The 72,089-nt window shown below is 42.9% G+C and overlaps 1 long non-coding RNA gene and 1 pseudogene across 1 annotated transcript; one reads left to right on the forward strand and one right to left on the reverse strand.

The window, feature by feature from the left end:
* The first annotated feature begins 13,703 nt into the window (after positions 1 to 13,703).
* On the forward strand, positions 13,704 to 57,880 carry LOC148164809 (uncharacterized). Its single transcript, XR_015767807.1, has 3 exons — positions 13,704 to 13,784; positions 53,548 to 53,665; positions 57,454 to 57,880. It is a non-coding gene; the product is annotated as an uncharacterized LOC148164809 (long non-coding RNA).
* Positions 45,117 to 47,193, reverse strand: LOC114196800 (protein SDA1 homolog pseudogene; annotated as a pseudogene).
* Positions 57,881 to 72,089: the final 14,209 nt, after the last annotated feature.

The following is a 72,089-nucleotide window of genomic DNA, read 5'->3' on the forward strand; positions in this document are numbered from 1 at the left end:
CTAAAGAAACACAACATCAACAAACGCAACCAAATTCCTGACAGAGAGGATTCACAGTTCTACAATGAGCAAGATGGTTTGCCTTTGGCCTTCACACTGAACTCTTCCCATTTGCCACAGTCTTTAACACCACTTACATCTCCTCCACTTCTTGCTCAAAACCTATTTTTTCATTGTAGTTCTTCTAAAGAACAGCTCAGCAGAGTGAAAGGATAAGTAATTTAGAATGTGTAAAGGATGACTTTTTTTTTGACGAGGTGGGGGAGATGGATCATGCAGGCTGACCCCTGCAGCTGAAAAATCTCAAAGTAAGATTTATCTCTTCCTAAGCTGGATGAAGCTGGCTCTATTTAACTTGTGTGTCTGTAATTGTTCATGCCCCTACACTACTTGTGAACAACGAACTCTAGTTATTATAAGCAGAAAGGGAACTTACTGATAGAATATGGGGTAGCTAACAGAGTTAATAGGGAGGATGAAGAATCTGACAGGTGCCAAGGGAAGTGGATGGTTGGCACAGGCTAGACCACCACACATGGGTACAGGTTGGAGAGGGTGCTGTGGTCACCACTGCTGCTTATGAGTGTCACTGGACCCTGAATGTTGCCAGTGATGCCACCAGGATGAGTTCTAAATTATCCTGCTCCTAAGAGTCACTGCTCCAGCCTAAAAATCTTAGGCAAGAGTGAGCTATGACCGTATCCTAGCTGCTTTCCATGAAAGCTTACATAAAGGAAGAACTTGAGATAAGGGTTTGGATGCAGGGCAGACAAAATATGGCAAGTGTTTATTCCTCTCCTAGTAACTTGCTTGAGAATATCCATAATTAATTCGTTTTCATGAAGGGGGACAGTGAGAGAAGACTTACTTTTCCAGGGCAGGGAGCCAAGCTGCAATCTTGATCCCTGAGAGTCAAATGAGACAGATTCCTTCACTCCTGCTTGGAGGGGAACTGGGAAATAGAAAATTCTATGAGCAAGAGGTAGGGGCCTTGTAGGTTCTGATCCCAACTCTGCCATTTCATTGCTTAGAAAAGTTTGTCAACTTCTCTGGGCCTCAGTATTCTCACCTGTAAAATGGGGAGAATTAAGTGAGACAATACATTCAAAATCCCTAGTATGGAGTTTTGCGCATACTAGGCACTCAATCAATGGCCGCCATCATTACTGTTGTTACGTTAATGTTTATTACTTCAGTCCATTTCTCTGAATCTCATAGTCACATCAGCCTCTTCCCTCCCCCGACAGGTAGCATGTCATGCTCAGGTCCAGCTGCCTGCAGTGGCTTAAGATGTTGGTTCCTCTGTGGAGAAGAGGGATAAGGCAAAGGGCCAGAATGTTACGGAGTGAATACGTTGAAATGTAATTTCTCTACTAGAACTTGGGGTAATTTGGGGATTGTGATCAGAAAATTGCCACTTACTGCATAGAGGAGTAAACACATTTTTCTCTTTCCCCTTCCTCTGAATCCCACCCAAAACATGGAAAAATAGATACAAAAACTCCATCTTCAATTAAAAAAAAAATAGAAAAAGAAACTGACACAATCCCAAACCCACCTAGACCAAGGTGAAATCATATGTGGTGCTCTTAGTAATATTACTAATTATGAATTAATATTATTAATATTATAAAATATCAATATGAGTAAAAAGACAGATCAATTAAATCATTTGACTTAATATAGGTAGCAAGTGGCAAAAAAAGAATTCAAACCTAGGTCATCCAGTTCCACTGCCCGAGCTCTCAACCCATACTGTGATGCCTCTTTGATATGCCTCTCGTTGAACTTGAGCATTCCCAAAATGTCTGAGGCAGAATGTTGAAAGGTATATCCAATGACCACTTAATTAGATGAACAGGGCATGGAAAAGACAGGGCTTGTCTGTAGAGAACAATTGTTGATATCCTTGAACAGGAAGGAGGGGGAGGTGAAGGAACAACCATGCAGATGATCCATTTCCTTTGTCCTAGGCCTAGCCTCATGGCCAAGGGAAATCGCCAGTGTCCAGGCCAAAGAGGCGGGGCCACCTTACCTGGTTCACCAGGCAGGGGGCCTTTGGCCAGAGGCGCTCTCTGGTGAACCAGACTGTTTTTGTGACCCTAGAACCCTGAAGAGAAATATGCCCCTCGAGAAAAGGAGGCAACAGACAGGCTGAGGGCATTTGAGATGTCCAACCAGAGCTGTAGCTGTGGACTGGACTTCCTAGCTCATTTCACCTTCAATTTTTTTTTTTTAAAGAAAGTGGCCAGATGTAAGACAAACTCATAGTATTTAACATGTTTAAAGGCATTTAACCGTTGTCTAACTCCAGATTCTACATAAATCAACTGGTCCCAGGAGCATTTCATTGCATTGGAGAAAAATTATCATTTGGTGCAGGAAAGACGCAAAGTGGGAGAATGTTCATGAAATGCATTGGGATCACCCTTTGCCAGGTGCATCTTCTCAATTTCAGGTTCTCAAGAACTTTTTCTTAAGTTCTACAGGTGGCTCAATCCATGCAAGGAAGCTGCTTTTCTCTTTACAAGGATGAGAAAGGCAAGGAGATAGAGTTGGACGGAGTAATTTAAGGGAGCCTCATGTGTATATGTGCTTGGCATGGAATGAGCTTGAGAGAGAGAATTGATGCCTCACCTTAAGAAAGATTTCCTAAAAGTTGTGAAGATGCCATCCCCAGTCCTCAGGCCACCTTGACCACTGCCAGGGTGGTAGCTGGGGGCCACTGGGGCACCAGAGTTTGCTGGCTTTCTTCTGCTCTTGGAAATACTACATCAGCTGTCCAATGAACTTGAAACAACAAATACATTAACTTCATCATTCTGAGAATGTTCCTATAGGATGCATTCTTTGGCCAAAGCCACATCACAAAGGGAAAGCTGTTGACTTTTTTCTTAGGGGAGAGGATGAGGTGGGTGTGCACAGCACCAAAGGCTGCCTGGTATCAGTAAAGGCTTTTAAGAGTGTTGCTAATGTTTGTTTAATTAGAAACTAACCCCCAAATGGCTGAGAGACAGGAAGTTGAAATAGAACTGGAATCTGCCTCATATTCACGCTGACAGACTCAGCATCTGCCCTCTCCCAAATGGTTGACCTCATGAGGTCAGGGACCATGACTGTGTCAGTAGCATTATACCCCAACGCCTCTCAGAGAGTATTACAGTTTTAATTGTGTTTCCTTCAAATTTATATATTGAAGTCCTAACCCCTGTGAATGTGAACTTATTTGGAAATTGGGTCATTGCAGATGTGATTAGTTACAATGAGGTCATACTGGGATAGGGTGGGCCCCTAATCCAGTGTGACTGACATACTTATGTGTTTTTTTTTAAAGATTTTATTTATTTATTTGACAGAGAGAGACACAGCAAGAGAGGGAACACAAGCAGGGGGAGTGGGAGAGGGAGAAGCAGACTCCCTGCGGAGCAGGGAGCCTGATGCGGGGCTCAATCCCAGGACCCTGGGATCATGACTTCAGCCAAAGGGAGATGCTTAACGTCTGAGCCACCCAGGTGCCCCTTGACTGGCATACTTATAAAAAGGGGAAATTTGGACATAGATCCACATACAGGGAAAATGCCATGTGAAGATTGGAGTTACATCGCCACAAGCCAAGGAATTACCAGTAGCTAGGAGAGAGGCCTGGAACAGATCCTTCCCCAGTGCCTTCAGAGGGAGCATGGCTCTGCTTTGATCTTGGACTTGCAGACTTCAGAAATAAGAGACAATAAATTTCTTTTGTTTAAGCCGCATAGTTTGTGGTACTTTGTCATGGCAGCCCCAGCAAACCAATACAAAGGGCCTGGCACAGAGGATGATGAACATTTGTTTAAATGAAAGTTTAAGGTATTGTTTTATCCCTTACCAGCTGTGAGATCTTGATGTATAAATTTTATTCCACAATATGAGATGGAAGAAATGTCTTACTTACTGTATTTCTTTAGATCCAGTGTATTCTGCTCCCCATCCCACTAGGTGGTAGTAATTTTGATGGTATGATGGTTTCCCTCTGCACTATATCTCAGGGTGTTGTGTAGGTCCTTGGGGTCTTATACCATCCAAAACCTTAGGAAAAGGATTTTGTTCTTTGAGCACATGGGTAACTGAGACTGAACCAAGCTGGACTTCTCCCTGAGGCTCGTATCCTTGGCCTCCCCAAGAACACCTCAGAAGCATGCTCTTACGAGATTTTGCCACCCCCACCGCCCACAAAGGAGCAAAGTTCAAGTGATTCTCACAACCATTGAGACCAGGTATTCACCTCTTCTGCTTCAACACCACAAACACACCCCCTCATCCCCCTGCTGGCAAATCCTCTTCTTTTTCAAGCTTGAAGAATAAAATTTCTCTCCTTTGCTTATAGCTGCTCCCCTTCTTTTTTCTCCAAGGCACTCGCCTCTCTCCTTACCTCCTCCCCACCCAACCCTGAGACATCTCAAGCAGCTTAGGCTTTCTAAAATCAAAACCAGCAAGCTAGGCTTTACCTTGGCAACACAAACCCTTCTGAGGCAAGCAAGTGCAACAGTTGGGCTACCATCTTCACTGGGAATGGCAAAATTCGGTATGAATGAAACACATATTAATATCTGTAGTAGATTGTATTATTGTTCCCAGTTATTCATTCTCTCTTTCTACAAAAGGGTTAGACATCCCCACCCATTGCTATGACTTGCCATGCTCCCTTGTGAAAAATATATTTTTCTGTCCCACTGATGTCGTGCTTAGCTGAGACTTGCTTTGATCAATAGAATATGAGCAGACATGACATGATAACCCTTCTGAGCACTGTATTTCCATTGGCTCCCCTTACTTTTTCCCCTGTGCCGTGAGATTCATATGTTCCAAATAGAGCCTGCTCCTTCAGCCTTGATTCTTATGAAACAGACCCACAGCCAACTTGCTGCTTATGCAGAGCCATATTCTAGAGCCAACCCACAGCCAGTGTGCAACGTGAGGTCAAAATAAATCTTTATTGTAACCTACGAAGATTTGGGGGCTAGAGTTGTTTGTAATCATAGTATAATCTAGCAAAATCTTATTAGTGAAATATCTAAATAATTACCCTCCACATTGGGAAAGGTTAGGTCTTTTCTCTGGCTCTCTATTTCATTACATGTAACGTTGACTGGTTGGGCCACATGGTATCTTAGGTCCTTTCCAGTTCTAAATGTCTAGGATTCTCAGGCAATGTGACCAGCTTCCTTCCTCATCCTGGGTCCATAGGGCTCATCCATAAAGGCATCTGCTATCTTCCCGCCCCTCTCCTCTCCATCACAACCTTCATTCTCACCTAAATGTCTATGACAAAAGGGGAAGCCAATAAAATAGAGTGGAAGGAACTAGGGCTTAGGACACATACAGACTCAGGTCAAATCGCAGTAACCAATTATTTTGTTTGACCATTGGTAAGAGATGGGTTTACCTAACTTCTGTGAGCTTTCATTTTTCCATCTGTAAAATGGGAATGATGATAGGATTGTGATGACGGAGTAATATAATGCACGTAAAGTTTCCACTCTAGGGCTCGTCATGTATTAGGTATTCAATACATGTTAACTTCCTCATCCTTTCAAATATCTCTAAGGGTTTCATCACCCAAGAGGATTTGTAACCTAATGAAAATCAATGTCCTAAGATAAAAGGAGGACTCTCCAAAATTCGTTTCAGATATCTGCGGTCGATTAAGAAGGCGATTTAGGAATTCCTGAATCCCATATATTAAACATAGGGAGATGTGCGGCATCTGTCTCTTTCACTTATTTCCATGGTCAAGCTTGTTGTGACTGGAGGGAAAGATGTAATTCTCTCACAGGGATAGGCAGTGAGTAGTTGGCACAAGAATACATCTACCACAAGGGTTCCACACCCCTTTCTTAAGGAAGCCTAGAAAACAAGTTAACTCAAGAAGCAGGGAGTGGTGAAGTAGATCAAATGCTATTGAGAAGTTGAGAAAGGTGAAGCCAAGAAGTGACCATTGGGTTTGAAAATTTAGAGGTCTTCTGTTTCATCAGTATGTCATTCTTCTAAGCTGACATATTAAGTACATATTAACATATACTTTCAGTGCTAGCAGCACATAGCAGCAATACTCTTGTTGGCTTGTCCCCTGAAGAACAATTTCACTACTTCTGTATTTTGAAGACAAAGCAGATTACAGTTCAGTGAGGCCCTGGAGCAGCTTAGGAGTCCAATAATCAAAGGTATTTGGTTATAAAAGTAGAAAGTGTTAAATTGATTAAACAAGGGGACCCTTAGACTGAGGTGGTTCTAATACCTTAGCAGCCTACTGAGCAAACCAACACATAAACCCGTAAATGCCTCAAGGTTAAAAAACCGAAACCTAAGGATACCCAATCACAAATAGCCAATTAGGTTTTTCCAAATAAAGCAAACACTTAAACGATAGCCAATCAAACAATTTCCTTGTTTTTAACAAAGGTGACCTGAATTTTGGTTTGTCCAGTCATAATTACGTGCATTCCTGGAGAGGAGTCATTGGCTAACCAAACAACTAGTACGCCTTCTGACCTGATTAGTTTGAGCTTTCCCAAAGACAAAAGAAAGCACTGGCCAATAAGTTTGCCTTTCATGGAAGATTCTCTACACTTCTTCCAATTAGTCAGATTTTCCTGTGCCATCCCTCATACTTGCTCCAGCCCTAACTCTGCTTGTTTAAGAGGAATCTGTGCAGGAGTTTACAAAGTTGGGGGTGGGGATTGAGCTGGTGAAGCAACACCACTGGTGTGGAGCTGAAATGCTGACTCCATGGATTTCCTGCTTGGGGTTGAGGACAAGCACAGGTGTCATTTTGATATTTGGCAAGGTACCTGAAAAACCTGAAATTTCTTCATGTGATTTAGATCTACTTTGACATTTTAAAAGATTTCTTTTAAAATGTAAATCCTAACCCCCCCTTTTTTTTTTTAAATAGTTCAGACTGTTAGGGCTGGTGAGGAGATCTTAAAGGTATTTGGGCTCAACTATTAAAAATAAAAGCAAGAATCTCTACAACCCTGACAAATGTAGCCTACCTCTGTATATACCTGGAAATGAAGGAGCTCATTGTCTCAGTACCCAAGGGACAAAACCAACTTTTGATTAACGGAATTCTAATTTTAAGGTCCTTTCTGATATTTAATTAAAACTTGTCTCCTTATAATTTCCATCGAGTTATCTATGCTGGGGATAATATATATGCATATTAGTCAGTGTTCTCTAGAAACAGAAACAATGCATGTATAAGAGATTTATTGTAGGAATTGTCTCATGCAGTTCTGGAGGCTGAGAAGTCCCACAGTCTATGGCTGTCTGCAAACTGGAGAATCAGGAAAGCCTGTGCCATGATACAGTCTGAGTCCAAATGCCTGAGAACTAGGAGCTGTCATGTCCAAGGGCAGGAGACGACAAACATCCAACTCAAGAAGAGAGAGCAAGAATTTACCCTTCCTCTGCCTTTTTGTTCTGTTGGGGTCCTCAGTGGATTGGATAATGGCAGCCCACATTGGTGAGGGTGAATCTTTTTTATTTGGTCTACTGATTCAAATGCTAATCTCCTCCTGAAATACCCTCACAGACACGCCCAGGAATCATGTTTGACCAGCTACCTGGGCATTCCTTAGCCCAGTCAAGTTGGTGCATTAAAGTAACCATCACAGTGTGGTATAGTAAGAAATATGTTTCACCTTTGTCCCTGGTTCCTCTCACAGAGCTCCTAAAATCCTTGGAATTTCCTGAGTGGTAGGACTGTTTTTGTTATTCATAATGAGCCCCTTTCTATCACACCTGAGTTTATGCTAGTGAGGTGACTTAAAGTGGGACCTCTAGATAACTGCAGGATGGAGTCCAAAGGCCAAGCCATCATTAGAGGGCTAGAGCTTTCAGCTCCACCACACTGACCTCAGGGGAGGGGTGGGGGAGGTGCAGATTGAGTTCAATAACCACTGGCCAGTGATTAATTAATCATGCCCCAGTAATGAAATCTCTATAAACACTCATAAATGAAGGGGTTGGGGAGATTCCAAGTTGACAAACACATCCATGTGCCAGGAGGGTAGCACACCCCAACTCCAGGAAGACAGAGGTTTCTGTATGCAGGACCATTTCAGACCTAGCCCTATAGATCTCTTAATCTGGCTGTTCATTTGTATCCTTTAAAATGAGTTGTAATAGTAAGTATAGCATTTTCCTGAGTTCTGTGAATTATTCTAGCAAATTATCAACCCTGAGGGGAATAGTTGTGGGAACCTCTGAATTTTTAGCTAAGTCAGGGGGAAACGTGGGCAACCTGGGGACCCTGTACTGGCAGCTGAATTGAGGACGGTCTTGTGGGAACTGAGATCCCTTAGCTTGGAATTTGTTGCTAATGCTTGGTAGCTAGGGTTAGAATCGAATTGAATTGTTAGACTCCCAGCTGGTATCCAGGGAATCAGAATATAGGATGAATCTACTCCATCTTTCCCATGAGAATCCTTTGAACAGGTCAAACATCTTTAGTTCTTCAAATGCTCATGGGAAAATTGAGCAACTGCTCATCATCCATATCATCTTTCCCTATCACTCATCAGAAACTAGTTTGTCCGGGTTCATCCTGAAATGCTATATTTATAATTTAGCACACTTCTCTGGATGTGGCCTAAAGAGGACATTATAGGTACGCTAGGCCGGTTAACAATTTTATGCTTCTTCAAATGGATGTGCCCTAAATATTTGTCTGTTACCCGGACTAAGGTTGGAAAGGTTAGCTAGCAGCAGCTCTGGTCCTCTTTATTGCCCTGATCAGTTCAGTTCTTACCTAAGCATGAACACCTTACCCAGGGAACACAAGTCCTATAGATAACAACACCACCTCCTTGAAAACTAGTTAGTGACCCTCACTTATAACTCAAACATGTCTTCAGAAAGCTCAGCTCTCATGCCAATGAGCTTATCAGAGAGCATTAAAGTCAACTAAGAATTCTAGTAAATGCCATTTTCTCCATCTTCTTATATTCTATGATATTGAGCATCTTATAGTTTGGAGCCCTGGACCCTGACATGGCTGATGCACTTTTTAATTGAGCTTTAGGTTTGACCAATTATTTCCTGTGTTCTAGGTAACTATATTGATTGTAGCAATTAAAAAAAAAAATCCTGTTACAATAGAGCTCTGAGGAAACTGTGATTAACTTAAAAACAGATTTTTTTTTACGTGAATTGTCAAGCTGATCTCCCTCATTTTATATTTGTGTTTGACTTTTTTGAGCCTGAATATAAAAATTTTGCAGTTAGCCTAATTGACTTTTATTTTGTAAGAGCCAATTAACCATTTTCATTTGTCAAAAGCATTTTGAATTTTTATTCAAATGTGTCAGTATAGGATATTTTAAGCAATTGCATTGTTTGTCTCAGTGATGAAGATTTGGAGGTTGAAATCTGATCACTATATTAGGGAAATTTCTTCCTTCAAATTCTAGAGCTATGCTATTAAACTATAGTCACTAGCCTCATATGGCTTTGAAACACTTGAAATGTGGCTGGTTCACATTAAGATTATGCTTTAAGTATAAAATACTCAAAGCCTGAGTACAAAGAAAAGAAAAGAAAAGAATATAAAATATCTCATTAACAACCTTAAAAGTCTTGATTGCATGTGGAAATGATAATATTTGGGGCATACTGAGTTAAATAAAATCTGTTAAAATTGTTTTTGTCTGTTTCTTTCTACTTGTTAAAATGTGGCTAGTAGAAAATTTAAAATTACATCTGTGGCTCACATTTGTGGCTCACATAATATTTGTCTTAGACAGTGTTACTCTAGAGACTGAAGTGCCCTCTAACTTCCCTCTATTGTAATTGGATAGTTAGAGCAAAGTGGGTTGGGGAGGAACCAGGGGACATTTTGAAACAAGGCCTGGTGTGTTGGTGTGTGAAAAGAGGGGGAAACAAGAGGCAGTATTGGACAGCCAGAGAGCAGCGTGTGTATACCTAGTGAGGACATAGGAGCCTGAGAAGGGACAAGAGATGAAAGACGGTGTCTAGAAACGCAGGGAGAGGGCGCCTGGGTGGCTCAGTTGGTTAAGCGACTGCCTTCGGCTCAGGTCATGATCTTGGAGGCCCGGGATCGAGTCCCGCATCGGGCTCCCTGCTCAGCAGGGAGTCTGCTTCTCCCTCTGACCCTCTTGGATCTCGTGCGCTCTCTCTCTCTCAAATAAATAAATAAAATCTTAAAAAAAAAAAAAAGAAAGGCAGGCAGATGAACCCAAATTGAAGAGCAATTTGCTATAATTTCCGTGCCATATATTACCCCAGCTGATGTTTGGGTTGAATGAGAGTTTATGCATATGGCTCACTCCGTAGTTTCCCCCCAGATCCACCCAATCGGAAAAGTCTAGGCTGCTTCAGCCTAGCCTGATACCTCCTTAACTAAGCCCACCTATGCTTTGTCAGCTGAGGGAGAAGAGAGAAGTGGAGATTCGTGCCCTGTTGTATCCCCTTCTCCCCACCCAGGCAAAGTAGGCATTCACCATTTTGTGTCCAGTACGTGGTTAGCGTGCTGTCTGTCACACAAACACAGAGTATAGAATTGAGCTATAGTTAATCTTGCTAACCACCAGCACTCATACCTCTCTGTTGCATTTTTAAAGTTTGAAAGGCAACCAGGCAGACCTTAGAGTAAATGTTCCACATGTTTCCATTAACTATCAATTCGTATGCAAACAGGAGGTATTAATCCCCCTCAAGATGGGGGCCATGAACGTGGCAGAAGTTTCACATTGGTAGCCTGAGGTTAAACATGACCCTTAGACATTTTTTTTTAAAGATTTTATTTATTTATTTATTTATTTATTTATTATTGAGAGAGAGTGAGACAGAGAGCATGAGTGGGAAGCAGAGGGAGAAACAGGCTCCCGGCTGAGTAGGACCTTGGGATCATGACTTGAGCCAAAGGGAGAAGCTTAACAGACTGAGCCACCCAGGTGCCCTGACCCTCAGACATATTTTGTTTGGCTTTCACAATGCTTTAAAAACTTAAGCCAACCTTGGAAAATTAGAACATCTTACATAAAACTCCTGAGTTTGAGCTTCCCTTGAAAACTTCTAAAATAACATTGGGTCAGTATTCTCATAGGGTAACAGTGAGCTGGAGTAGGCTAACAGTAATCCCATTACACCAGGCCTGTGCCAAGATCTCTGGGCAGATACAAAAATGCCACCAAATCCACACAGTGGAGTGGTCTGGCTGGTTCATGGAGTTATCTGTGTTCACTCCCATTAGGTCTTCCTGATTGGAAAGCCAGAAGGAATTTGCCATCAAGAAAGTGGCATGACACAGGCTTTTTCATGATGGCTTTATTGCCAGAGAGGTGTAAGAGTTAGGTGAAGGTGGAGGTTCTAGAAGGGAGAGAACAGGTCTTAGACACTGCTCCTAACTGGATGTGTTTCTAAGAGGTAGAGCAGAAAGGGGAGGAGGAAAAAGTATAGAAATGGGCAGGGGGCGGTGTGGAATTCTTACTCATCTTCCGAGTTCATCTATAATTCACCTCTGTTGCCTACCCAGAAGAGCAAGGAACAAGGAAACCTAGTTAGTCACTAGCCAAAAACCATGCAAGTGTTTCAGCTTTCTTACAAGAGTGGACTTACCATTTAGAAGGATGTATTTTCCCTATGAATCAAAGGAAAAAACAGCGTGGCAATAGTGTGGGGTAAATAGTGTGGGTAAAATAGGTTGCACAATGGTTTGCTGGCCCAGCCACTGAATGGAGAAATGCCCTGCTCTCTGAGTGATAAAGGACAGGCACCTCATGCCCCCGTTGCTCACGCATTCCAAGGTCCGAAGAGCAGGTCAGTACAGTGCCCCAATGTAGAAGCCTGGGACAGAGAAGCGAGGAAAAGTCTTCCTTGTTTAAAACAATCATCTCCTATGGTATTCCACATACTTGGCTTTTATTTTCAAGTAACAGAATTAAAAAAAAATAGCAGCAAAGGAATGGTAATCCAAACTCAACAGCAGCTTAAAAAAAATTTTTTTTTAAAAGCAAATTGGACAAAAAGATACTGCTTAAGAAAGACCTGAATTTCCTTCACATTCCTGAGGTAGAATCTAGATAGCTTTTATAAACTTGAGTCTACTCTGGTTGCTGATTTTGGCCTAGTTTCCTTTTAGAGAAAGAAAAGACTTTTGAAAATCTCTCAGCTCATGGTGTGTTTTCTCTCCCTAGCAACGTCTAATTCAGGAGGCCAATTTTAGCCAGGCTGGGCAGGTTCCTGAAGAAGGGTCAGGTCTCACATGTTCTGTAATGACCAGTTTATATCGAGGACCAAATTGGATTCTTTTAAATAACTGTGTCCCTAGCCAGGATCTAGTTTCCCATTGACAGTGATCATAGTGTGAGCTGGCCATTAAGTCATGTGTGTGTTTGCCTGTTTGTTTGGAGTGGGGACGGGGTTGAAAGACCTGACAGAACCTGAGAAATTGACTGAAATTTGGCTTGCATTTTATTATAAATGTGTTCAGTGCTTTTCTACTGAAACCCAAATCTCATGAATGCATTCTAAAATGAACCAGTGAGGAAACCAACAACAACGGCTAGTCCATTTTGTCCTGGCCCTTCCATTCTCAAAGTTTCTCTCCCAATTTTCCTGGCCCTGAGAGCAGCCTATGAGGGCGGCTCTGAATTCACATCTCTTACTGCAGCCTCCAATTCTGAAAGAACTGAAATTTTCTTTTAGGGCCCTACATGGGCAATTATATACCATCACCTTCGGATAGCCTTTGCATGGATCTATAAGTGTCATGGGGTTTGTCTTTGAACTTGTGTTTATCTTGTCTGCTCAGCTAAACTCGAAGCTCATTGAGATTTGGATGTATACTGGGGCGCCTGGGTGGCTCAGTCAGTCAAGCGTCTGCCTTTGGCTCAGGTCATGACCATGGGGTCCTGGCATTGAGCCCTGCATCGGGCTCCCTGCTGAGCGGGGAGTCTGCTTCTCCCTCTGCCCCTCCCCCTCCCCATGTTCTCTCTCTCTCTCTCTTTCAAATACATTAATAAAATCTTTAAAAAAGAGATTAGTGGGCATATCTTGCACCTTTGTGTGTTGCCACAGCTCTCTGGACAGTGCTAGGCACACATTCGATTCTCAGAAACAATTTTTTGAAGGAATGGTACAGTGATTGATTTGGAGCACAGAATCTGCCGCCAATGGTGATCACCTCTGCTCTTGTGGCAGGTGAAGTAAAGGGACTGGGAGATTGATTCAAATAGTAGCTCAGAATCAGAATATCACCTGCCTAGTACAGGTCTTCTAAGTCCACAACCCCGGTAGATGGCATCCTCCGCAACAGTGCCGTGGCCTACGTCTGACTTTCCCTGGTTCTGTGTTCCCTTATCTGTGCACCTCCTGCCTCCCCCACCCCACATGCTGACGCCACACATACACACACTTACACCACACACACCTCTCTGTTTCACTTCCCTATTCTTCTTCATCTTCCCTTCTCTAGAAATGATGAGTTTTATAAAAGTTAAACTCAGAGCTTAAGGTCAAACCCATTGAGGTGGTATTTCCCAGAAATTGAGGGAGTGGATTTAAAAAAATTATTTTTTAGGATTTCAACTAAGCAGTTATCTGTAATTCAAGAGTACCAAGGATGTATGCATTGTATACTAATATAAATTTTATGAGCAGCTTGAAGAGCCAAGAAAGGAGAGACCTCTTGGGAAGGAAAAGTCTATTACATCATGCATGTAGAGCACCATAGGCTGTCTGGGGCACTCTGAACAATGGAGGCAATTGAAGAATTCAAATGAGTAAGTGATCTTTCACATCTTTACAAGGCATCTCCTGGAATACCCAAGCACCGGGGTTTCAGTGGGGCCTGAGACTTCCTTCCTTTGGCATGATCTTCCCATCATGATGGGCTATGGTTCAAGATCTTTATATTACACATGCCCAGGCAACTTTTGAGTTTATTCTCAAAACTTTTTTTAAAAAATAAACTTGTTTTAAAAAGAATGTTCACCCCATGCGCCGCCCCCCCCAGATCCACTATTATTTAAAAGTTCCTATTATGGGCTAAATTATGTCCCCTCTTTCCCCAGTTCATATGTTGGAGTCCTAGCCTCCAGTGACCTCAGGAGCTCACTGTTATTTGGAAATAGGGTTTTTAAAGTGAGTAATTAAAATAAGATTAGGTTATGTTGGGTGGACCTTACTCCCTGTGACTGGAGTCCTTAAAACAAGAGGGTATAGGACACAGAGCTATACAGCAGGGTGACCATGTGAAGATATACACAGAAGATGGTCATCAAGAAGCTAAGGAGAGAGGCCTCAGAAGAAATAATCCTGTTGACCCTGATCTTGGACTTCTAGCCTCCAGAACTTAGAAGAAAATAAACTTCTGTGCTTTAAGGCATCCAGTCTGCGGTACTTTGCTATGGTAGCCTGAGCAAACTAATATAGTGCTCCTACTCATTTTCTCAACATCCCTGAGAAAAATATTCATTTTGCAGGTAAAAAGTACTCCATGAGAGAGTATATCCAAAGCCTTGAGGTTAAGCAAGGATTGTAATAATCAGATTTTTTCAAAGACCTAAAGAACAATTCTTTTTCTCATTCTATGTTTATAAAGTTGTTTTAAATAACAAACTTGATTCCTGTGGGACAGTAGTTCTCAAAACCAGCTTCATATTACAATCAACTAGAGAGATTTGGAGGAACATGACTGATGTCAGCTCCATCTCCAGAGGTTCTGAATGCTTGATCTGAGTTGGGTGCCGGTACCCCACCTCCCCACCTAACGGGTAGCTAGGGGCGAGAAAAATTGCTTCAAAAATCAGTTGATTAGAAAAACTCTGAGAATCGGAAGTTCACAGAGAGAATCATTGTATTTCTATCTTTTGAAAGACCCAGATTTCATAAATCATTTTATATTGCTCCACCACTATAAATTACATTTCTTTGTCTGAAGATGACTCCATCCTTTTAACCCCCAAAGCATTGGAGAGTTGCTATTGCACCATTTAGTGAGAACAGAGACCAGTTTGTAATTTCCTCACCACTGATCAATGCAAGTTACAAAATGGCAGTTAGAGTTTCAGGGAACATTTACAAACTTTCCAGTTTCGGGGAGCCTCTCTGCCCAGAAGAAACTCCATTTGGACAGGCATTCTCTGCATCACCCTAATTAGCAACATAGCAACACAAGCCCTATGGAGAACTGGCCTAATTTGGTACAGCAGTGTTGAGAGCCAGTTCTCTTGGACTTGGCAGCAAGTGAAAGTGCTTTGGATGCCAATTAGCTGGAGTTGCCTTCAACCCGTAGCTGCCTAGTGGCAGCTTTTTATGTTTGTTGGTTTTTCATTAAAGATTGATCTGACTCTGTGGATTTCTAATGTCCTTTTATTTGGTAAGTCAATCCCAGCTTGGCAGTGTCACAGATACAAGATGTTAAAAAAAAAAAAAGAAAGAAAGAAAGAAAGAAAGAAGTCTTGGCAGAAACTAACTTTCAAAGATTCAGCTCTGGAGTTCCAGAAGAGAAGGGAGGGGCAAAGAGAACGGTGGAGTGAGAAGCAAGACCCTCTGCCAAGGCTGAAGTAGCTGAGCCGCTGAGAATTGCGGCTGTTCATGGGCCCTGGGTGGGGAGGTCATAGAGATGAGTGAGGAATGATCTCATGCAGTGGTTCCCAAAGGATGGAAATCTTGATGCTCTTATTACTTCAGGTCTTTAAGAAAAGGGAAGTAAGCAAGAGGGTCATTGGGCCCACTGGAGAAGGAGAGGGAAGTTACAATAGTACATTCGCACTTTGTTTAGACCTTCCTTGCTAGAAGGCGCTGCATTGCCAGGTTGGACAAAATTGCTTCAGCTGGTCTTTTGAATCCGGTAGTCCCCTCTTATCTGTGGTTGTGGTTTCACTTTCTGAGGTTTCAGTTACCTGCGGTCAACCAAGGTCCAGAGGCAGGTGCTCTTCCCCCTGACATACTATCAGGAGGTCAAGTGTAACCCAACACGAAGGCGCAACGCCTACATCACGAAGGCCACTTCCTTTCATTAAGCAGACATTTTATCAGGTCGCATCATCACAAGAACAAGGGTGCGTGTCGAACAATAAGATATTTTGAGAGCGAGAGCGAGAGACCACATTCACATAACTTTTATTAGAGTATATTGTTATAATTGTCCTATGATTAGTCTCTTAGTGCACCTAATTTTTAAGTTAAGCTTTATCATCAGTGTACATGTATGGGAAAAATACACTAGATATATAGGGTTTGGTGCTAGCTGGTTTCAGGCATCCACTGGGTGTACTGGAAGGTATCTCCTGTGGATAAAGGGGACTACTGGATTCTTATTGGCTAGGCAATGTAACCTGCATAACCAATCAGATTGAGCCTCTCTGGGGCAACTCCAGACTAGCTGAAAGTCAAATCTCATGATTGGCAAAATTCCCACTGTCAATTTATCTTGTATCTAAGGAGGTATCCTGACTATAATTTCTGGCAGGAGCTAATAATGAAAGTACTTGCCTCATTGATAACTTGCCCCAAGTGGGACTATTCTTGCATCTGTTAAGGCCAAAGTTGCTTCTGCTTTGGCAAACAAAAGTGCCCAGGGGCTGATAATCTAAGAAATGATATCACCCGTCAATATGGCCAAGGGCAAAAAAAAGTTTAAGACTCTCAGTTTAGCCCTCTAAGTTCTGGGTAGTGCTTTGTTTAATATGGCTCATGTTCTTACAGCTTAAAAAATTCTACTCTCAGGGATTCAACAGTAGTGTCTGTTAACACCAGTCTTATTAAATCACTGTGTGTGTGTATAATATATATCACCATATACATATATATATCTCGATATATATATATACTTGAAAAGCTAACAATAGTGTGTTAATACTATCCTTATTATATATTATAATATATAGTCTATATTATATATAACAGGCAAGACTTTTTAAGTTGATATAAATGTACATTTATTTATTTAATAAATAAATATATATCTCAACTCGAAAAGTCCTGCTCTCTGGGGTTCAACTATAGTGCCTGTTGATGCCCTTCTTTTTTTTTTTAATTTTTTTATTGTTATGTTAATCACCATATATTACATAATTTGTTTTGGTGTACTGTTCCATGATTCATTGTTTGTTCATAACACCCAGTGCTCCATGCAGAATCTGCCCTCCTCAATACCCATCACCAGGCTAACCCATCCCCCCACCCTCCTCCCCTCCAGAAACCTCAGTTTGTTTTTCGGAGTCCATCATCTCTCCTGGTTCGTCTCCCCCTCTGACTTACTCCCCTTCATTCTTCCTCTCCTGCTATCTTCTTCTTTTTCTTTTTTCTTAAAATATGTTGCGTTATTTGTTTCAGAAGTACAGATCTGTGATTCAACAGTCTTACACAATTCACAGCGCTCACCGTAGCACATATCTTCCCCAATGTCTATCACCCAGCCACCCCATCCCTCCCACCCCCGACCACTCCAGCAACCTTCAGTTTGTTCCTGAGATTAAGAATTCCTCATATCAGTGAGGTCATATGATACATATCTTTCTCTGATTTACTTATTTCACTCAGCATAACAGCCTCCAGTTCCATCCATGTCGTTGCAAATGGCAAGATCTCATTCCTTTTGATGGCTGCATAATATGCCATTGTGTATATATACCACTTCTTCTTTATCCATTCATCTGTCGATGGACATCTTGGCTCTTTCCACAGTTTGGCTATTGTGGACATTGCTGCTATAAACATTGGGGTGCACGTACCCCTTCGGGTCCCTACATTTGTATCTTTGGGGTAAATACCCAGTAGTGCAATTGCTGGATCGAACGGTAGCTCTAATTTCAACTGTTTGAGGAACCTCCATACTGTTTTCCAGAGGGGTTGCACGAGCTTGCATTCCCACCAACAGTGTAGGAGGGTTCCCCTTTTTCCACATCCCCGCCAACATCTGTCGTTCCCTGACTTGTTAATTTTAGCCATTCTGACGGGTGTGAGGTGGTATCTCATTGAGGTTTTGATTTGGATTTCCCTGATGCCGAACGATGTTGAGCACTTTTTCATGTGCCTGTTGGCCATTTGGATGTCTTCTTTGGAAAAATGTCTGTTCATGTCTTCTGCCCATTTCTTGATTGGATTATTTGTTCTTTGGGTGTTGAGTTTGATAAGTTCTTTATAGATTTTGGATACTAGCCCTTTATCTGATATGTCATTTGCAAATATCTTCTCCCATTCTGTCGGTTGTCTTTTGGTTTTGTGGACTGTTTCTTTTGCTGTGCAAAAGCTTTTTAGCTTGATGAAATCCCAATAGTTCATTTTTGCCCTGGCTTCCTGTGCCTTTGGTGATGTTTCTAGGAAGAAGTTGCTGCGGCTGAGGTCGAAGAGGTTGCTACCTGTGTTCTCCTTTAGGATTTGGATGGACTCCTGTCTCACATTTAGGTCTTTCAACCATTTGGAGTCTATTTTTGTGTGTGGTGTAAGGAAATGGTCCAGTTTCATTCTTCTGCATGTGGCTGTCCACTTTTCCCAACACCATTTGTTGAAGAGACTGTCTTTTTTCCACTGGACATTCTTTCCTGCTTTGTCAAAGATAAGTTGACCATAGAGTTGAGGGTCCATTTCTGGGCTCTCAATTCTGTTCCATTGATCTATGTGTCTGTTTTTGTGCCAGTACCATACTGTCTTGATGATGACAGCTTTGTAATAGAGCTGGAAGTCCGGAATTGTGATGCCGCCAGCTTTGCTTTTCTTTTTCAATATTCCTCTGGCTATTCGGGGTCTCTTCTGGTTCCATACAAATTTTAGGATTATTTGTTCCATTTCTTTGAAAAAAGTGGATGGTATTTTGATGGGGATTGCACTGAATGTGTAGATTGCTCTAGGTAGCATTGACATCTTCACAATGTTGGTTCTTCCAATCCATGAGCATGGAATGTTGATGCCCTTCTTAACAGAGTTTTTGTTTGCTGTTCCCTCTGCCTAAAATATGTTTCCCCTAGATATCTGCATGGCTCACTGTCTGACTTCTTCAGGTCTTTACTCAAAAATCACCTTCTCCCCGATCCCACAATCTGAAGTTTTGAGAGCCTCCTCCATGGCCCACGTTTCGTATGTTGCAATTTTTTCTTCTTAGCACTTAACACTAAAGTACTCTACCTCTTATTTGTCTTTTATTGTCTGTCTTTCCCCACTAGACTACAAACTCCCTGAGGACAGGGATTTTGTGTAGCTGACACATAGCAGGCAGTCAATAAATATCTGCTCAGTGAATGAAAGAGTCATAGATTTATTGAAGGCATGCTATGTTCAATGCCCCATGCTCTTTGCTATGGGAGATACAAAGGCCTCTAAGAACGCCTACGCCTTCCAGGACTTCACTCACCAGTTAGCAAGGAAACGAGAGCTGATGATATGAAACAGTTATGGCAAGTACTAAAACAAATGTTGCAGAGAGTAAGATGAGCAGACTTCAGAGGCAGGAGAGACTAGGAAGGGCTCCTGTGGTCAAGGAGGGTACTGTGGGTCAGGTGGGCCTTGACCTTGACCATAAAAAGAGGACGGTATTAGATAAGTGTAGAAGCGGGAAGGTGTTTTTTTGGGGGGGCTGCCTCCTTCAGCAACTTTGCAGTTAAGACGTTCAGCTTTGTGAGTGCAAAAGCCACAGGAGGTGAATCATTTTCCAGCCATATCTTGGGCTTATTGCCACCTGGCCAGCCTCAAGAAAAATGTGCATGTGCTTCCTGAGTGTCCTGGTCACCTCCTCGCTGGGCAAGCTGGCTGACTGCTTTTTTTGTCACCAAGGGGAACACTCAATCTTCCCTGGTGCTGGCCTCCTGGAGTGAGTGTATTTTAGGAGATGGGCCATCTAATTTAGACAAATAGTATATTCAACACAGGCCAATTAATCCTGAGACTTTATCTCTATGAAGGAGTTGAGAATATCTCATTTAAAGGCATTTCTGGGTCGTGTTCAGTATCATTAAAGTTTACAGATAACTGAAGTCTGCTATTTGTAAAACCAAAGATTAAAAACCTATTGGGTGCATCTCTTGTGGAACTGAGTTATAAAAATGCAGAGGTGTCCTCAAGGAGCTTCGGGCTAGCCAGATAGTGAGTTACTTACTAAATACCCCCTGAGCTCTGTGGGTTTCTTATGTACCCATTTTAATAGCTCTTTTGGGGGGTCTCTATCATCATTTTTGGCTTCTGACTTATCTTTTCTTATTCTTAGCTTTTGTTGCTGATTATTTGTGGACTGGGAAACCAAATGAAGTCAGTTATCTTAACTATTATTTAAAAAGAACATAGGCATTGACCAAGGGTCTTAGGAGCACTTCTCTGTGCAAAAGATGCCCTTCAGTACCCAGGATGTGAGTTATCTCTGTTTTCTACTCAGCCCCCATCTCCTCCTGTCTGGTCATTACCCAGCAGCCCCTTTCCTTACATCCTGATTTTTAGCTGTGATCAAGATAAGTGAGATTGTCAAGTGGCTAGTTTCTGGACATGTGAACTATTACTATGGTTTTAGTCTAATATACCACAAAGAAATAAGACAGATCCTTTACTGTACATGTGCTGTCTTCATTGGCAGGTACCAGCTAAGAAACAGACTTGAATAGACAATTTGTGTGTCTGGAATTTGAACCTCTAGCATTGCCTATAGTCATTTACCTTATCTACAATATTCTGCAAAAATGATAAGAATTGATCCATCCTAAGGTAACCAGGGACCTTGGAGCTACTCTTTACTTGGGGGGCTGTGGTCAGGCGGTGGCGGTGAGGCTGATGGCTGAGTGTTCAAGGCCTATTTATGAAAGCACTAAAGAACGTTCTAGCAGCACAGAAGGAGTGAGACCCAAGAGAAGCAGTGGTAAGTGCATCATCAAAGGTATAGGGGAGCTTGAGGATAATAGGACATGACTATGGAGAATGGTTTGATGAAAGGTAAGGTGGCATCCTGCAGGATGGTTGCTACACCCTGGAGCCCAGTGTGGATGATCTGTGGCAGCAGCAGAGGTCGTTATATGTGGTCATCAGCTGACACAGAGGACAAGTGACCTTAACACTACGTTTCCTTCCTGCTGAATTCAGCCAGTTTTGCAAATGGAGAGGGAGATAAAGCAACACAGACTTATTTCATAAGGATTCATGAGAGTTGTCATCACCATCTTCACTGCGGAGCATTACCTGACACTGACTTTTGGCGTGGTATTAATGCCTGATAGCCAGGCATGATGTGCTGGGTGACAGAAACTGGTGTAAGTAGCCTTCAGTAACGTGGGGGTGAGGTGTGGGAGGAGGGGAACTGTTCTACAGGCCTGCGATTAGGTCTCAGTTCTTTAGTGAGCCTAAAAAATTTGAATTTTAACTTCACAAGTGTTCTCGGATTTTTTCCTCCTCATTCCCCCATCCCGTAGGTGAGACAGGATGGCTAGGGCGGGCTGCAGTTGGGTGTTCTCTTTCCCTCAGGTTAGTTAGGCTCTGATGATACCCCATTAAGTTGGGCTCCGGTTAACTAGGGAGGGTCTTGTTAAGGAGAACAGAGTGCTCTTGCCTATTTTAAAATGGTTTCGTTCTCTTTCCACCTTGCTAGAAACACAAGGGGATTTTTCTCTGATATTTACTGTGGGAACCCGATCAAGCTCCTGGAGTTAAATCTCATAATATTGTGAGGCCTCCCCAGTGACTGGGTGCCCCTGGAGTTTTTAACTGAGTCTCGATTACAGTTCAGGTTTTCTTACCCTGGCACTGGTTCCCAGGGCATGTTCCGCTAGCAAGTTTCTGCTTCTGAAAGCCATGAACCCCTGTATTCTCCTGTCTGTCTCCCGCATCTTGAGGGCAATGGTATGCCTAGAGTTCTTCCATCTCGAACAGATCCAGTAAAAGTTGTTTATTTTTCAGTCTGTTCAGCTTTTTAGTTGCTAGGATGGAGTGGCAAATTCCAAGCTCCCTGCAAGCAGAACTGGAAATCAGAGTCTGCCTCCAATATTTAAGAGAGAAAATATACTTTTTAAACTTGAATTTGAATGGAGTAGGATTCCTGGGAGAATATTCCAACATTTCTTGTGCTAGTCGGTGTTGCAAACCTAGGGTCAGAGTTGTCAGGTTTAAAGACTTGGATAAGAAAAGAGTGACCTGTGGAAAGGGAAGAGATTCTAGAGGTTGGAGAGATTGAGAAAGGAGGTGAATGGACAGTGAAAGTGCATGAACTTCCCACAAAATGAGATCTGCACTAGAATATAAGTTTCTGTTCTTTAAAAAAGGTTTAATTGAGATATAGTTGACATATAACATTGTATTAGTTTTATTTTTATTTTTTTAAAGATTTTATTTATTTATTCATAAGAGACAGAGAGAGAGAGAGAGAGAGAGAGAGAGAGAGGCAGAGGGAGAAGCAGGCTTCCCGCTGAGCAGGGAGCCCGATACGGGACTCGATCCCAGGATCCGGGATCATGACCTGAGCCAAAGGCAGACGCTTAACCATCTGAGCCACCCAGGTGCCCTGTATTAGTTTTAGATGTACAACATATGGATTTGCTGTATGTACATATCTTGAAACGATCAGCACAATAAGTCTAATTAACATCCATTATGTTACACACATAATTACAATGTGTGTGTGTGTGTGTGTGTGTGTGTGTGTGTGTGTGTGTGATGAGATCTTTCAAGATCTACCCTCCTAGCAACTTTCAAATATACAGTACAATATTGTTAACTATAGTCACTGTGCTGTACATTACGTCGGTAGAACTTACTTATTTTACAGATGGAAGTTGTACCTTATGACCACCTTCACGCATTTCGCCCACCTTCCCACCCCCTGCCTCTGGCAATCACCAATCTATTCTCTGTATCATTTCATTTTTTCTTTTAGAAGATTCCACTTAAAAAGAGATTGTACAGTATTTGTCTTTCTCTGACTTATTTCACTTAGCATAATGCCCTCAAGATCCATTCAAGCTGTTACAAATGGCAGGACAATCCATTCTTTACACCACATCTTCTTTATCCATTCATCTGTCGGTGGACACTTATATTGTTTCCATGTCTTGACTAGTGTAAATAATGCTGCAATGAACACAGAGGTATCTTTTTGTGATAGTGTTTTTTGTTTCTTTCAGATAAATATCCGGAAGTGGGGCTGCTGGATGGTATGGGAGTTCTATTTTTAATTTTTTGAGGATCCTCCATGCTATTTCCATAGTGGCTGCACCAATTTACATTCCTACCAACAGTGCACAAGGGTTTCCTTTTCTCCATAGCCTCGCCGACACCTGTTATTTTTTTCTTTTTGAAAATAGTTATTCTAACAGGTGTGAGGTGATATCTCATTGTGGTTTTGGCTTGCATTTCCTTGATGATTTGTAGTGTTGAGCACCTTTTCATGTACCTGTTGGCCATTTGTATGTCTCCTTTGGGAAAACATACTTGCAATTTCTCCGTGTATGTTTTAATCAGATTGCTTTTTTTTTCCCATTGAGTTGCATGAATTCCTTAGATATTTTGGATATTAACCCCTTATTAGATGTGCAAACATTCAGTAGGTTGACTTTTCATTTTGTTGGTGGCTTCTTTTGCTGTCCAGAAGCTTTTTAGCTGATATAGTCCCACTTGTTTACTTTTGCTTTTGTTGCCTTGTTTTATTCTTTATTGTCTGCTTTTGCTCCATTGTGGCTGACTCTTCTTTTGTCCAAAAGGCAGGGCACTGGTTGGTAATCATGAAAGTAAAATCCATAACACAAATTCAGCGGAAGAGTCGTGAGAAAAGCTGCATCAGTTTAGGCTTAGGACCACCAGTTAGTGCTTCTTTTCGGTTTTAACTGAACCCACGTTAATATCCTGACATATTTAAGAAGGGATAAGATGACACTAGGAGATTCCTCCCATTTAAACTCCATCTCCCCCCGATTTGGAATCTCAATTAGAAAAAGCAGATTTCAAAAAAACAGTTTACCAAAAATATTTACATTCCTAAGTGACAGGGACTTTCTTACTCTTTCCTTTTTTTTCTAGGCTTTGATCCCATGGGAGGAAAAGTATTCTGTTTGGAGACTGTTAGCTCTACAGCCCCAAAGATTCTTGCTGTCTTCTCTGAGGAGCTCTTAGAAACCTTTGGGTTTGTTGAATCTTAAAATTAACCCATGTTGTGCAATGTGTAATCAAGCAGGGAGATTTTTTTCAATGAAAATTAGATAACTTTGTGGGAATTGGTATTTCCTTTTTCATACAGTAAAATTCAATGGCTCCATTCAGACCTCTCCTAACACACACTCTCTCAAAGACAGTTCCAAATCAGCCATTTGCCATTTTGCAAGTGTGTTCTCCTATCCTGTGATTTGCTTCTGTTATATTTAGAGTAGATTCCACACTTGCTTGGAAGGTGTAACTAAGACTCAAACTCAGCCCTCCTTGGCCTGTTCACAAGGGAAGTTTTGCCGTAAAAGATGAATTGAAAAGTAATAGCTGAGTACAGCCAAAATAGTCAATCCAATTACACTTTGGTACATTTTTTTTGGCTAATGATATTTAAATCATTTTGACTGAAAAAGAAAAATAAATGTCAAACCAAATACCAAAGTATGAATAACCCACTGCAAGATTACTAGAATTACAAGCAGTTCCCTGTGCTCGAAGATTGCTCTGAGAACCAAGTCAATACGCTGGTCCCATGGTAATTAAAAAATCTAAAAAGCCAATACTTATTTTGTCAAAGGCACAAATGTAAATCCAACTTGGACTATGAAAAAATTAACACAAAGTTCTGACTTAGCTCAAGCTGCAGTAGTTAGCAATTATTCTTAAAATAATATTTCTATAAGGAACTCTCTTCTAAAATTCAAAATACTAGAGAATCATAAAAGTTGGAAAGGACTTGAGAAACTAATTCCTTTATTTTGTAGATTTGGAAGCTGTGGCTCATTAAAGTTAAGTGACTTGTCTGTAGTCACATGACTGACCTGTGCCTCTTGACTGGCCAATAATCTTTGAATTTGCTTATCTTGATGTTCTTGCCTTAGATATCATCCCGATTCTCTCTCCTCCATTCTGTTGTAAAAGAGCTCCTCCCTCAAAAATTACTGTCAATTTTGGAGAAAGAGGAAGTCTTAAATTTTTCTATATCATAATGTAAATAAATATCGAAGAAAATGCCCCTTGGATTAATCACAAAAATGAGTAAAGTACATTTTGCCCAGAGATATCCAGGCAATAGGATCTGGCCTTTCAGTGATTGGCAGAAGAACTTTTTAGGAACTTGATAAGGCTTCACAAGATGTTCAATGAATAAAAGACAACCCAACATTGGTGGCCTTCAAATACAGGAATACCACAGCCTATGCAGGAATAAAACAAACCAAGAAAAAATAGTATCCACAGTCCTTAAAATAAGAAAGCCAGACCCATACCAGAGAACAGAGATGGAAGAAATTGGATTCAAAAGACAGGAAAATGAGGAAGGACACCAGACATTGGATAAGGGAGGTGACACCAAAGATGACTGGATGTTGTCAGCAGGTTGAGAGTGAGTCAGGCACTTGATCCCAAGCTGGTTGGGTCAGTGGAGTGGGCCAGCTGGTAAACCTTTTAACCTTTGGGATTATGTAGGGCCTAATAGAGAAATCTTGGTCACAAAGTAGAATTCCACCTCTGACCATGATTTGTCTTGCTCATTTATTTGTATAATATTTATAAGCACACCGTGTGCCAGGCCCAGTGTTAGGTACTAGGCAATAAGTCAATGAATAAGAGAGACATAGTGCCTATCTTTAAATTCTATCAGGGCGATAGATACCAAACAAATTACTACACAGACAATTATTATTTGTGTTTGTGGCAAACGTTACGAAAGGAAAACACAGCATACAATGAACATTTGTTAAAGGGGCATCTGACTTTGCTTGAAGACAAGGGGAAAATCGTGGTATCGGTTTTTAAAATGGAAACAAATACTGAACGGAAGTCGTCTAATTTGCATTTTACATTTATAGATGTATCAACTGTTACTAATCAGTATCTTGGACCAAAGTGTGTACCTGAACTGACCGTGTGTACTGGAACCCAGTGATAAGGATGACAGAAAGAGGTTCCACTGGGGAAGCCAGAGAACACAGAAGAATCTGAGTCCCAGATGCTGCTGGCTGACAAGCAAAGATGAGGCTCCTTCTCACTTCCACTTACAGGCCGCAAGGAACTAAGGTGCTGAACTTCAGTCAGGCTGCAGTTCAGCCTGAAGTCAGTGTCTGTCTGACCTCAGTGCTCCTGTTCTGATTCCTGCCCTGCATTTTGGTTTCCTTGGTACTGAGGACTGCTGCGCACCCTAATTTCTTAATTCTCAGATCCAGGAACCCAGTTTCTCTGAACTGTCCCCAGTCTCTGGATATGGCTCACTTACACGCTGGATCTTTGCTGGAAAGGATCTGGACTGGACAAGGTTGGGGCCTTTATGAGGTAATAAGCATGTCTTACGAGGTAATAAGCTTATCACAGACATGTAGACTGATCTTTCAGTTTTTGACTTATCTCTGGACTCATGCTCCCATGGCCAACCCTATAGCTCTGAAGAATTTCCAAGGATGCCCACGCCTGTAAAATCAGATGCTGGAACACCAGCCCCAGTTGCCTAAACTGGATTCCTTAGGACCTCCTGACTATGTATGACTTGGCCCACAGTCACCCAGCCGTGCCCCTAGAATGAGGTCCTGATGAGGTCCCCGCTACTGGTTAAGGCTGGAACATCAGAAATGGTTGACCAGAGTCCACAGGACGCACATGGAACTATCTCTGTAGTGTCAAATCCTCCTAAAATGTTCCTTGACTCCAAGAAACATGTGTATGAATAGGAGGATACTGAAATAGACAGAAGCATTCCAGCTGATGGTAGAGCTGCAACAGGCATCTGAGCCACACAGTTGTCCAAACGCCTTGCACTGCCCTGAAAGAGATACAGAATGAGGGCTTATAACTTCACATGGTTTGAAACACTGTACAAAATATCAGATCCTATGTGGCGTGTCGAGTTCCATTTTCAGCACAGCATTTAAAAAGGGATTTAGACAAACTGGAAAATGTAATCAGATTAGTGAAAGGGCCCGAGATTATCCATGTGAGAACAGCTGAGGCTGAAGGAAACAGAAGGTTAGCCTGAAGGAAAGAAAACAGCTGCTTTCACAGGTTGAAAGGACTCGAACTGTCACAAGGGTGAGCAGAAAAGCAAAGGAAGACAGCTTCAAATCAATATAAGCAGAGTTTTCTAATAGTCCAGTTTAGGTAGACCTTTGCAGAGAGGAGAGCTGCCGTGGGAGGTGGAGCGTCCCCGCTGCGGCAGGTGTTTGGGCTCAGAAGGGACAGCGGTGGGATGGAGTGGGGAGGATCCAGGCATTGGATGGGCGCTTGGACTAGAAGATCTTCAAGATTATTCCTAGTCATCCTGGGAGTCTGATTCTTGACTCTTCTGCTCTGACCCAACAATCTCCCACTCAAACCCTGATTCCAGTGTTTTCCTGGATGCTCCTAACAATCTAGCCAAAGGGGTTTGTCCCCACAGCCTTGCGTGAGCTGAGAGTACAGTGTGCAGTGTGAGGGTGACCCAAGCTCTGTGAGGTGCAGCCCAGCCTCTTCTGCTAACGGATCCTGGCCCTCAGGGCCACACCAAGGACTGAAGACTCATTTGTCATTGGTCTTTTGAATTAAACCTAAATGCACACACACATTAGGGGCATACTTTTTCCTGTATATGTGTTATTTCCAAACAGGGCCTTGCATTCTGTAGAGACTGACCCTCTACCTGTTGAAGCACTTGTCTCGAGCATAGAATACCCACTGTCTATTCCATTTATTTATTTACTTATTTATTTACCTATTTATTTATTTTATTTAAATTCAATTGGTCAACATATAGTGCCTCATTAGTTTTTGATGTAATGTTCAATGATTCATTAGTTGCGTATAACACCCATCACATCGTGTGCCCTCCTTATTGCCCATCACCCAGTTACCCCATCCCCCTACCCACCTCCCCTTCTGCAACCCTCAGTTTGTTTCCCAGAGTCAAGAGTCTCTCATGATTTGTCTCTCTCTCTGATTTCTTCCCTTTCAGTTTCCCTCCCTTCCCCTATGATCCTCTGCACTATTTCTTATGTTCCACACATGAATGAAACCACACGATAATTGTCTTTCTCTGACTGACTTATCTCACTTAGCATAATCCCCTCCAGTTCCATCCATGTCGATGCAAATAGTGGGTATTCATCCTTTCTGATGGCTGAGTAATATTCCATTGTATATATGGACCACATCTTCTTTATCCATTCGTCTGTTGAAGGGCATCTCGGCTCCTTCCATAGTTTGGCTATTGTGGACATTGCTGCTATATACATCAGGGTGCATGTACCCCTTTGGATCTCTACATCTGTATCTTTGGGGTAAATACCCAGTAGTGCAATTGCTGAGTCATAGGGCAGTTCTATTTTTCAACTGTTTGAGGAACCTCCATACTGTTTTCCAGAGGGGTTGCACCAGCTTGCATTCCCACCAACAGTGTAGGAGGGTTCCCCTTTCTCCACATCCCTGCCATTTGTTGTTTCCTGTCTTGTTAATTTTAGCCATTCTGACTGGTATAAGGTAATATCTCATTGTGGTTTTGATTTGTATTTCCCTGATGACAAGTGATGTGGAGCATTTTTTCATGTGTCTATTGTATGTCTATTCTCTTTAAGCAGAAAAGATATTTTCTTAAGATCATGAAAAGTGGCCTCAAATGTGTTGTGTTCGTGCCTCAAATAGAACAAAACAATAACAAAATCCAACTGTTCCCCCCCCCAAATCTTTTTACTGAATGTGAGACTCTTTAGGGGATGCTTGAGGGATTTTAAGACCTAAAAGTATAGTGAGAGACAGTGTATATGAGAGAACTCACATACAAAGAATTTGAAAAATGGAAGGTAACTTCAAGGAAAGAACGCTCACCCTGTTAAGGAAAGCATATATTGCCCTGTCACCTGTAATAATATTAGTGGCACAGGTTCTAGCTTTTTCCCTGCAAAATCTGTCATTGGAATCAACATTTTATCTAAGCAATACTGAGTATACAAAACCGATCCTTTCTTGGCATAAACTGGGCCAAGCTAGTGGCATTGTGGGGATATGGGAAGTAAGCCAGAATTAACAGCTCAAGGTACGCTAGGCTTGGGTGGTAATTCTTAAAAAGAAAGAGATTAGCTCCCATTTCTCTCAAACTAAATGTGGATATGTTTCCTGGACTCTTTCTTCCATGTCTACCAGAAGAAGCATATACTCTTAGCTCCTGCCTGGTTGAAGCACTGGCTGAAAGGAGAAGTCACTGGTCGTTCTGGGAGACCCTTTGCCCACCGGTGGGCTGAGTCAGCACTAGCGCGGCTTTGAAGGAAACTTGAATGTGTAAAGTTTGTCCAGATGATCCTGATGACAACGATGTTACTATTAAGGGCTTACTGTGTGCCGGGCACCTTGCTGAAGCACAGTAAATATGGTAGCTCATGGAATCCTTACAACCATCCTGTGACGTAGTTATTACAGTCCTTGTTTCCCAGTGGAAGAAGCAAAAATTCAGAGAACTTAATTTCCTTGTCTATAAATATTTACTTGTTTTGCATAATGGACTCTTTTTTTTCCGAGGTCGGGTTCTGAAATGATGAGCAAGTGAGCAAAAAATGAAGATAGTTAAGTGTGTCCTTGATAAATCCCGTAAGGAGGTGCCACTTGAAGCCCCTAGTATGAGTCAGGCACCTTTCTCCAGAGGTGATCGAGACAGGCAAAGTCCCTACCCTAATGGGGCCCAGCCATTTGGTGGAGGGTGGCAGTTATCACCCTTCTGCTGAGTATTAAACACTACTAGCAGACTTAAGAGTGAGAGGGAATGATGAGGAAAGGCCCCTCCGAGGAGACGGCATTTCAGTGGAGATTTGAGTGACAAGAAGGAGCCTCCATGTGATGATTAAAGGAAAGAGCGTCCAGGCAGAGGGACCAGCCAGAATAAAGCTCCCAAAGAGAGAATGAGCCAGAGTAAGGCAGGCTGGCAGGAGAGTGGTCCGAGCTAGGGCTGGGCAGTTAGGTGGAGAATTACATCATGTAGGGCTTATTTGTTTGCCAAGTGTGCTGGAAGGGCTCTGAGCAGGGGCAGGATGTGACAGAATCCCCTTTTCCAACTCTCCCTGGCAGCTGTTGGGGGAGGGATGGCAGCATGGGAGGAGGGAAGCATGGAAACCAGGGAGGAAATTCGCAACAGATTGAGTTTATGCTTTGGAGGGGGAGTTGATAGGTTGGATGTGGGGTGTGGGAGAAAGAGAAGGATCAAGAATAACTCAAAGATAACCATTATTTGCCACTAAGTCTAACACGGGTTGTTTTTTTTTTTTTTTTCCTCCAGTGCCGATAATGTTTCTTTAATGGAACACCTGGCACGGTAGTTGTCTTCCAGTTGGTGACCATATTGTGTGGGGGAAAATGTGTACCTCTAAACACTAGAATCACTCTCAGCCTAGGGAGCTGCTCACTCTCTGAGAGGCCCCCGGGACACGAGACCAACAATTTCATGCTTCCTTCATTTCATGCACTCTGGGACATACGGTCCTTTAAGTGGGATGGCAGGGGTCCCCTGGTATCCATGGTATATAGATTTAAGTTTACTCTCAGTCTCTCTCCTTCTCTCATTTTAAATTAAGATCAGTTAAATGTGCCTGATAAGTATACAGTGACTCTCTGATAATGAAGATCACACCTCATGTTAGATCTTATCTTCATCAGAACTCTGAAATCCTTGCTTGGCATATAGTAACCAGTGCCTGTTCCTTCCCTTTTTTCCTCGCCCCCCCCCCCCACTATTTTCTTCCCACCTGCCCCAATCCAACTTACCTATTCAAGCGTTCATTGTCTCAGAAATCTGCTCTCAGATGTTTTTCACTCTTGTACAGTAACTCATGTCAGATCATTAATAAGTGTTCACGAATCCTTTCCAAGTTAAAATAAGTAAATCAATAAGTCTATATTTTAACAGATGCCTTCTGAAAACACCATGCCGCAACCACAAGTGGAGTTCTAGTAGTGGAAGTGTAGGTTTTGTGGGATTGCTAGTGAAGAGGTTGGTGGGTAAGGGGACTTCCAGTACCAGTGACTCACCCCACATGTGGGGCCTATGACCCCATTACGTGGATACGACAGACATAATACCCCCGTTGTTCTCTGAGAACCATGGTCCCCTCTGCCTGGGTGTGCAGAGAAAATGCCTTGGAAAGGAAAAGAACTTCGGGTTGGTTTCTTAAGAGAAATAAAACCCGGCTGGGAGCGGACATTTGAGCAGAGCAAGGTAAGACTGGCAAACTTGAGGCCTCCCGTGGTGAGGCTGAGTCTCCACAAAGGTCTAGGTTTCCCGCTAACCGCCTTGTTGCTCTCAGTTAAGTCAGTCTGACACTTGCATATTTTCTTTGACCCTCCTTCCATCCTCACCCATTCCTGGAGAGAAAAGGCTATTATTCTGGCTTCTAGTTTGTATTTTATTAACTACCTGAGAAGATGTGTTGTTCGTTCATCTTTTCATGTGTAGAATGGTACCAACACCCTCATCCTAGTGTGGTTGTTACGAGGATTACATGAGGCTCCACACAGTGCTGGCCCATTGGGGGAATCTAATGATAGCTGGGCTCCTGCCCTCCTACCAGAGAACCTTTGACTAATTCCTAATAGGTTATTCCTTCACTGGCTATTTATTGAGCATGTACTGTGTGCCAAGCACTGCTCTGAGTACTATAGAGGTAGCTGTGATTAAGATGAAGTTTCTACCCTTGCACGGTTGGCATTTTAGCAAAAAGAAAGAGGCAAGGACCTGAGAAGCAAATAAATAGCATAAGCTTAGATTGTCAATGAAGATAATCAAGTAGGGCGAAGGGGTTGAGAGTCACAGAAGGGCTCTCCGGCATGATGAAATTTGCACTAAGATTCATGATTTCTAGTGCAGAAAGAATTCCCTCGTGTTTCAGCATTGTGATTTACTATACCCATTATCACATTCAAATAAAACTTTGATTAAAACAGAAGCATGGAGAATGAGTATTTTAATTAACTGACTTCTCTAGTCCAAAGAATGTTAATTCTCAAGTACTTCTTATTGCATTGTTGTGTGAGAATGTTTATAAATACTAATGTGTTTAGTTCATGTTCCTGATGGAGCAACTATGGTAGAAAGAAAGGCTCATGAACTAAAAGCATGTTGTAAGATCTGAAGTTCATTACTTGGATCCTACTTTAGTGCTTCCGATATTGATGTTGTTAAAAAGAAAGTTTGGGCCAAATTGGATACTGATTCCAGTTATAACCTAGAAGTTCTTTTTAAAAAAAAAATCAGTGTTACTTACCTTTTAATCTAATAAGCAAGTCGTAGGGGAAATTATGAAATACCTTGTTCTCCTGGTCCTCTATTTTTGAGTTCTTCATCTTTCTCTTCACCTTCTTCTTTTTCTTTTTAAAAAGATTTATTTATTTATTTATTTATTTATTTATTTATTTATTTGAGAGAGAGACAGAGAGAGTGCATGCACTTGTGTGCAAGTGGGGGAAGGGGCAGAGAGAGAATCTCCAGCAGACTCCCTTCTGACCATGGAGCCCTATGTGGAACCTGATCCCATGACCCTGAGATCATGCCCTGAGCCAAAATCAAGAGTCAGATGCTTAAATGACTGAGCTACCCAGGCGCTCCATTTTTCTTGGTCTTCTTGATTCATCTCCTCAAGCATCCAGTGAGTTTATATTTTGTTTTGGTTATCATATCCATGGTCAAAGAGGCATCCGTGCATCGGTTGGAAGAAGTGATTGACACTAGCTATTGTATTAGTTTCCTCTTGTTGCTATAATGAATAGCCACAAATGTAGTGGCTTAAAATAGTGTGAATGTATGCTCTTATAGTTCTGGAAGTCGGAAGTCTGACATGGGTTGTATTTGGTTAAAGTCAAGGGCGCTGGCCAGGCTGTGTGCCTTTGGAGGCTCTGGGGTAGGGGGGGACTTGTTTTCCTTGCCTTGTCCAGGTTCTGAAGGCTGCCTGCATTCTCTGGCCCATGACCACGCCCTCCAATTTCCCAGCTAGCAGCATAGTACCCATAAATCTCTGACCACAACCCCTGCTTTCATGGTGCCATCTCCTCCTGTGTTTCTGACCCCAACTCTTGCCTCTCTTGCCTCCCACCTCTAGCAACCTGCGTTATTACATTGGGTTACTTGACTAATCCACTATCACCATCTCATCTCAACAGCCTTCATTGAATTTTTGCTCCCTTTCCATGTGAGGTACCCTTGTCACAGGTCCCATTAACATGTGGACATCTGTAGTGGTGTAAGTGGTGGTGGGGGCATTATCTATTTACTACAGTTGTTATCCATCCAGGAGAGATTCGTTAACAGACGACAGAGCCAGGATTCATATTCCCATCCATTCGTGCTAAGTCAGTTTTTAAAACCAGTATATTAGAGTTTCCCATAAGTGGTCAAAGTGATCAATGTAGTGATTAAGCCTCCAGAACTGAACCCTTATCAGATCATGTTCCAGACCATAGGTTCTGATTTGGCATTGGAAATCTTCGTGTCTGGATCCAAGATGCATTTCCATATCAGGCTGATCAGAGGGCCCAGGTATAACTTTTAAGCTCGGTAGACCCTGAAGTCCCCAGGGGCCACAGAGCGTTAAACCCAGGACCGGGCAGAGGGAAGGTGTTTCTGGGGTGGCCATAGGGCTCTCTGCCTAGTTTGACACAGGGAACCAGAGGTTAAACTTAGGTTTTTGATCTTAGGTCTTTGATCCTTTAGATCCTTGGAGCACGAGAGAGGCCCCTGCTTTGCATAGAATGGTGACCACATCGATACCAGGGAACCCTGTGTGGCAGTTGGCTTGCCAAAAACATTGAGCCAAGACAAAGCAGACTTTCAGTTCCCGGGGAACCTGGATTTTCTCTCTGTCTAGGGCCAGTGTAGGCCAGTCTGTCAGCTCTGCATCCACAGGCAAAATACGTGGAAAAAGGAGCCACAGGCCACACTGGCATGTTTTATGTCTGTGTAGGTGAACTGACCTTATTTTAGGGGTGAAAAAAATACCTCTATGTCCACTTTTAGATAAGAATGACTCTGTGGTTACTTATTCAGGCCAAAGTCTCTCCTCTCTTTTTCTTATATAATCAAGTCAAATATAGTTTAATCCTGAACCTAGGGAAGAGGGAGTAAGTTGGAAAACTCTTTGGCCAGCTCTCAACTTGGGGAAGAACTTAAAAAAAAACAAAAACAAAAAACAATTCCAGTCTTTTCATTCATACAGGAATCTCAAGCTTCCTATTTGAATTGTAGCTTTTCATAGATTATATGTGTCAGTTCTTTGAAAACATCTACTTCTTGTCTCCCACCTCCAACGTATTCATTCATAGATTTATTTTTTTCTAATTGATTAACTGATCCCTGTATGTTTATAATGACTTGAGGTTGTAAAGCACAGTTTCTGGTCTTATTTGGCTTATGCTTTGGAAGGGGAGACCCAAGTGACTTTCTAGAACTCTGGACTCCTGAAGTGGGACTCTGATGTTTCTTCCACGAAGGAAAACCCTGTGGAAGAGGTTGGTATCTGGGAGACAGTAGACACTCAAACGTTTATTGGCTGAAGAATAAGAGCATTGTTTGGGCCCCAGTATAGCCCACTGAGACGTGAGCCCAGCCGGCTCTCCTGGTGATAAAGTTTGCAGTGGTGTGGGGTAGAGGAGAGAACAGCTCCTGGAAGTTAGAGGCCTGGATTCAAGATCTGTTTCTGTATCTCATGACACCCTCTGGACCTCGGCTTCCTGCCCGTGAGACAAGAGACTCAGATGATGAGCCAGGTTTTTCACAGTCATTGGTGGAGTCACAGACTAACTCAGAACTTAATCATCCAGCACTGGTGGAAGACAAGCACATCTAATCTAGAAAATGCTGTGATTGATTGGTTAGTACAACCTATGCCTTACACAGAGAACAATTTAAAGAGAATTAGAATACAATGTGTGTGGCATTTAGAACTAAAAAGAATGTAAGCACATTTTCTCTTGAATCATTTTTTTTTTTCATTTTCTCTTGAATCATGAAGCATTTCAGGGCCTGATAGCTGCTTCTGTCCATTTATGAAAGACCCAGCATCAAGCGGTTCTGTTTAGGTAAGCCTTTTCCTTCCACTCATTATGGAATCTAGACCTTAAGAGAATCTCCGTTATCATCCAAGCCTTAGTGAAGGAAAAACCAAAGTAGCATTTCCAAGTTGGCACAGCTAATAAATGGAGAACCAGGAAGAAAACTCAATGCTCCCTATTCTCAGGCCCTTCTGTACCTTCCTGTCATTCCTAACCTTTGTTATGCTTTGCCCTGGCCCTGGCCCTGGCACTGTTCTGGATGCTGAAGACAGAGCAGTGAGCAAGAGCCAGGGAGTTCTCATGTTGCTGAGGAAGACAGAGCACAAATGAACAAGATCATTCCAGGTGGGTATAGGTGTTATGAAGAAAGCAGATGACAAGAATGTAGTAAAACAAAGAACCAGGTAGGAATGGGTAGTTTAGACTTGATGTTGAAGAAGGCCTCTCGCTGAATAGATGCTGTTCACTGTTCGCTGATAGTTTCGTAGACTTACTCAGAACCCACTTAGGAAACACTGCCATCCAACACTGGTGGGAACTGTGTTGGTTCTAACCTGTAGAATGTTGTGATTTTTCCAGATACCATCTGAGTTGAGGCCTGCATGATAAGAAGGTACCAACCATGTGGTTATTTGGGGAAGAGTCTTCCATGCAGAGGGGATAGCAAGTGCAGGGGCCCAGAGGTGAGAACAATGAAGGGACAGAGTCTGGTGTGATGGCAGTTTGGGGACCAAGATGGAGACCGTCATGTGATGAGGTCAGAAAGGCTGGCAGAGTCCAGAGCTCAGAGCTCTGCAAGCTATGGTATATGGTAAGGAGTTTGGGTTTTATTCCATTATGTGATCAGGAGACTTTGGAAGGCATTAAACAGGGTGGTCACAGGATCTGATGTATGTGTTTAAAGGCTTGCTCTGGCTGTTGTGTGGAGCGTGGATGGGAAGGGGCAACATGGAACTGGGAGACCAGCTGGTGAGGGCAGCATGGACCAGGGAGGCAGAAAAGGAGATGCAGATACATGAAGGCTTTAGGGTGTTTATTGGAAGTAGTGCCAATAGGGACCTGCTGATGGGACGTGAAGGAAAAGAGAATTCAAGGAAGGCAGCACCTGTAGAAACTGGGGGATAAACTATAGTGGGGAGTGACAAGTTGGGTAGCTATGGTAACTTTAGGTGGCTTGATAGACATATATTTCTTTAAACATTCTCTCATTTTGTCTAACTTTTGCCCCTATTTGTCAGAATTAAAGGAATTTTCTATGTCATGCTCTAGAAACTCCACTCAAGTTCCTGCCTGTGATTCTTGGACAAGTATCGGTTGTTCTTTAATGGCAGCAGTGACGCAGTAGACTCAGGAAGATGTCCTCATTTCCCGCTGTGAGATGCCCCTCCTGGTCTCTGGTTGTGCCCAGCTCTTCCTTCCCTGTATAGCCCACCATATGGCATCCACATTGCAGGTGGAAGAGGCAGCAGGACCAGGTAGGCCAAGGAGCCCCACAGGCAGAGAGACAACTGGGTCACAGACCCCAGCATGGGACCCTAAGGGGCCAGGATTGGGTGGTTAGCATTTGGCCTTCTTTCTATTTATGTTGAGATAAACAGTGGGTAATCAAAGAAAAGAGACTGTATGAGATGAGATGTTTTGTCTGGGGAAATTTGAAGTGAGGGGAGAAAGCCAGCATCCAACTGCCTGTTGGGAGAGAGGGGAGGGGATCAGGAGTCCTTGTTCATTCAATGGGAAGAACCCAGAGGAGGGCTTTTTTGTTTTATTTTATTTATTTATTTATTTATTTATTTATTTATTTATTTATTTATTTGGGAGAGAGATAGAGCACAAGCGGGGGTGAAGGGGTGAGGGGCAGAGGGAGAGGGAGAAGCAGACTCCCTGCTGAACAGGGAGCCAGATGTGGGGCTCAATCCTACGACCCTGGGATCATGACCTGAGCCGAAAGCAGACGCTTAACCTACTGAGCCACCCAGGCTCCCCCAGAGGAAGGTCTTGAAGAACCAAAGAGATGAGTTCATTGCCTCAGGGACCAGCCATCTGGAGAACTTGAGTTGACGGAAGATACAGGTTAGGACTATGAAAAGATGCGGGCTTCCCAGAGAAGGAGGTAGTAGAGACTGGGGCCAGGTGGAGGGTAGATTTCAAGGAGTAAATGAAGCCCAGCCTAGCTTTGCTCATTCGTAGTTTTTCCAGTGCAAACTAGGTCAGAAAGGTTGGCGGAGTCTTTAGAGTAGTCTCTAAAGGCAACTGATCTGGAAGTTCAAGACCATATATATGGTTTTTCCTTAAGGATCCTTATATCACTGATATTGCTAGTATCCTCACATAGCTGGAATTTAGTGCCTACTCGCTAATTTCGATTGGTGAAAGGGTAAAGAGCGTGGGCAGTGGGGTGAGACAGCCTGGGTTGAATCCTGACCCTGCTGTCTACAGGCTGTGAACCTGGACATGTTACTTAAATCCTCTGTGTCTCACTTACCTCATCTTTAAAATGGGGCAATGATAGTCCTTGCCACATAGGTGATTGTGAGGATAAAAGGAGTTAATACATGTTAAGCCCTTGAACTAATTTCTGGCACATCTGAAGCTCATTAAAATACCATTTCCTATAGGAGAAAGAACCGAGGAGAAAATGGGGCAATACATTGTAGCTTCTTTTTTTTTTTTTTAAAGATTTTATTTATTTATTTGAGAGAGAGAGAGCGAGAGAGAGTGTGAGCACATGAGCAGGAGGGGGCAGAGGGAGAGGGAGAAGCAGACTACCCGCTGAGCAGGGAGCCCAGTGTGAGACTGGATCCCAGGACCCTGGGATCATGACCTGAGCCGAAGGCAGGCGCTTAACCAACTGAGCCACCCAGGCGCCCTACATTGTAGCTTCTTAGCCCCCCAACTCCTTGTGAGATTGAGGAAGAGGCCAAAGTGAACATAGGTGACTTTCATCATGTCATCCAGACATTCTGGCATGAATGATCTCCTGCCCAAAGCTGAGGAGCCACAGATTCATCTCTTTGCTACATTGGAGGAAGAGGGGGGTGGCTACGTGAAATATCTAAAAACAGCAACACCATGTCCAAATGAGCCTCCCAAAAGCATTGCTAAGTAATTCACCATGCCTGAGACATAGGCAGATGGTGCGATCCCTCAAAACGCCGCTGTGGAGTATCTGGAGGCTTTATGGATTAATAGCATTAGAAAAATGCTATTAGAAAAATCCTGCATTAGAAACATCCAGTGCCTGACCTTTACCACAACCCCCTTAAGTTTATGCCATTCTTCTCCTGAGGAAACAAACTTAAAAATATATTTTTAAATGTAATAAGCAGAATTATCTGCTTATCAGAATTTCTGATTAGCAAGTGTTGGAAGGAAAGAGCTTGCGGCTGCTCTTTCTAGGGCTAGATACGTGCCAACCCCAAGCTACGGAAATTGCGCCAGCAACACGGTCCAGTTGAATTACTTTGTCCTCACTCAGCCAAGTAATTGATACCTGATTATTTTCACCCGGTGGGTGTTGATGGAGAGGGAATGATCTCTCCTCAGGCTGGACCAGCATCATGAGCAGTTTCTAGAAGGTGGCTTAAGGAACAAAAAAGAACGTACAGGGTAGGCTCACTGGGAGAACGTGTTCCCCAGATGAACCCGCCTGAGAAAACAAAACAGGGCAGACATCCCCACTAGTTCAGAGAAGGGACTGTCCCTGGTCAGTCTTCTGACTGGGAGTTTGTACCCCCAAATAAGCCCCTTTGACTTAGCGAAACTCTCCAGTTCTAGATCCAGAACCCAGTGAAGCAACTTTCCACTTGGCGAAAAGAAACGAAGTGATGATTTTTTTTCCCCTCCTGTTAGCAGAAGTAATGATGTTAACAATGACGTTGCTTAAAAAGCCTATCTTTAATGATTGAGTGAGTGTTTCATTTCATTCTGTTCCATGACCTTGATAGTTAAATAGTTATTTAATGAAGGATTTGTAAGTGCCGTTACTTCACATTCAAGAGGCTTGAGGGAAAGTATCCTTCAGATGTCCATCTCCAGCGTGAAGTGGGGATAATCTCTGAGCAGCCCTTTGGATTATTAGGAAGTCTAATCACAGTCCAGGGACATGGGATTCCAGCGCTAACCTGAACAAAGCAGTGGATTATGCAGCTAATTATCATCTCACATACAAATAAATTCAAGCCGTTCAAATCAGCTTCTGTTCAAAACTGCTGTTTGTTTAACCTAAATAATGCCATAAGACTTATTGATTTCAGCATCCTATTTGCTGGAAAAGCCTTCATAGAAATAAAGCCCCAAGTGTCAAGTAGATGCGGAGACTGAGAAACATCAAAGAAACACCTTGCCATATTAGGTATTTTCTTAGAGCCGTCAGATGGACAGCTGACAACAGCTGGGCTCTGTCTTGTTTGATGACAATTCAGCAGGCAGAACACTGAGACACATGCCATCCCAGCGAACTGTCTTCTCCCCAAGAATAAATAGCACCATATATTGGTCAATAGAACCTATGCTGTTAGGATGAAAAACACACTTGTAGTTTTTTAGAGTCGAAAGGTGATGACCTTTTGGTCCAACCCAAAGAGGTTAAGACCCTGTATACCTTAGATCACACACTTGGTTATGGGCAGTCCCAGAACACGAAACCAAGTTTTCTGGACTGTGGATTTGGAGCTCTTTCTATTTTACCAAGCTGCTTCCTGGGAAACACACTGGAATCTCTTGAGTTTAAAAAAAAAAAAAAAATCAACAGAAACATTCAACTTGTGAGACATCTGGGTGGCTCAGTGTGTTAAGCATCTGCCTTCGGCTCAAGTCATGATCCCAGGGTCCTGGGATCGAGTCCCGATTCAGGCTTCTTGCTCAGCAGGGAGCCTGCTTCTCCCTCTGCCTGCTGCTTCCCCTGCTTGTGCTCTCTCTCTCTCTGACAAATAAATAAAATCTTAAAAAAAAATATTCAACTTGCTTTACACTTGAGATAGGTATCAAGGAAGAAAAGCCTCTACCTCTCAGGACATCACCCCAGATTCCAGGATGGAGCCGCCATTTCACAGTGGAGTGAGGGGGCAGGCAGCCATTTTGGCAAGTGTGGAAGACAAGCTGCCAATGTCTCTAGAAAGTCCTGGTGATCATGAGAGTTTCGGGAAGTACTACTGGCTGATGACCCACAGATGGCAGGAACTGAGTGACAATGTGGAAACCATTCCTTTGGTAAAGGATAAGATAGGGACGATACATTCTCTTCACAAGGGGAAATCCATAGAAAAGTGAACTCTTTGAGTGTGTTTAACTACATAACAAACACTGACTATTTACTCTGTGGAATGCATTGCATCTTTTCATGAAAAGTATTATAATAGGAGGTGTGCATGGCTAGAAGTAGGGATTGGAGAATAGGGGTTGTGTTTAGTATAAAATTCACTTTCCTTAGGGTTCTAGATCAGGTGCAACACTGGACTCCAAATGGAAATAGGGGTATGATCCCTCATCTCAGATCTAACTAGGAGACAAGGGTCACTTTCCTTTCCTTTATGTTTTCAATTATATTATAAGTCATTGAAAAGGAGGAGGAACATGTCATCTACTGTTTAGAATTTCTAGCAACTTGTGGAAAAATTCTGGGTGCTGTATATACTAGACACAGAATAAATATTTATTGAGAAATCATAGTGAATTGGTGAAAGAATGATTAGTGATATCTCACTTATTTTGACCCTTAGGGGAATTGTGTTGGGTGGGTGATTTTTCCGGTTAACTAAGACTTCCTTCCTATGAATTTCTGGGTAACTAAAACTTCCTTCTATAAATGTGAAATAGTGTTTTAACCATGGTATGTGGAAATATTTTTAGTGCATCAGTCAGGTTTCTTTCTTCTTAAATATGTTTTGCTAAACATAATTTTAACTTTTCTGGGAAGTAGTATTGATTATTTTGCTGTGTACAACCGTGATTTGGGGGCTCTCAAAGTGTGAGCTGTTTGCACCCCCCTCCCACCCCAACCACTAGATAGTGATTTTTTTTTTACTCGGTGCTTCTTCTCTCTCCTTCTTTACCTTACTAATCATCGTGACTGTGTGCCTACCATGAGCCAGACATGATTTAGTTACCTGGAAACAATAGTGAACAAGACAGGTTGCTCTCCTTTCAGAGCTTCCAATCTAATCTGAGATCCAAACAGACCAAGAAAATAATTAGAGTCCAAGGCAAATTCTACGAAGATAACTGCTAAGATAGAGAATGTTAGAGAAGTGGGTATTGCCGCAGTGGGGTGAGTCATAAAGGCCTTGCTGCGGAGGTGACCCTAGGTTGTATCCTGGAGAAGGAAAGTCAACCATGGGGAGAATGCCTCTCTCCTTGTAGCAACCCCTTCCACCCACCTTCCCCTCTCTCTGGTTGCTAAAGTCTGCCGGCAGATACCAGAGACACGTGTTTGTTAAATCATTAACCGCATGTTCACAGAAAACAGAGATGTTGCTCTTAAGGAAATTTCAGTTCTTTCTTAGGTGAAAATATATAATTTTTAGGACAGCTATTTTATTCACTCTTGATTTCACTTTGGAAAGATATGCAAAGTACTGAGCACCGGGAGGAATAAAAAATGAATAATACATGGTCCCCTCTACCTTAGGAATTGTATTAAAGAAAGCTAGCCTATGTGGCAATAACAAGGAATCCCCAAATCTCAGTGGCTTGGTGTGGTTGTGGCTTATTTCTCACTCACACAATTTCCAGTGCAGGTAGCCAGCTCTCTCGGAGGTAATCACTTAGGGATCCAGGCTCAATCTGGATCCCTAATCTCAATTCTGGCCTCAATCCGCAGAAGTTGAAAAGAGGACTGGAGGCTCATCAAATATTTCTAAAGACTAGCTTTTAAAGACCATCCCAGAAGATGCTTACATCATTTCTACCCCAGTCCATCAGTCAGAACCCAAACACATGCCTCAAACTAACTGCGAGGAGGATGGGGAAAATGAGGTCTTCCTGTGTGCCCAGAAAGAAGAAATGGGGTTGATGAAGATATAGCTGGTCTCCCTTCTAGGAATTTAGTGGCCCAGAAAGATCAGAAGACACTGAAGTATCTTTATTAGGGGGCGGCTGTCAAAAGCATTAAACAGAAGTGGAAACAAAGATGGGAGCCCATATGGATGAGATTGATTCATTCTGATTAATCAACACAGGATAAGGGAAGTCGGTTAGAGGAACTGAGTTTGGTTAGGGTCTTAAACGATGACTAGGTATTGAAATGGTAGAAGTAAAGGAGTGAAGTGAGACAAAGGCACAAGAATGTGAAAGTTCACACCTTCCAGAAATACTGAGGGATCTGGTAAGACTAGAGGAAACCGGAGTGGAGAGGAAAGAGGGTCAGATTCCCAAGGGTGTTAGATGTTTCGTTAAATAGTTTGAATTTTATTCTGTAGGCAGTAGGACGCCATGAAACCTTTTTGAATAAGTAGTAACATCATCAGATTTATATATTTAAAAGAGATGTTTTCTTTTCCATGTATTTGATTGTTGGCTGAGGTCAGTGGAAAGCAAAATGACTTGATAATAGACTCTCAGTTTCTTCAAGAGAAGGGCGCCTGGGTGGCTCAGTTGGTTAAGCGTCAGACTCTTGATTTGGCTCAGGTCATGACCTTGGTGTCCTGAGATCAAGTCCGTGCTCGGCCCAGAGTCCGTTTGAGGATTTCTCTCTCTCCCTCTCTGCTCCTCTCCCACCCCCGCTCTCTCTCTCTCTCTCCATCTGTCTCTAAAATAAATAAATAAATCTTAAAAAAAAAAGTTAAATGTCACGTAGGGAGAGTCAAATGTCCCTATATGACCTACTTTACTGAGCTGAGAAAACCTCCTGCAAATGGCACAGTGATAAGCAACGAGAGTTGCAGGCTGCATCATTTGTCAGCATGGTGGAAAACTCCATCCAAATGCTTTTGAGAGAACCAGAGCAATTGCCAACTCTATGGTGTAACTCGGAATATGAAAATTAGATTTCAGGGAGTTACTGCAACTCTCTGTGTATGTTGTCATCAGCACCTTTGGGTTCCAGCTGAGGACAACCCATAGCTTAATCTTTAAGCTAAATATCCATTTCTTCATAGATTCTCAGTCCTATTGCTGCTTTGTAATATTGATAGCTAACTGCATTTCTCTATTACAGCACTTTCCAAACACATGGAAAGTTAGCTGAAGTCCTAACCTAGATTAAGTTTCTTTAGTTTCTTTGCATCACCTCAACAAAGGTCTAGCTCCAGCCCTTTTCAGTCCCATATCCCCAGTCTAGAGAACAATAGAAAATTCAGAAACATGAAAACCTTGATTTTTGTGTGATCTGTCTTTGGAGAAGTTTAGCACACTTGAGTAGAAGTTGCTGTTGGTTCTCCATCCAATGGCCAGTCTTTCCTTACTTCCTGCTCTCAGAGGCCTGGTTCTGTCCAGATGGCCACTTTTTCCTAACCTGACTCAGGAGTAAACCCAAACTAGGCTAATCTAATCACAACACCTCCGAACCCCTTCTTAGTGATGGGTTTAAGGTTGACCAGTTCTGCCCAAAGAGGTGTAAGTGCAGGCCTGCAAGGAAACTTGTTGGAGATGTTACCTCGATTGTTTTCCTTCAGTTTTATTGAGATATAATTGACTTTCAGTGCTACATAAGTTTAAATGAACGGCATAATGACTTGACTTACATATATTTCAAAAAAATTACAGTAAGTTTAGATAACATCCATCATCTCATACAGACACAAAAAAAATGCCTTTTCCCCCTTGTGATGAGCACTTTTAGGGTCTACTCTCTTAAGAACTTTCAAATGCATCATACAGCAGTGTGAACTATAGTTGTCACATTGTACATGACATCTCCAGTACTTATTTTTCTTATTTATCTTATATCTGGAAGTTTGTACCTTGACCACCTCTATCCAGTTCCCCCAATCCATGCCTCTGGTCACCACAGATCTGATCTCTTTTTCTACGAGTTTGGGTTTTTTTTTTTTAAGATTTTATTTATTTATTTGACAGAGAGAGAGAGAGAGAGAGCACAAGCAGGGGGAGCTGCAGGCAGAAGGAGAGGGAGAAGCAGGCTCCCCAAGTAGCAGGGAGCCCGATGCGGGGCTTGATCCCAGGACCCTGGGATCATGACCTGAGTAGAAGGCAGACACTTAACCGACTGAGCCACCCAGGTGCCCCTGTGAGTTTGGGGTTTTTGTCTGCTTGTTGGGGTTTTTGTCTGCTTGTTCGTTTTTTAAATTCTACATGTAGGTCTTTCTCTGTCTGACTTATTTCACGTAGCATAATGCCCTCAAGGTCCATCCGTGTTGTTGCATATGGCAAGATTTCCTTCTTTCTATGGCTGAATACTATTTCATTATATAAATAAATAAATATCCACTTTATATATACACATATTCATTTATATACATATATATCCATTACATATATCTTGTTTTCTTTACCCATTCATCTGTCAATGGACTGCTAATGGAAACTTAGATTACTTCTATGTCTTGGTATTTTAAATAATGTTGAAACAAACATAGGGGTGCAGATATCTCTTTGACATAGTGATTTCATTTCTTTTGGCTATATACCCAGAAGTGAGATTGCCTGGATCATATGGTAGTTCTATCTTTAAGTTTTTGAGGATCCTCCATACTGTTTCCCACAGTGGCTGCACCATATTATATCCTCACCACCAGTGCATAAGGGTTCCCTTTTCTCCACAGCCTTGCCAGCATTTGTTATTTCTTGTCTTTTTTGATAATAACCATTCTAACAGGTGTGAGGTGATATCTCATTTTGGTTTTGATTTGCATTTCCCTAATGACTAGTGATGTTGAGCACCTTTTCATGTACCCATTGGCCATTTCTTTTCTTCTTCTTTTTTTTTTTTTACTATGTTTTTCACAATATAGTGCTTCAGGACTTTTTAATGTAAATAAACATTTGTGATTAGCTAATTTTCAAAATAATGATACAAATTTAGCATTCTTCTTGGAATGAAAAATTTGCTTGGAGATTACTTCATTCTTTTTCTCTTTTTCAAAAGTGCATCTCGTAGTGCCAGCTGCTTTTCTCGGAAGGAACGCTTGTTTTTTGACCGGACCTTATGGCTATATCGCATCATCATAAAGTTCTCCTGTTTTTTCTTCTCTTTATTTGTGGAATTGGAAAATGGTTTCATTTTGGTGTTCTTCCTCACAAACTCTTTTCAGTCTCTCTTTCCAGCCATTGCCATTGCTAGTCTTGTCTCCTTGTCAGACTTTGGCTTCTTATGAAGGCGTTTAATGTCCCGAAGAGAAAGTAACTCACCCCTGGGCTCCTCATCACTGTCGATTTCACTATATTTCCTCTTTTGGGCTTTCCCTGGGGCAGCTTCGAGTTTTTACCTCATTTGGGCCATGCGGATTTTCTGGAAGTCTTCCTGAGTTAAAGCTCGTGCTAATGGCTGCAGCTTTGGCTTTCCGCTCCTCCATGGGCATGCTGTGGAGCTTCCTGGATATTTTTTGCTGTTCTTCATCAGAAGAGTGGTGCCCATCAACCCACTCACCATTGGCATCTGCCTCCTCACTGAGACTGGTACTTTCCCCCCCACCTTCATCGTTTTCAGCATCCTCTTCTTTTTCAACTTCTAGAACTTCTGCTCCTGGAATGTAATCTTTAGCACCTAATTCTGCACTCTTGCTTTTATGGAGGCCTCTGTAGGCTCACCCCGGAATTTCTTCTGCAACATCTTAGAATTCAGTGTTTGGAAGAGCTGAATTAAAGCTCTAGCAGACATCATCACATTCTTATCTCTGCATGTTTTATACTGAGCCAGGTCTTGGAGAAGTTCTTCAGTCATGGCTAGAGGACATCGAGCTGTTAGCTCTTTTATAGCATTGATTCCTACGGTCATGACCTCCTCAGAGTTCTTGTCGGTGACAAAATTGTTGGCCACAGTCATGAGCACTGACTGAATGATCTCTGGGGGTACTAAGTGATGAGATGATTGGGCAGCAAACAGAAGGATCTTTGTTACTTCTCTTTGGTGAGGCTGCAGAAACCTTTGCACAAATGGATAGAAGTTAAAGAGAAAAAGCTCGTGAATGCCCACCAATCTGGAGATGAGGTTCATGAGCATCATTTTCACCTCAAACCTCTCCGTAGAGCTCTCTAGCTGCTTTAGTAGTTTTTCTGCAAAATCTTGGGGATCATGAATCAAATGAATAGCTGAAAAGTTAAAGACCTCTGGTTTTTTCTTCTTTTTTTGCTTCTTGAGCACTTTCATAGCCTTTTCCAACCTTTTCTTGCTTTGGAGCTTTTCTTCCCTGTGGCATATTGCACTAGCACGTCTCTTGCTGTTGGTCCTTCATCCTCAGTTTCTGAGTCACTGTCCTGTTTCTCCTCTTCATCTTTCCCAAGGAAAAATGTCAAAGCAGCAACTAATATCTTGGTGACCTTAGAGAAACATGCAGTTGTGATCACATTGACAGTTTGGGCATCATTCCAGATGTTTCTTCTATAGAGTTCAGTCATCACATCCAAAGATATCTTGGCTGCAGTTGCATTGCTGTCTCTTAACATGGTGTACATGAAGTTCTGCAACACTATATTCACTTTATTGTTCTTGTGTTTTGCATTTATATTCTTGATATCAGTGACAATATGTGTGTATAAAGTCTTTCGCAGAAGCTTATCATGGCAACGCAGAAGTTCAAAGAAGAGTTCTAGCAAACTTGATGGATTGATGAGATTCTTATTTCTCAGCAAAATCAAAGCTTTGCAAAATGTCATTCGAAGATTTGGATCCAAGACAGTGTGATTGTAGGAGAGAAGATCTTTCAGCTCTTGAGGAAAATTACTTAAATGTTCTGGATAGCGGTGACCAATCTGTGCCATAAACATCACCAGCTCTGCCCGTTCTTTGCTAGGTTTGTTTGGTTGTAGTTTGAAAATCTCCACATTGGATTTGTAGTGATTATACTGCTGTAGAAACTCCTCGATGTAGGCTGGCGGGTCCCGCTTGGTCAGATTCTGTAACTGCAGCAGGTTGCTGGGCAGCTTATTATTGTTTCTGTTAGACATGCTGGCTGCTGACTGGCTCCACAGGGAACAGTTTTAAGAAACCCCACACTGCCGGCAAACACCAACCGTGTTGGCTGCGTGTGGGAATAGTCCCCATTGGCCGTTTCTATATCTTCTTTGGAAAAATGTCTATTCCGGTCCTTTGCCCATTTTTTATTGGATTATTTGCTTTTTTTTTTTTTTTAGCTCTTGAGTTATATGAATTCTTTACATATTTTCGGCATCAACCCTTTATCACATATATGGTTTGCAAATATTTTCTCCCATTCCATAGGCTGCTTTTTCATTTTGTTAATCATTTCTTTTGCTGTGCAGAAGCTTTTTAGTTTGATGCAGTTTCACTAATTTGTTTTTTATTTCATTGCTTGTGCTTTAGGTGTCATATCCAAAAAATCATCCCTAAGACCCATGCTTAGGAGGCTTTTTTTCTGTTTTCTCATTACCTTGATTTTGAAGAGCAGTAATACTAACGTTTGTTTCTCTTCTTCCACTGGATGCTGTTGTGTCTGGCTATAGTGCCTGGAATAGCAGTGGCCACCTTGCAGCCCCAGGGGAGCCCAACTGATGACAGAGCAAGAAGGCAGGAGGAACATAGGGCTCTAGCGGCTTTGGGAAGTTATTAGCTTAACCAAGCTTACGGGTGTTCCTTACTATGACCTCTCTTATAGGAGATAATTCACTTTCTTTACTTTTTTAAGCTGGTCAATTTAGAGTTTTCTGGTAATTTTCATTATTTTTTACCATCCCAGTGAGGAAGGCAGATGGTCAAAGCAGAGCACTCACTTTATAGATCTCTAGGCCACAATGTGATCAGCGCCCCTGGAGTTGTACCAAGTAGGTTCCAGAAAACAGGCACTGAGCAAACAGATTCATCTGGGTCACAGACAGGATCAGTAGGAAAACCAGGAAGAGTCCAGCCAAGATAGGGGCTCCTTGAAGTCTACCTGGAGTGTGGAGCCAGGCGCACCTGGCTCTGGTTTTTTTTTGCCCGTAGACTTTGGCCACTTCACTTAGCACTGTGAAGCTTCAGCTTTTCTCATCTATATGCACCTTGCAGATTATTGTAAGAATACAAAATCACACACGGCAAATCATCTAGCGTAGTGATCACAGCCTATACAACATGGGCATTCAGCAGAGGGAAGCTTATATTTTAACTAGAGCAATGATTCACAGAGCTTTCTCCCTCAGATTTTTAATGGCAGCAAAGAACCTCTGAGCCGTTTACCTTCCTGTTGTCACTTGAGACCACAAATTCATAGGACGGAAGGGAAGAATGTGTCCCATGGAAGAGATTGAATTTACATGTGATCAGCTAGTTACTAATTCCTGCCTGATCCCCTGCATCCATACAGCTCCATCTCATATATGAGAAAGCTCACGTGGATCAGGAAAGACCTTGGGACCATACCTGAGAACCCAGTTTAAGGGTTGATTATGTTGATGTTGATACACTTATATATTGCATGTTGATTTGATACACTTATATATTGCAAAATTATTACTACCGTGTCATTAACTAATACCCCCATCATGCCACACAATTTCTTTTTTTGTGGTGAAAACACTGAAGATCTATTCTCTTAGAAACTTTCATGTATATAATAAGGAATTATTAACTATAATCACCATGCTGTGCATTACATCCCTACAGCTTTTTTATCTTCTAACTGGAAGTTTGTATCCTTTGACCAATGTCTCTCCATTTCCCCTACCCATAGCCCTTGATAACCACTATTCTAATCTCTATTTCTAAGAGTTCAGCTTTTTTAGACTCTACGTACAAGTGAGATCATACAGTATTTGTCTTTCTCTGTCTTATTTCACATAGCATAATGCCCTCAATGTCCATCCATGTAGTAGCAAATGTCAGTATTTCTTTTTTCATGGTCAAATAATATTCCACCACACACACACACACACACACACACACACACACACACACACACACACACCAATTTCTTTATTCATTCATCCATTGACAGATGCTTATATTGTCTTCATATCTTGGCTATTATGGATAATGCTGCAATAAACATAGGAGTTTAATTCTCTCTTTGAGATCCTATTTTCATTTTTTTTTTTTGGATATATACCCAGAAGTAGGATTACTGGATCATAAGGTAGTTCTATTTTTAACTTTTTGAGGAACCTCCGTACTGTTTTCCAGAGTGGTTGCACCAGCTTGCGTTCCCACCAACCGTCCTGAGAACCCATTTTAAAGCTATATTGCCACCTACCAACTTAGAGGAAAACTGGGTTTGTCCGAGTCATTTCAACTGAGTGCTGCTATGCTTCATACTCCCCATTGATTTTTTTTTTAAATAACTACTTGTTAGGCTCCACTTTGAGAGAAGCAGAATAAAAAAACCTGGAATGTTCTTGCTTGGAATGATAATTGCTCATTAGAACCCCATTTTGTTATAATTGTACAATTCATTATGCTGAGCACTTCATTAGACGCATTGTAAAAATTCTGACAACTTGGATATGTTACATTGAATATCAAAATGAATCTGATTTAGAGCTTTGCTGTTTCTTGAGGGCATTTTCTAATTAATAGAAGTCTGAGAAGCCAGAAAAGTGAGAGTCTCTGTATTTTCTTCTGGGGGTCATTATTAGAGATGTGCTTAAAGCAACATAATTTTGAAATAGGAAGCTTTCTTTGGAACAGAAAGAAAAAAATAGCCCATAAACCTGAAATGGTCACAATGAGGTCACATCTGTCTTTATAAATACAAGCTCAGAATTATCTGCAATTAATACCAAACCACATCTTTTTATCATGCTGTTAGGGACTTTTGGGTAAAGATAGCAGATTGAACATTTTCATTTATCTCCCTTTCCTCTTGAAAGCCTACTAAAATGATGGTAAAGGGGGCTTTTAAGGGGTGTAAGCCCACAAGGACAGAGGAAAGGAAGGAGCAGATGGGAGCAACAGATTCCTGGAAAATCCCCAAGCCACAGAATGGGAAGTGAGAAGCAAACCTACTGTACCTCAGCATTCCCCAAAGTGGGGATCTGGTAATTGGAGATCAAGGTGGGGCTCTAAAAGCATCAGCTGAGAGTCTGCCTAGGGAGCTTTTAGATCCCTGGATCTCCTCTTCCCCACTGGCCAGCTGAAGGACTGTTCTTCATCCCCACTGGCACAGGTTGGGAGGTTCTTACCTCTGGAGAGTGTGAAACAGAGAGCCTCTGGACTGAAGGACTCCAGAAATATTGATGGCATGAATACTACAATAAAACAGGGGGATCAAATGGTCACTTACATATCGAATGATGAGCTCCTCCCACCCAGCCCTCTTAGGCTAACGAAATACGGGAGACAGGCCTAGACCCTGAGCATGAGATTGGGAGGCCCTTGTTTGAGGACTCTGGCCAACCCGTAGGGAAATACTTAAAGATCATCTTGGAGAGTCCCCAAGAAAACAATCAGTCATGGCAGTGGTTCCACAAACCTGCAATATCAGCACCATGTGGGCATTTGATAAAAATCCAAATTCTTGGGGTGCCTGGGTGGCTCAGCTGGTTAAGCACTGGACCCTTGATTTCAACTCAGGTCATGACCTCAGGGTGGTGAGACCGAGCTATGGGTCAGGCTCTGCCCTGAGCATGGGGCCGGCTTATGATTCTCTCTCTCCCTCTGCCCCTCCCCTCCTCCCGCCCCACCCCCATTCTCACTCTCTCAAAAAAAAAAATTAATTGATTAAATTAATTGCAAATTCTTGCACCTTGCTCTAGACCTACAGAATGGGAACCCCTGGGGTGGGGCCCTGAAATCTATGTTCAATAAGACCCCAAGTACACACTGAAGTTAAGAACCACCGTTCTTCCACAAAGCTCACCATAGATGCAAAGTTTCCCTTCCTTATAAATATGGACAATCAAGGATGGGCATATATCAGAAGAAAGAGAACAAAATAAACTGGAAGAAATAACAACCTTGGGGGGAAAAGAGACCATGCAGGAAAAAAATCAAACTTGGGAAAGAGCTAACGTGAATACCCTCAGAGAGGTAAGAAAAAAATATTTCCCTCATGAAACAAGAAGAGGCAGCTATTTTTTTTTTAAAGAAGGGGTCCTTTAGAAAACAACAAAAATGGGCTTTTGAAAATTTAAAAATATGGCAGTAGAAATGAAGCATTCAACAAAAAACTAAAAAGTAAAGCCAAAAGACAAAGAGAATAGGAAGAAAAAAGAAAGATCTAAGGATTAGTGCAGGAGAGTGGTTGAGAATTGTTGGTCTAGGATGATGAACATGCAAACAATAAAAATTCCAGGCAAAGGAAGCAGAGAGAAGAAATGCTCAATGAAATAACTGACAAATGTTTCCCAGCATTGAAGAATATACATTCCCAGATGGAAAGGGCCCACCTAATGCCTGGCCAGTAGATGAAAACAGATTCATATTAAGACACATCACTGTCAGATTTTCGAATGTGGGAATAAAGAGAAGATCCTGCACGTTTCCAGAAAGAACTAGGCACATAGTAAGTATTAAGAACCAGAAGGTCTTCAAGCTTCTCAGGAGCCACTGTGGATCCTGGAGGACAATGGAGCAAGGTTTCAAGAGCCTTCAGGAGATGATTTCCAGAGTGGAATTCCATACCCTGGTAGAGAGTTAGTCAAACGTGGGGCCAGAAAAAGCATTAACCAAATACACAAGGGTAGAATAGAGACACTTAAAACCAGGCTCAGTTTTCAGAGCTCTTGGGTCAAGATGTTAAATTTTGTAGGAAGAATTGGATAGTGGTCACTGTTGCAGTACCAACTCTGTTTCACAGAAGCTTCTCGGAGAAGTGCATAAACCAGGGCCTTCGTGACAACTGCTGTTTTGTCCCAGTGTGTCTGTTGTCAACTCCCTTCTATCTGTGCCCCACCTGTGTCCAGAGGGTTCTCTCCCCTGAGCACTTGTCTCCCCAGCCTACCCCTATAACCTGAAGCTAGTGAGCAAACCTTTTTGTTCTCAGTGAGGCTTCATCTTGCCTTAGCTCTGGAATTATTACCTTGTTGGGATGTGGGGTAGAAATCTGGATGTAGGCAGTGAAGTCAGCCCCAGGGTCTTACCTTAAAGCTGCACTTGAAAAATAAGCACCTTCTTAAACACTGAGATTTCATATCACTTTAAATAAAGTTTTTCAAGATGATTTTATTTACTCTAAGCAAAAGGTTAAGAAAATATTAGTTGTCCCTATCAAATGTTATTTTTATCATTTTTATTTGGGGTGGAATGAAGGACTGGTGGAGCCTGGAGCTGCAAGCTCAAGGCCCTTTCTCCGTGGCCCCTTTGTCCTGCATCCTGGGGTGATGGCAGGATCCGAGATAGTCGTCACAAGAGGAAACACTGGAGGTTGGATGTGCCTTCTTGTTCCTAGGAATGAATCACCTCAGGTCTGGCCCCTTCAAAGTCTCTCTCAGTGAACCTTACCCTTAGAAGCTGCTCCCATAACCTGCCTGGCTGGACTCCTTAGAGTGCAATTGCTGCAACACTGTTTTTCAAAGGACTACTCTTTACTAAAGAGATTTATTCAAAGATCCCTAGATTGGCCAGGGCAGATATTCTGGGAAATAGCCCAATGACATGCTCCTTTCTTTCTCAGCTTCATTGCTCCGAACCTTAAGATGGGGCCCAGATCCAATGACTCTCCGGTGACCTTTTAGTGTAGTGGGGTGATTGAGAGCCTGGGCTTTGGGGTAAGACAACCATGGGTTCAAATCCTGGCCCCACAAGCTTCGGCATGGGACAAATTAGCCCATCCCAATGGGTGGTTGTGAGGATCAAAAAGGATCATGTATGCAGGGATCAAGCCCATTAAATCCTCAATCAATGATAGATCATTAACAAAATTAACTAAGGACTCTGTAAAATTTCCTCCTACAAGAAAACATTACAGAAATAGTCCCTCTGAGTTTAGGTATCTAGGAAACAAGACAAGAATCCCTAAATTCCTTCATTTATATTCTCACCTTGTCCTCTCTTTGCCCCCCTTATTGGTCTGGGAATACATCTACAGACTCCGTCAAGTTCAAGCTCAGCACAAGCTCTAAATACCCCCTAGCCTGGCATATAAGAAAACTGGCATACCAGATGGTTAAAGAACATTTAAGTGAGAAAGTGAAACACAATTCAAAGCTTTCCCCCGGCCCCTTTCTTCTGGAAGTGTTTCCTTAAGTTGTCTCTAACTTTTACCAGTAGGTAGGATGGTAATAATGATGACAGACATTGTTAGCTGAGTGCTTACTATGTGCCAGAGTCTTTCTCAAGTTTCTTTTCACAGGTTTTACTAGGGTTACCTTATTTAACCTTCACGGGAATCCTAGGAGAGAAGTACATTTGTTATTCTCACTTTGCAGGTAAGACACCTGGGGCTTGCAGATGAGAACTCATTGAGGAAGAAGCAGATACCTACCAGTGCAGCCAATGTGGAAGAGTATCCCGAGAGTTTGAGAGCGTAGCCATCATCCTCACATGGTAGGTTTCATTGACTCTGCCCTTCTTCTCTTTAATGGCTTCTAGAAAAAGTATGGAAAATGGGCAGTTTCCTTCTTACTTCCATGGAGCTAGCAGGGAACCTTCTCTATGTTCAGGGATATTTCTCTATCCTCTGCCTCAATATATGGAGCCATGGAGCAAGAGCAGGTTCATGGGGACTTTGAGACAGACTGTCAGGACTTAGGAAGACTCTAACTCAGCTCTGTTCATTTTTCCATGCTCCAAATCCTTCTGAGGCAAGGATGTGCCTTGGATTCTCTTGTCTTCCCCATAGGTGCCGGACAGCAAAGCAACTATTCCAGCCCTGCCACCCACAGTCATGTACGGTTTGTTTTTCATAAACCTTCAGTCCTTCTTTGCAAGGTTATTCCCAACAGATACATCAGGAAGATGTATCTAGATGATCTGCAAAGTCCCAACTCACTTGCAAAGTCTATTATTCTGCTGTTATATAACGTAATGTCATATAAAAGATAAAGGTACACATCACAAGTTTTAAGGGAATCCAGAAATGTCATTGTGTATTAGCCCTTTCTTGGAATCTCTTTTAGGCGTTGACAGTTGGGGTCACCTTTCCATTAGGCTGCAGAGAAGTCAGAAGGGAAATGACCTTGTGCTGGCTGTCACGGGCTCATTCTGTGGTCAGCTGAGAGCTCCCCTTTGATGCTATCATCCAGCCCAGGCCTGAAGGGTCCATGCAGAGTGGCTGGGGATAGGACCACCCTTAATGGGAACATCGTGGGTAGAGCCTGAGCTTGGAAATCAAACCCACCACGGTTCATCTCCCAGCTCTGCTACTGACTCACATTGTCATCTAACCTCAGTAGTTTTTTTTTAATCTGAAAAATGGAGGTAATGTGATAGGAATGGAATGATCCACCTATGTGCCAACACAAGGCGTACTGCCCATCTCGTAATAAATACTGTGTCATTGGTAACTGTTAGTAATCGCACTACTAACAAAGTTAAATTGCCCTGCCTGTTGAAAAGGCTCACAGCATTTGATGCAGGGTTGAGGGGCCACTCTCGTAGACATTGAGGCTTGGATTTTATCAGCAGTGACTCCCACGGACTTGTAAGAACCAAAATGGGAGTAGTCAGGGCCATTGCTACTGTCATAAAAAAATCATAATTAATTTTGTAAATTTGAATGTATCATTAATTTGAGTTGCCTGTTATTGCCAGTTATAAAGAATTTTTATGACAGGTAAAGTTAACCAAGAACGGACTGGTGGCTTGGTGTGAGATGTGAGGGCTCATCGCCACGGCAGGAATGGCTTAAGGGTAGGCCCAAGAAGGACCATGTGGCTAGCACTTAGCAGAGGACGTTGAAGGACCTGGTGATGGTATGTGTTAATTATTTTACATTTTCTGAGGCTCCAAATGGGCATCTAAGCAGCCCTGGCAAGGTATTATTTCTGCTTCAAGTTTCTTTGGTCTTAGAGATGATGCATTAAGTAACTGAGAGTCTATAAATGAACATCAGAAACAAGCCCCCTGATTGATCGACTTTCAGGTTTCCCCTGATGAGTTTTCTTGAAACTTGGTTCCTGGGTATAACTTTATTCATGAAGCTCCCTGGGGAAAGACCACTCCCGTGATCTTTGAGGAGGATAGAGGCCAGGCACGGGGGCAGCAGGGCTACTTACAGATGGGAGCCGACATTTGCAGAGCTGACACGCTACGCCTGCAGAATCAATAAAACGTTCAAGCAAGGAGCAGAGAGGCAGACAAATGGCTACCAGGCCTGTGCATTTACTGACTCAATGCCAACCCCTGGCCACAGAGCACGGTACACTCAGATGCTTCGGTTGGGTTGCTGGAGTATTGACATAGTCTTATAAACTGACACCCGTCAAAGAAATGAAAAGAAAAAATAAGTTTAGAGGAACATTTACACAGAGGTTCCCCTTGGGTTCCAGCTGCCCCACTGAATGAGCATCAAACCACTGCCCTGGAGCAGGGTCATGAGAATTGGTTTTCCTGGCCTCACACTATGAATGCAGTCAACGTGGGTGCTGCCTGGTTTTCACTGGGAGAAATTTACATTTGATCCCATCCTCACCCCCAGACTTCTGTCCTCCTATGCGCTTTAGTCTGTCATTCTCAGACCCAACTGTTTACAACAATGCCTCCACTGTTCTTTCCCCTGGGGACATGGCTATAAAATTCCTCTCGTTCAGTCTTTCTTCCATCCCAAGCAAAAACGGCCATTCTTGACTTCAGACTGGCATCAATAAGGAGTTTGGAAGGAAAAAGCTGAGTGAACGCATTCACACTAACAAGCAAATAGCTGATAAGTCCTTGGAGCAGTGCTAACTCTTTTTGTAAATTCAAGTTTCCTAGTTTTATAATTTTGGGGTTTAAAGGCTAACCTCTTGAATGGTGGCATTTCCTTCACTAAGACCAACAGCAGAAAGTTTTTACATCTTAAGACTTACCTCCCTTCCTTGTGCTCCTTAATCTGATAGTAAGGAAATGTGGCATCTGGGACTAGCAGATGATCTTGTCAACCTCCAGTATTCAGAGATCCATAGTCAGAAGAGATGAAAATCACGGAGGCCTCTATATGGACATACAAGAAAGGCTTCAATCCCATATAGGGTCCTTGCATTCCCAGGTCCGATCCCGGGGCCTCCTGAGATGGGAAATCTCAGGAATGGGCTGAAGTGATCTTCTCTCAATGCCAAATTAGGAGCTTCTTTTGTCCTTCAAGAGTATTGGGGAAAGGAGGAGAGGAGTACCCCTTAATGATGGAATTTTGACATTTGCATAATAGACAGCTTATTAAATATGGTTTGCTGTATGTTGCTACTATTCTAGAGGCTTTCATTCGTTCATTCAGCAAATATTTATTGAGTGCTTCCTATGTGCCAATCTAAATGCTATTTATCCATTCATTTATCCAATGCTTGACCTCTTATGAGTCAAATATTGCTATAAATTCTTTTCATTCATACATTCATTCATACATACATTCATTCATTCATCAACAAGTACTTACTAAGCGCCTCCTGTGTGCCAGGCATTGATTTATCCTCTATAGCAGTGAACCAAACAGAGCCTCTGTCTTTATGGACACGGCACTCTATTGGAGGTTGCCAGGCAATGCACAAAGAAAGGAGGAAAAATACAGTATATCAGATGTTATGAAGTCTTACCGAGAAAAAGAAAGAAGTTGAGGGCAACAGACAGCACAGGTGGTAGAAGTCGCTGTATTTTGCCCTCATCGGTGAGGTGGCATTTGAGCAAGGAAGGGCGCCATGACAAGGTCAGTCAGAGGAAACCCCAGTACAAAGATCCTGAGGTGTGACCATGCTTGGCAGACCGGAGAAAAAGCAAGGAAAGAAGGAATGGTGTGAACAAGAGGGAGAGCGGTACGTGAAGTCTGAGGTAGCTGGGAGAGGGACTGCCTAGGGCCTTACAGGGCTCTGGACCCACAGAGGCTTCACCTCTGACTCGGACGAGAAACACAGCAGAGAGCTTTGACCACAGGAATGACTTGTTTAAAAAGCAGCTTCCAGGGGCGCCTGGGTGGCACAGTTGGTTAAGCCTCTGACTCTTGGTTTCCACTCAGATCGTGATTTCAAGATGGTGATTTCAGGGTAGTGATCTCAGGGACATGAGATTGAGGCCCTCGTCGGGCTCCGGACTCAGCACAGAGTCCGCTTGAGACTCTCTCTGCCTCTCCCTCTGCCCCTCCTGCTTATGCTCTCTCTCTCAATCTCTCACATAAATAAATAAGTAAATCTTTTTTTTTTTTTTAGGTAAAAAATAAAAAAATAAAAGCAGCCTCCAGCTGCCATGTTGAAAAGACTGGAGAACATCAGCGTGAAAAGCCAGGAACCAATTCAATGGCTAGTACAGTAATCCCCGCAAGAAGGGCAGGGGGCTGTGGTCTGTGGAGACAGCAGCGGAGGTGAGAAGTGCTCAATAGCTGCTGCTATTGGGAAGGGAGCGTCCACGGGATTTGCTGATGGATTGGCTATGATACGTGAGAGGAAGAGGGACATCAAAGAGGACTCCAAGCATTTCGTCCCGAGCAACCACAAGGCTAGCGTTGGCATTTACTGAGATGACAGCAATTGCCAGCGGGAACTATTTGGGGCAAGAAGTGGAATGGGAAGCTCCGTTTCGGGTATCATTGAATTGGAGAGACTCATGACCCCTCAAAGTACAGAGCTTGAGGTGGGTTTTGGGGTGTCAGTCTGCAGGTTGAGGGAGGAGTCCGGGCTGGCAAAGAACAAAGGGTAGAGAGAGCATTTAGAGTCACAGACCAGGCAGATGAACTGAGTGTGAGTGTGCTTAGAGGAGAAGTCCCAGCACTAGCTCTGGGCCTGCCAACGTCTAGAAAATGAGGAGGAATCCTGAATGGAGGTAAAGAAGTAACTAGTGAGGTAGAAGGAAAACCAGAACAAACTGTTATCCTGGAAGCCAAGCAAAGAAGTACTCAAGAAAGGGGGAACAGTCTATTATCATTATTATTTCCATTTTACAGATGAGAGAACTGAGGCCCAGAGAGCAGCTCCGGAGGACACGCCCTTCATCACTTCTCCGCATGCTCTGGGCCGGACTCTCTCAAACTCACCCAAGGCTGTGGACTCTCTCAAACTCACCAAAGCCCACTGGCATCTTAGGACAACAGATACTAGGTAACGGGGATAATGGAGTAAAGAGAATGCAGTCTCACCTCCTGACACCCCCCAATCCATCTTTGCTTTTGGAGAGGCAGGCTAGCTAAGGCAGCCCCGTGGGCTGGACAGGAAAAGGTACCCTTTGCTTTTTCAGTGGCACCGTATGTCTCTAGAAGTCAATTCGGAATCATTAGAACATGCTAAATATCCTTCCAGGAAAGAGGTGGCATTAAACTGTCATCAATAATGATGATGACAATGGATAAGTTTTGGGGCTTACAGAGAGATGTCTTGCTGTGAGTTCCATGTTCACCTAGACTTATCCATGAATCTGCATTCCTGTCCTTATTAAAAAGAAGGCAATCAGGTGGTGGAGAGGGACACCTGAGAAGAAGCTGGAAGAGCTCCAAAGATGTGTGTTCATGTTTCTCAGGTCTTCTTGGGGCTGGCCTTTCCAGTAGGACAGAAGGCAGTGCTGGACTCCTGGCTGAAGTCTACAGCGACCTCAGTGAGCCCCCTTGTTCTCCTGCTCCTTTGGGAAGGTTCTCCATCTTGCTCTTTTGGAGCCAGGGCAAGGCAGGACCACCCAGCATGCTGGTGGCATTTACACTTTCCAGGCTTGGGAGAGAGAAGTCAGCCAGATGGGTGCTCAGCTTCTGTGAGTGGACAGCCTGGGATCAGTGAGTTTGCTTTGGCATTGAACTTTCAACCTGAGCATTTGGAGCAATTCCTAAAGGCTCTCCCAGTGGTTGCATGAGGATTCTCCTTACAACTATTTGTTCAACTATAATCACTTTTCTCGTTGTGCCCAAACTGGAGCACTTTTAATGTCTCTCGTGCGAAAGGAAGAATCATGGTTATTCTGCTAGAGAGAGAAGCCAAAGCTCAGAGACGTGGAATGACTTGCTCTCGATCACACAGCTAGGCTTTAGGAAACACCCGTTCTCTTCATTCTGAGAAATGAGCTCCTGCTACCGTGCCCCCCAAGTAATGCCTGGCTGTTCCTTATTGATTAATTCAAGTGATAAATCAATGGAAGGGCAAAAAGTTCAAGCCACCAACATCAAAGGGATGAGAGCTGACATGTGCCTCCAGGAAAGTTGATATGACTAGGGTCATTTGAAGATCTAGTTTCTAGAAGAGCTCATTTAGGCTATTAGGAAAATGTGAACCTACTCTTTATCTGCAATGAGCAGGATTGGGAGCTGGTGAGCAGAGTGCGAGAGGGCTCTTGGTGACCTGTTTCAGGACAACCTTCCCTGACAAAGTGATGCTTAGAGAGAAATCTGCTGGAAGTAGGGATGTGTTCCCACTCTCTAGAATTCCTTAATCATTTCTTCTAAAAGATATTGGTTCTATGGCAGGTTATAAATATTTGGAACTCATAACTTAAATATCTGTTGCTTCTGCTGTGGCCAGCATCTCGTAAGCAATCAAATTTTTGTTGAATGAATGCAGATGACTTGTGCTAAACTAATACACTGATGATCCATTTAAATTTTTAAAGACTGAAGTAGTAAGCTAAAATTAGTGAGTGAAAATATAACAGGAATAAGTGTAGAGCCATGCATTTCGTTTCCAAAAATTCAATGGGGACAAGAGAGACAAGAATACGTCTTTCAACAGCAGTTCAAATGAAAAACACTTAGGAACTTTAGTTTACAAGTCAGTAGAAACCAGATGTATGAAGCACGTACTAAGGAGCTGATGTGATATTAGGCTGCTTTAATAGAATAGTTTCTAGATCAAGGCTGGACATCATTACCCTGTGCTCTCAGGTGATTAAACCTTACCTAGAGTATTGGAATTGATAATCAGGTGTCACATCTTAAGGACATAGATAAGCTAGAACATGTTCCGAGAACAGAGTGTAGGGGGCTAAAATTCTGAATGGCATGACATACTATGCCTCAAAAGAATTGAGAATGTTTAGTTAGAAGAAACAACCAAAAGCAACACAAAGATTGATCAGATGATACTTTGAACTTCATACAAATTTTAAGGCTGTGAAGCAATATACATAATGTACCATCCAAGGATTTGCAATAGTCAAAAGTGGTATCCCCCACACAGAAGTCCCCACTTCCATCACCCAAAGCAAGATTCAGGGTATAAGTTAGGATGCCCTACAAACCTCATAACAGGGAGTTTAAATTATCCATACCCACAAATAAAGATCATACATGTTATTTTCCCAAATAATCATTGTCTTGTCAGAAATGCCAGGAAATTCCACCAATAGATATTTTTCTATTGCCTCAAATCATTAATAAGAATTTTGACTGCAATAAAAATAATAAAATAAATAAATAAATAAGTACTCCTTCTCTTTTGACAATGATTTATTAATATCTACTCACAAAGGAGCCTTTTCTCTTTGGGTACAGGTTTTCAATCACATATGAGTTTACCAAACAATATTTCATTCAATGAATATATTTCTACCTACTTGTAAGGAACTTTAGCCAATGCCTTACTCTGTCTGTGAATTCCCCTTACATGCCAGGATACTAACGCTATGAAAAAATAATGAGTTTAGTGTTGCATGACTTGCTTCTGTGGACTCTCAGATCCCTATTTCCTAAGGAGCCTCAGTTCCTTTATTTAATATTCAATTCTAGAATTTTGTCAGGAAATAACAATCCTCCTGTTTCTTTTTTGAAATCTGGGAGATCGTCTTCTCTGTGACATCTCAAAGATTATAGCAAGGGTTCTGGGATCTGTCTCTAATTCTTCCCGGACACTGTAAGATCACCTCTGGGCTGGGGAGGGCAACACTCATGTAGTAGAGGCAGCTTTGTGGGGGCAGACAGGTCCTGTTGCTGGTGATTGCCCAAGGCACCATGCTGGTAGGGTTCTTAAACCTTCTCGAGGCTTGGCACAAAATCGTATGTCATGCAATGGCAAGGTCGGTCCTTGGCCTCAACAAGAGGAGTGTCTGTGTCAGAAGGCCATATCTCTGTTCTGGAGCTAGATGTTTTCTTGCTATTTTTTGACCATCCTAAGCTTGCTCCTCCTTCAGGCATCTTCGTCTTACCCCTTTCCTTTTGAAGACTTTTTGCATTAAGTGATAAAATTGAAGAAAAATAGGAGGTGATTCATGCTATTGGTTATGAGTTGTGAGTCTTTGAACAAGTTGCTTAACCCTATTTTATAGTACTCAACTTAATTTTTTCTTAGGCTAAATTTAGGTAGTTGTGACCATCCATTCCTTCTCAGTCTCCTTAGCTTCTCTTTCTGTCCATAGAATCAACCAAAGTCACTTACTAGTCTTTTAAAAAAAATTTGTCATGGCTTATTTTTTCCAGTTTTATTGTGATATAATGGACATACAACATTGTATTATTCCAAGATGTACAACATAATGATGTGACATACGTGGATATTGCAAAATGATTGCCACCATAAGTTTAGGTAACATTAACCACATCACAGAGATAACAAGTGTTGGGAAGGCTGTGGAGAAAGGGACCCTCACGCACTGCTGGTGGGAATGCAAACTGGCATGGCCACTGTGGAAAACAGGATGGAGGTTCCTCCAAAACTGAAAAATAGAACTGGATCTGGCAATCCCACTTCTGGGTATATATCCAAAGGAAACAAAATCACTACCCTGATGAGATATCAGCACTCCCATATTCATTGCAGCCTTATTCACAATAGCCAAGACATGGACACACTAGGTATTTTTTTAAATTTTTTTAAAAGTTTTAAAAAATTTTTAAGTTTCCTTCCTTTAAAAATCTTTTTTTTTAATTTTTAAAAAAAATTTTTTTTAATTTTTTTTTTTAATTTTTAAGGTTCCTTCCTTTAAAAACCTCTCAAGACTCACTCTCACAATCCCGTGAGGCCAACTCTTTACTCCAGATCAGATTCTCACCCTCACCTCCCGCTTTGGTCTCAAACCCTTGGGTTGGGCTGTAGTTCCCCAGCGTCTTTTGCCAGGAACGTGGGCAGTCCCTGTGCTTTCTGCCGATGGTCTCAGGCCAATCACCGTTCACTCCTATCCTGCCCTTTTTCTGATACCCCAACCCAGGCTGGACAACCCAACTTCCTAGAGCTGGAAGGTCAGAGAGTAACTGTTCAACGTGCAATCACTCAAGCGAGAGCACTTACAAACCTCAAAATGCCTCCATTTATAAAAGTCTCAATCCTAACATGCACAATACATTTTAAGACAGCATCAATTCAAAAAACATTTTCAGGGGGAAAAATAATAAATGGGCACTTGGATTTACAAGGCATTGGATTTCAGAAATACTAAATTTTTTTTTAAAAACTGTGTATCTTAGAATTGGAAACCTGGATATTCTCTGTGAACATTCCTGCCAGTTCTTCGTGTGACGCATTACTGAACAGGGTGGATTTGGTAGGATGAAGTCAGGAAACAGCTCTGTGCTCCTCCCACTGTGGCCTCCCCTAGGCCAGTTCCATCAGCTCCCCCTTCCCCATGCCTGGTGTCATCTGGAGCAGATCCCTGCACTCTGGTCACTTTCAATCATCAGAAAGTCCAGCACAATCCAAAAAAAACTCCACTCCCTCCGTCCAGCAGAAGCCTCTCTGTTCTCTCCAACCTGCGCCCTGACCTCGGGTCAGACTTGCTCCTTCTCCCGCACCTCCTGTGTGCTCTCTGCTACTTCCCATTACTCCGGAGCCAGGCCCAGGGCAGGCGCCGGTGGTTCTGTGATTTTCTCCGAGCTGTGTCGTTAGCAAGGCGTTGTTCCCATTTCTCTTTCTTCTCTTGCAGCCACAGGCAGCCAACTCCTGCCTTCAGGCTGCTTCAACAGAGAGTCAAGCCCCAGTCTCATGACCCATAAACCCAAGGGCTGTATTTCATGCTCTCCCAGGAGCCTTCCTGTGCTTGTCATGCCACAGCATGGGGAAGGCCTGAGAGTTCGGGTAGAGGAGCCAGGACCTGGTCAGCAAGTGAGGTCTCAGCCCCCACTCCCTAAAAACACTTTAATCTTCACCAGTAGTTCCCTAGGATCCTTCTTCACTTATCCTGGGTGGCTGTGGGGAGGAAGGGGAGGGGAGGAGAGAGCCACCATTGGTCTCTAGACCTACATACTCCCTCCAAGGAAATCTTCCTTCTTTCCTAAGAGCCATGAACCATATGCATTGGTGGTTGTTGGGCCTGCTTGGCCTCCTCTAAGTTCAAGGTGGATGTGGCCAGCCCTTCTCTCTAGAAAGTAGATAATACTTACCCATTATCTTTGCTTTGGAAGCTTTAGCAAAAATAGGACATAGGATGGGGGGCCTGGGTGGCTCAGTCAGTTGAGCATCTGACTCTTGATTTTGGCTCAGGTTCTAATATCAGGGTCATAAGATTGAGCCTGGTATAAAGAAGATGTGGTATATATACACAATGGAATATTATGCAGCCATCAAAAGGAATGAGATCTTGCCATTTGCAACGACGTGGATGGAACTGGAGGGTGTTATGCTGAGTGAAATAAGTCAATCAGAGAAAGACATGTATCATATGACCTCACTGATATGAGGAATTCTTAATCTCAGGAAACAAACTGAGGGTTGCTGGAGTGGTGGGGCATGGGAGGGATGGGGTGGCTGGGTGATAGACACTGGGGAGGGCATGTGCTACGGTGAGTGCTGTGAATTGTGCAAGACTGTTGAATCACAGATCTGTACTTGTGAAACAAATAATGCAACATATGTTAAAAAAAAGAAAAAAGAGGAAGATAGCAGGAGGGGAAGAATGAAGGGGAGTAAGTCGGAGGGGGAGACGAACCATGAGAGACGATGGACTCTGAAAAACAAACTGAGGGTTCTAGAGGGGAGGGGGTGGGGGGATGGGTTAGCCTGGTGATGGGTATTAAAGAGGGCACGTTCTGCGTGGAGCACTGGGTGTTATGCACAAACAATGAATCATGGAACGCTACACCAAAAACTAATGATGTAATGTATGGTGATTAACATAACAATAAAAAAAGATTTGAGCCTGGTGCTGGACTCCACATTCAGTGCAGAGTCTGCTTGAGATTCTCTCTCTTCCTCTCTGTCTGCCCTTCTCCCTGCTCTCTCTCTCTAAAATAAGTAAATAAAATCTTTAAAAAAAAATAGGACATAGGAGGGGCTCATCCTACCTGTTACACTTGGTCAGTTGAATTCAACACACTTGGAGTGTGTGCTGCACACCAGGCATTGAGCTAAATGCTGGGATTATAAATGTGAGCCAAGCATAATTCACACACTCAGAGGATCAGAGCTGCTGGTAGAGCTCAGAATGGATGAACAAACAGGGAGTCAGCAGGTGGGGGTTCAGGGTGCAGTCTCTGAAGCCTGGGCACCTGGGATTGAACCGCGACTTTGCCACTTTCTAGTTGTCTGACTGTGGGCAAGTTGCTTTAACTGTCCGCACCTCCATTTCTCCCCCTGTGAAATGGGGATAATAGCCGTACCGAGTTGTTGTGATGTTCAGACTCATTCAAATATAAGTGTGTAGAACAGAGCCTAGCACGCAGTGGAGTTATTTGCGTTAAACACGGAATGAGTGCTGTTCTGATTGGTTCACAAGCTTCAGCTCACCCTGGCCTCTGACTCTCCTTCTGCTTCCCTTCCAGGTTCGGGCCACCCCTCTCCATGTGTCTTGGGATGTGGTCTCCTTCCACCTATGCTCATGTCCTTCTGGTACCCAGCTTAACAGGATCCACTCTACTACCACATGGCTCTCCTGAGAGACCTGCCCCTTGTCTTTTTCATCGGAGCACTTGTCATACATAATTCTGACACTCAGAGTGCCTCATACCCCATTTCCCTTTTAGTGCCTCCACATGGGAACATTCGAAATGCACATTTTCCCCTTTGAAATCTCCTTTCCAAAATTAGGAGGAGTTCATCTCATTGTGTCCAGTATTCCTGTGAAGTCCAGAGCAGTAGTCCTTATGTGATTCCTCACTCTCCTGAGGAATAAATTCAGGAGTAAAAATAAGGCAAAATTTAGCACAGTTAGATTTCTAGAAGCTCTCCAACTAAAAATGACTTTTCAACACCCTCATATGGTTTCCTAAGTAGTAACTGTAATGGGATATTTACATGATACTCCTCCTGTATTGAAATTTGGGCGAGGCCCCAAAGTGAGAACTACCCTAAAGAAGGTGCTAGATCATCTGTGTGGGACTGGCAAAAGGGTGGTCCAAAACTTGTTCTGCCACCCACTTCAAGGGCTTAAAAGAGGAGGCCAGGAATTTATTAGCGTGAAGAAAGTTGGCAACCTAGCTTGGGAGGAAGAGAAGGGATATTTTCCCCTCACCTTAAGCAAAGTGAGACAGACTTTAGAAACCACTTAGAGAGATTCATCTGTGTGACCCAGAATCGGGTGGGTGTAGACTGGTATCTGCCTTCCATCTGTAAAGCCCAAAGAGAAGATGGGGGTTGGAGCTCCCCTGCCAGGAAGCGGAGTAAAGAGAGAGTGAAGAGGCAAATGTTCCCTGACATGGGGTGTACCCCGACGATGGGCATGGGAGGGGAGAGTGGCCAACTGCCTATGACTGTGACTTCTTCGAAAGAGCTCAAGTTGGAGATCCCCGTGATGTTAAGCAAGGTGCCAAGAGAACCCACAAGACCTGTTGCACAGGTCAAAGAATCAGCCTGACACCAGACTGTAATGGTGACAACCAAGCAAGCCCTTTCTTTTTTTTTTTTTTAAAGATTTTATTTATTTATTTGAGAGAGAGAGAGAGAGAAACAGTATGAGAGGGGAGAAGGTCAGAGGGAGAAGCAGGCTCCCCGCTGAGCCCAGAGCCTGATGTGGGACTCGATCCCAGGACTCCGGGATCATGACCTGAGCCGAAGGCAGTTGCTTAACCAACTGAGCCACCCAGGCGCCCAAGCAAGCCCTTTCTTATTCCTTCCTTTTCTTTCCCTCTCTTCTGGTTCTGGGGAAGCCTGACTTAGGCAGGAGGACTGAAAAGAGTGAGGCAGCCAACCACAGAGCTGACCTCACCACCAGCTCCTAATCTGGTATTGGGCCCAAATGGTGGGAAAAGAGGGGTTTCAGTTGTCTGCCAAATTGATAATTGGATTGACCTGGACATTTTTATTATCTGAAAAATGAGGCTTGTGAATCTCATAGGAACGGCCTGGGGTTCCATCCAGGAGGAAAGAAGAAGCAGCGCTCAACTTAGCACAGAAAAAATCATGTAGTTGCTTTCTGCCTGTGCTCTTTGGAGTCCAGCTCATTTAATGAAATAGTGACTCAGCAGTAAGAAAGCAGATCCATATCCTGTAGGGTCTGGATGGTCTGCAGGCACATGGGATGTTTTGGTGTGGTCTTGGAAGTGTGATTCTCACATTAAGAAGTCATGGCCTTTCAGTTCCCTCTCCTGTTAGTTTCATCCCTGGGCTTTGGTCACACATCACCACGAATAAAAGGTGCTCCGGGACGAGGGTGAATTCCTTTTGCCATCCTCAGCGAAGAGCAGAGCACGCGGACGTGACAGACACAGGAAATATTTGGCAAAAGCCTGAACCCAAGGAGTGAGAGGGAAGCTTAGCCATCCAAGGGTAGAGTTGGGTGTCTGCAGCGGGGAGCATCCTGTCCATAAGCTCAGCGCTGCGTGCTGGGCAAGTGTGGGTGGGGACCACAGGAACAAGCGAGTGAGCAAGGCCGCAGGCAGGGGCAATAGTAAGAAGAGGCCGCAGAGAGAAAGGGGAGAACAGGCGGAGGTGGGGTTCCAAGAACGGTAGCAGGGCTCTGAGATAAGGTTGCTTTACTTAGCAAATAAAAACCCGGGCCAGCCGTCCCTTTCTTCTGTCTGGCCATTCTGCTCTACAGGGTCTGTTGCACAGGGAGCAGTGAGGACGAGGATCTCCAGCATTTGCTAATGTGGCCACTAGGGTAACCCAAATGAAAGACAGTGTGGAAATAGATTGTCCTCCATGTGAACCTGAGAGAGAGAGCAAACGTTAGAAATACTAAAATGCATGAACTATTATCACCAGAAAACAAAGTTATATGGAAGAAATATCATGTGTTTGGGGGGATATAAAAGACACTAGAGGTAGCAAATTTACATTACCTGTTTTAAAGAAATATGGCTTAGATATAAATGACTCTAAGGGAAGTCATATAACAACGTAAAATGTATTAAAATGTAAGTGCATTCAGTCTTTAATTTAATTTTGAGTCAAATAATCGGGTTAAATTTATTCCTTGTGCAACACATAATTTTAACCTTTTATTATGCAGAACTGACAATTCAATTTAACTTGTGAGAGTATGTTTGGCACAATTAATTTTAATGATATTAATATTTGCTGCATATTCCTAAAAGGCAGAACATCTTGAAAAATTTGTTCAGGTTATTTCAAACCACTTTCAGATCCTTGTTAGCAAGCAAGAGTTGAGCTCCCATCAACAGAGGCTTTTGAAAAACTGACAGACACAAGTGCTGATCTGCAAGGAGTATCAGAAGCGTGATTTTCATATCAACAAATTCATGTACAAGAGGAGGTTCTTGCTGCCACCGAAGGAGCCCCCATTACGGGCACCTCCCGGCTTTGGTCATGTGATGATGACCAGCACCAGAGGTGTTCTTTGAGCAAAATGAAGCTGCCCACCTCCCCAATATTTAAAGGATTAAAGCTCTGCGTGATTGAAGTGCCCCAGTTACATCCACCCCCCGCCCCCCTGCTCAGATGAGTTGTCAGCATCTTGAGAAATGGTGCTAGATGTACTTTAAGTTTACAGGTAAGGGCATCGATGAATAAATCAAGAAAGTTTTCAGAATGCAAATACTTGCTGCCAGAATTAAGGAAAGAGTTGAAATGAAGGGAAACCCAAGCCCAGATGGGTGAAATGAGCTGCTCAAGATCGACTAGACAGTGTCAGAGAGGTATTCCTGAGACCAGGACTGGAAAAGTTACATTTTTGTTTGGCATACTCTTTTTTTTTTTTAAGATTTTATTTATTCATTTTTGAGAGGGTGGGGAGGGCAGAGGGGAAGGGAGAGGGACAAGCAGACTCCGTGCTAAGCACAGAGCCCAACACGGGGCTCAGTCTCACCACCCTGAGATCATGACCTGAGCCGAAATCAAGAGTTGGACACTTGACCGACTGAGCCACCCAGGCACCCGTTTGTCTACCCTTAACATCCCATCCCAAAGTTCAGAATTTTTTTAAATTGGGTTTTCTTAAACTGAGGCATACCTGTATTTGTGTTGCCATCAGTATCTTAAATTATAAGTTCCTGAGTGAAAAATATTGTGAATACTTTTTTCTAGAAATTTCTCTCACTGGCAGTCCAAAACTGTTAGCTCTTCACAATCCCAAGACGATTGTAAGAGCCAAGATAGTTCTCCCTATTGATTTGATATTCCTGATTTTGAACTTCTCACATGACTTGGCATTCTTCCCTTCTCTTCAGATTCCAAATATCCTGAAAACAGAGTAGTAGGTCTTGGAGGTTGGGAAGGCAAGCCTCTGGTCACACTCCAAAGTGCTTTTCCAAGGAGGGGAGCAAACCCTTCTCTTTCCTCCTGCCTGTGTCCACTGTAGTTCTCAAGAAAGGCTGGCCTCAGCACCACGCCCCAGCATTGTGACCTGGTGAGTGGGAACAGGGACACTGCCCACAGAGGTCTGTTGCCTGAGGAAGCTGATGGGTATGAGGCAGAGTGGAGGTCAACGGAGGAGCAAGTTCCATCTCTCTGATTACAACTGGGAATAAATTTACCTTGTACCCCTGCACCTCGCTGTTTCAGGCGTAATCTTTCTAAAACACTCTCCTGCTTCAAATATTTTAATTGATCCCCATTCTTGGCAGAATAAGTCCCAACCTCTTCCTGGTGCAAAGCATCCTTCATCATCTGACTGGTCATATGAGCCTCACCTTCCAGCCCACTGCTCCCTCCCTCTAGGACCCCACCCTCCAGGTGTTGCCTCAGCACATCTCTAACCTGAGTCTGGCTCCTGATAGTTCTTCAGTCTGGAGACCCTTGCTTTCCCTCTTCTGCTTGTCAAAATCATTCTTACCTTTAAAGTCTCCGTTCCACATGTCACTTGTGCTGTGGAGCCTTTTCCAAATTGCCCAGTCATGTTGACTCTTTATCCTCTTTAAGGACCCTCCCTGTTGAGTTCTGTGTCCCTCAATGGATGGTTCATTGATTTCTAAACACTCCTGAGATGCCGAATATTGTGGTAAGGACCAGAGAGAACAGAAGAAACAGCATTCTCTGTCCTCAAGGAATTTAGGGTCTAGCAGGGAAAAGGAACATGTTACGACAATAGTATGTGACAAATACAAGATGCTGTCATGCAGACTGGGCCAGGACCCCCTGGGAAGGTCCCCAGTGGAGGAGAAGCCTAAGCCAATGCCTAAAGGTCTAGAAGGATGAGCCACATGAGGAGTTATGAAAGGAGCCATGCCCCATGAAGAGAAAGGCACGTGCAAAAGGAGCACCAGGAGTCATGTGATATCAAAGAGCTCAATCGATATGGCAGGAGGTGAGAGCTATGAGTGCAGTCAGGTAATATAATACAGAGTTTTCTGTAAATTATGAAGTACTCTTCAAACAATTGATGTAGGAGTAAATGACTCAAAAACTCTGGCAGTTGAACATTCATAATCTTTGACTTCCAAGTTACTGCAGCCTCTGAAGATTTATAGGGAATTTGGGGAAGGCCAAGGATTGTCACTTGAGTACTTAAATTGTGGATGCTGACAAGGTACTGCCGGGAAATTTTTAAAGGTTAGCATTTTGGTGAATTGCTCTGTAAATCCAGGTACATATTAATAATACTAAGAGTGGTACGGATTAGTGTATATTGAGTTCTTACTCTATCTCCAACACTTCTAAGTATTTTTGCAGGGGTGGAGGGTAGGGGCAGAAGGAGAGGAAGAGAGAGAATCATAACCAGGCTCCACACTCAGCACAGAGCCCAAGGTGGGGCTCGATCTCACAACCCTGAGATCATGACCTGAGTCGAAATCAAGAGTCAGACGCTTAGCTGACTGAGCCACCCAGGTGCCCCTTCAAAACTATATTAAATGCTTTACATGGTAGAATCTATTTAACCCCAATCACTTAAGGGTAGGTATACTACTATTATCCCCATTTTATAGATGAGGAAAATGACCAACGGGACTTGTTCATGGTGAAGCCAGCCTTGAAACCCCAGCAGTCTCTCTGAGCCCATATCCCTAACCAGTAGGCACCCTTACTTCTCCCCAGCTGCAGTTGGGTGAACACGCCACCAGGCCTGGGAACTCAGGCTCCCTCTTCCAGAGACAGAGTTCTGGAAATCACAGATAGACAGTAGGCAGAATGTGCATGGCCTGCCCTTGGCACCCTGAGGCAGCCACGGCCTGAAAAATACTAATTTGGTGAGTTTAATTAACAGCACACTTGCAGGAATGCCAAGAACAACAGAAGTCCATGGGTGAATGGCTCGGGGGTGGAAATCAGGATTGAGGGCCCTTTGTTGCCACCTTTCAAGCTTCAAGGGAGTGCAACAGGCAGAGCAGAACATGCCCGGTTTTGGCAGGAGAGTGGTCAAGATTAATTACACAGATGGATCATTTTGCTCAGAAAAAGCCGGTGGACGGTTTGATGTAGTGACTTCTGCAACCATAAAATCAGGAGATGTATGGCTATCTCTGTGCTAAATGGGGCCCTGAAGAGATTAACCTCACATCTAAAATAAAAATGATATGCGTGAATTTGCCCAGGTAGGGGAAACGCCTCGTGATACTTGCAGATAGTGATTTTATGCCAAGGATGCCAGATCAAATGTCAAACTATGGGAAAGTGTTCTTGAAAGACTGCCTAGGGGGCTATGGGAGAAGTGCAGGATTCTGATAGGCAGAAGATTAGAATTTGATGTCAAATGCCTTGAAGAGATCCCTGAATACATAAGCTCCATGGAGGAAGTTCTGTTTATTTTGCAGTCAAGATAGATCTTCAAAGCAAACGCATCCCAGTGCCTTCTGTGCACCTGTTAGCTTCGTGACCTTCCCTCGCATCAGCAGTGTACAAGAGCTCCAATTTCTCCACACCCCTGCCAGCACTTATTTCCCTTTTTCTGAATGCTAGGCATCCTGATGGGTGCAAGTGCTAATCCTATCTGTTTTGAAGGGGATCAGTTATATCTCCCTGATGCAAGAACCCCCAGAGCAAAATCTGTTTGCCTCCCCTGGAACTCTGGCCTATCAGGGAGCATACCTGGCACCGGGTGTCCTTTCTTGCATGAGTTTTTATCCAAAGCAGAATGGTTTCCCAGGGAGGGACTGGGAGAAGGACTTGGGACCACAGTCACTTGACAATTCTATTTGTTGATTCATCCATTCGTTTTTTCACTTATTCATTTGTTCCACAAATATTTATACTTATTTTTAAATATTTTATTTACTTATTTTAGAGAGAGAGAGTGTGCATGAGCAGGGGTAGGGGCAGGGGGAGAAGTGGAGAGAGTATCCCAAACAGGCTCTGCGCTGAGCATGGAGCCTGATGCAGGGCTCGATCCAAGGACCCTGAGATCATGACCTAAGCCGTAATCAAGAGTCGGATGCTTAATTGACTGAGCCAGCCAGGTGCCCCACAAATATTTACCGAATGCCTATTTTGGTGGCAGGGAGCAGGGAGGAATTGTGCTAACTGTTGTGGCAACTGGATTGTAGAATCCTTGATAGCAAGACGTGGGAGGGACCTTAAGAATCTTCTCGACCAAACACCTACCGCATTCAACAATGTTTCCTCAAACTGGAGAGATGGTTTGGGGCTCAGGTTCCTGAGTCAGTGATCAGCCGGGAACA

Source organism: Eumetopias jubatus, unplaced genomic scaffold (genome assembly GCF_037043125.1).
Source record: "Eumetopias jubatus isolate StellerSeaLion01/CBP00866 unplaced genomic scaffold, mEumJub1_p1.0 scaffold_2, whole genome shotgun sequence".
NCBI classification, from domain to species: Eukaryota; Metazoa; Chordata; class Mammalia; order Carnivora; family Otariidae; genus Eumetopias; species Eumetopias jubatus.